Source organism: Ostrinia furnacalis, unplaced genomic scaffold (assembly GCF_004193835.3).
Source record: "Ostrinia furnacalis isolate ACB-3 unplaced genomic scaffold, ASM419383v2 OfSCF6032, whole genome shotgun sequence".
NCBI classification, from domain to species: domain Eukaryota; kingdom Metazoa; phylum Arthropoda; class Insecta; order Lepidoptera; family Crambidae; genus Ostrinia; species Ostrinia furnacalis.
Genome location: NW_021136271.1, coordinates 7505 through 79593, shown reverse-complemented (window position 1 = coordinate 79593; position 72089 = coordinate 7505). Strand labels below are relative to the sequence as shown.

The following is a 72089-nucleotide window of genomic DNA, read 5'->3' as shown; positions in this document are numbered from 1 at the left end:
CTATGCTAGCACCAGTTACTAGCAAAATACATCGTCTTAATTTCGAGTTTCAATGTAGGTACTTGTCTTCATATCCACCATCAATTTATCTAACAAATAGAAACACAGACTCATCCTAGATCGTTAGTTGTCATTACAATACAATCATTGCATTGTGAAGTTGAATAGGAACCAATCTTCAATTTCTATTTTTCGCATTTGTAGCTTGTTTCTTTAAATGTATAATCGAGGAATGATTTGCACAATCAAAAAATAATGTTTAATTTCATATTGTACAAATACTTTACAAAGAGATATTTAAGTTTTAAGTCAAGTTAATTTTAAATTGTTGAACAAAATAATCGATCGAATCACCGACTCTCCGACTCTATAAGATCATTTGTCTCATTCAACAAAATAATATTTTGACTGTATTTTCAGACTTTTTGACGCAAGAGCATCCTCCATCAATCCATAAAATTCGTTTCATTTACGCCTTTTCCTAAAACTAACAGACATAATACCACAAAAAACATAATTAGAGGGTAGTATTACATGCTATTACAGAATACATACGCAACGTATTCGCTAATTATTAAAAACCGGACACTGGAGAAATTATCAACGATTGAATAGGCGCGTGCCATTGTGCAACAAACAAAAAGATGCATTATGCAGCCTTTCCTACACTCTTGCAATAGACAATTACGTGTACACCGCAGAAAAACACGGCCCTCTGTCGAATGAATCACTGCAGCCAGAAACTGCAGTGTAAATTGTATGCATTCAGGGCTGCGGTGTGGCATAATGTGGTGGAGATTTGTCATGGTGATAGATGCCTGCCTGAGAAACAGTTTATAATAAGTTTAACAGAGGCCTGAAATTGGTTGCACCTATTGCCTGCCTAGTTCGTTCGTTCGTTTCAGCCAAATGACGTCCACTGCTGGACAAAGGCCTCCCCCAAGGTTTTCCACAATGAACGGTCCTGCGCTGCCCGCATCCAGGTTCTTCCCGCGACATTTGCCAGATTGCCTGCCTCAATTAATTTTAATGCGAGTCTTTTTTGGTAAATACGGTAACTTTTGCACTTACTGCAATGCGAATGCGATTTGTATTATATTAGCTGGCGCGTGCTTATTTGATTTTAACTTAGTTAGGCAGGGCGGTCAGCTTTGTGTGAAAGCTCTAGGCAAAGTAACGAATTCATGAAAATAGATGCAATTAATAACAGTTGCTTCATTTAGGAGTATTTTGGACATTTTAATGATTAAAATTCTTTGAACAAGTAAAAAAACTTTGGACAAATACTTAGTTGCCAACTTGTTGCATTGTAACGCCTCATTCACATCACTTAAAACGCCCAATTCCTGGTAACCCTGTATAACCTTCTTCTATGGCTATGGTCACAATGCATCGTAGCTTTTACTGCAACAAAACATTGATTTACAATGGATTTGGTTCCCATCAAACAACTTCATAGTACTTTTTGCTTGGACAATGAAAGTGAACGATTTTGCGATGGTGACGCGCCAATCGATTGTTGAAATTGCCGTGAGAAAATAACCGGGTCATTGAACTTTCTTGTTAAATAAAAATTAGCTTTGTTTACTTAGATTTACAATATTGACCTTTTTTGTTAACTTATCAGCTCTCTTGTTAGGCATTCGCTTCGCATGTTCTTATGATAAAAGACTCCTTCTGGTGCTCTCCTAAAGGTACAGAAATTTGAAGCATTATCACTGGTAGGTACGAGTACCACCTACTATAATAAGACAGAACGGAATACATAAAAGTATAAGCAGATATATGAATAATACATAATGTTTATTATCTCAAATTTGATACTTAATTGTAACCATCGTCCAAAGTTACCAAATTTGATACTTAATTGTACTATAAATAGAAGTACCAAAGAAAACCTGGCCGTCCACTTACCACCTCATATTAAAATTTCACTTTCGATATTGTTTTATAACTTAGAAACTGTACGAGCAATGGGAAGTGGCGGCGACCGCCATCGCTGGACAATCAGTTCCGTTAGCACCTCGTCTCATTCGCCTCATTTGTGGCGTTTCCTGACGGTAGCTGGGATTTAACTTTCTTATTTCACGGTTAAGTAATTGGCTAATAGACTGAGCAAATGTACCTCTCGAATCAGTTTAACTCGTGACGTACGCTATTGATACCTACTCAGAAACTAAGTACCTAATAGAAGTAACAGCTTAACTTTGAAGCTTGAATTATGTACAGATAAGAATGTAAGAAGAGAAGTAGAAGCTTGAAAATTCACATTACGCTAACAAGTTCGCGGAAATTGTACCGATGATGGTCACATTTTCCAGAGGCGGATCTGGATCAGCTTACTTTAAGCTGATGCAAAATACCAAACCAAGATTGCTTGCAATGTTTTTGTTACTTACAAAGTCAGTTCTTATGTATAACTTTTATTCGAACTTAATTACAGAAACGGAGATTGAATGCATGCAGTGCATTCGTGCATAGATTGTGAGTATGGTGACCTACTCAGACGTTTCAAAAAATACAGGTATTTCCTCAATAAAATTCAATATTCACTGGGAAAAATCGTAGTTTACGATAGATTAACGTGCTGTCAACTGTACAATACTGTACATTGTAATAGAGATGGCTGATGAGATTTTAAATATTTTGAAAGATAACTAGCAAAGAAAATGATGAATTGTTTGTTATCTATAGTGCAATCAAACAAATTAAACTTAAGTATGCACTTAGGCCTGTATTTATAAAACGACTCTCGTTTCAGACTCAAGCTCTACTTAGTTGAATTTATTGCCTTTTAAAATACCTAATATTCGCTGCATCTCTACAATATGATCTAATTGGTAGCGCATTTTCTTACATAACTTTTCAATTCCTATCATTGGAGGTCCGAAAATATTTCTCATACAATTTGATACCATAATGATCATTCTTCATAAAAAATTTAAAACCTACATATTTAAAAACATAATCATTGATATTCATAATATCACTAATCATACACTTAGTTTTTACTAATATTTGTTTTCATATATTTTTCTATACTAATGATCGAAACTCATAATCATTCGAATAAATAACTATAATATTCATAAATGTGATGTATCCTAATATTTGTTTTCATAAATTTATTACTCATAAGTGGTATTTATCCATATTATTGAAAAAATTGAAAATCATTATGTCTATGTTCGTATTAAATCGTATTTTAACATTAAATTAATTTGAAATGGTCCAAAACAGGCAATATTTTGTGCCACAAAACTAACGTGACAGAAACGAATCGCTGCAAAACCGACTCCACGTAGTCTTGTCTGCCCTACCCCTAGAGTGTAATTTAAAAGCCGGAGGCGCGGAGGGAGGGCAGCCCTCGCCCGCTGTAACGAGGCTCAGGCGCCCGGGTGAGCTGGAGCGGCTGAGGCTGGTCGCCGAGGCGCCGAAGGCGCCGATGGCGATCCAAAAAGCCGAAGCTGCGGAAGCAAGCGTGGGTGCCTGAGCCTCGTTACGCAAGGGCGGAAGGGCTGCACATCCCGCAGCGCCGGAGACGAGGAGATACCAATGCATGCTGCATGCTTGCTTTCATGCTGCATGCTCTGCATGCTTATCTACTCTATTAAATTATATATGATTTTTTTAAAGATACGAGTATGTCTGTTATAAAGTAAATTATTCTGAACAACAACATTATGAGTTGAAGTATGTTCTTAGTAACAACATTATTAATTAAAACAATATGATCAATGAATGTTATGAAGAAAAAAGATCTGAAAATAAAAATTATGTATTTTAAATGGTTCTTGGTAGTAACAGTATTGATAAAAAAATTATGATTACTAACTGTTATGAGCTCCGATGGTAGTAATAAAAATGTATGAATAAAAAAAGTATGAAAAATAAAATTATGAAGAGAGATTATTATGAACACAAATCGGTAGTAAGACAAAGAATAGGATTTAGAATTTTATGTGAGCCAATATAGAACCGATCTAATTAAGTATACTTATCTGGTGTTAACGAACTTGTTTGTTTAATAATTCAAATGCAAGCAATTTCTCCATTTCACTTGAAAAAGAAGTACCTAATCATTGCATACGAGTTTAAGACATTAAAATAGCGTGCGCGAGATTACATGATTTATGTAAGATAATAACGATTATTTGTCATTCTGGTTTAATAGGTACAAGTTAAATACGTTTTCAGTATTATTTACACAAATGTATTAAGCGCTTACTAAATTTTACTTACTTTGGAACTATGTAGTATTATATTATCTGTGCTTTGGATTTGAAATTCAAGTAAAAGTATTGTAATAAGAATAAGTTTTATTTGTTACATACTTGCTCTACATTAATTTTATCTGTCAATTAAAGTTAGAGACATTACTACAAATTAATGTTATTTATTGATAGTTTACTTAACCTACACTGATTTAATAGCTACGATTTCTTAGATAACTTATCTACCGATGCAGTTGTCGAGTCAATCGCCCAAGCAATATTAAACAAATCGCCGTTCTGCAATGACTACCGTTACCATGCATTACAAACGGACAATCAATTCTATTTACATTTAATCAGGAGCTTCGTGTTCGAAACGTGCGCAGTCGCACTGCACTCGCGTTGTCGCACGGGAAAAGCACTTTTATTTTCAAGTTTACAGAATGCATTTTTACTTGCGGATCTTCGAGCGTGTGTGGTGTTTTCTCATGCGCGATGAGAGCATAAAAATGTGGCGGATGATGTTTTCTAGAAGCGAATATCTGGAGTGAAACGAGTACGGCCGACGCCGCGAGGCGTGACGTATCTAGCGTGGCTGTGTCGCGTCGCCCCCTGCTAAATTATAACCACAAAGTATAATTAAAAGATTCTGGCTGTTAATTGTTTAGCTAATAAGTAAACCAAATGCAACGCGAGGAATACGCGTGGTGATCCGTTTAGAGACATTTCTTAACGCTTGGATATTGAATTGGTGAGGCACGCTCTATCGCATGTAACTTTGAGAATATGATTGTCACAAAATGAGATTTATCACACGAGACAGCAAGGCCAGGGCAGAAAAAGCAGAATCTTTTAGAGGATTCCTAGAGATTGCTGCAAAATCTACTTGTCTGGTAACAAAGGAACTAAAATCATTATTAGCTGAACACTATTTATTTATTATTTCAGTCATCATAGAGATACCTTAACTGCTATGAGAGAAAAAAACACAATTACAATTATTTTTTCCTCTATCAAATCCTAATCGTACAGTAATTAATTTAGACAGTAAATTATTTATGATCTTTTTTTTTTTTCATTTTTTTTTCTCCATTAAATTCACAACCAATTTGCGCAAGAGCACTTGTGCCTTCAGAACGAGCAGCGAACACCATTCATCGTATGCGCATGATTATAGGCAATAACTTACGACCATAAAAAGCACTCTTCATCGATGGGTGAATATAATTTCTATTTTACAGCTATCTTACAGCTGTTGCTCTCTATGTACGTAATATAGTGTTGTTCATTATTATCTCTATATTTTAGACATGTGTACATGGTTATGGCCATGGTAATTATAAATGTAAGATATTGATAGTTCATGGCATAGCACATTAATTTGTTTTTCTTTAGAATCACATTATATCGTCGACAAATAATCGTCGAGACATAACCACGGTAATACTATCATAAGTATTACCGTGACATAACCGTCGAAAAACACGCTGTAATTAAGAAATATAATAATCTACTTCTTGAAATTACGATATTTATTTATTTATTTGTAATAGGTGTATGTATGTATACAAACAGTTTACAGTCTAGGCTAGATCGTTATGAAATTTGTGAATTTCTTCAAAATGAGTAGTTATCTTTTTCATAACAGAGCTCTACGCTCAGCGCTCTACTTTAGATTACTATTTTGAATTACAAGTAGTATTTTTATACTTAGTTTATTGTATTCTTGTAAAATGTCTAAATCACTACTAGACCAATTATAAAACTTCTGAAAAAAAAACTTTTGCTATTGATTACAATTTACATAATAAGGTTTTTGATATTACCTAAAACCTATTGCGAAGAAGGTTTACGGTTGCTGCACAAAAGGTTCTTGCTCTACCATAGGTACCACTTATATCGACATAACTTCTCAATGGTGGTCGTTGAGCATTGTCTCTCTCGGAAATGGGATCGTGGCTTATGTAAACGAAGTCATTGACTTAAGATGCACTACTCTTCCCACTTAATATCGGTAATAGATACATAGATAAACACTTTATTGTACACCATACAGAACAAGTAAAAGAAAATAGAGACGGCGCTATACACAGATCAAAGAATAAATTAAGAAACGGCACAATTTACGCGATCTTAGCGCTATAAGCGATCTCTACTAGACAAACCAGTGGACAATTTAATAAGGACTTTATGATAAATTATAAAAATACTTGGATATTCTTGCATACCACTACTTGTCCTTAACCACAGCCCAAACGAAGCAAAGCTTATACTCGTACTATGCGAACCCGACAACGATATAAACTTACTATATATGGCTTATTAACATACACTGTATAACTGCTTTAGTTAAATCAAATTAATTAAATGATACGATTGATCTAGTTTAAAATAATCGGATCTAATTTATTACGCAATGTATTTTAAATTCTGTTTCCTGTAATAAATGCTGACCAATATGACTGAATTTCTTCCGCCACTTCTTCTCTGCATTATACAACAATGCAACATTAGGATAGTCACGGAATAATATAATTTTAATTAGCTCTAAAATACTTTGAGACCCCTCAGGAAATCGAATCTGCACTCCTTATATCATAAATGATTCAATTTATGTGCTAATCCTAACTGCTATGGACTAACCATACATGAGGAACATGAATACACGATAGACTTGCGTAGTCCATCAACTTGTACTTTCACTGAACTCATAAATACACACCTAACTTGGCTTGATGAGGTCATTTATATTCTGTCACTTTAGATCATTTTACGACTCATAATAATAACATTATATTTATGACGTTATGTAACAATTGTTCAGAGAAATAGTATGATGTGAAATAGTGTTAATTGCGTTTAGACTTTTATGGAATCGGAAGCAAAGTTCTCATTATAACTTTACAATTTTTAGTAATACTAATTGCTTATCATTAATTTAATTTTGTGTCATTTATGTATTTATAATGGACTTTCATTAAATCAATATGTAAGTTTATTATAGTTCTTTTACCTCTAGGTACCGCACTAACAAGCTAGCTTAGTTGATGACAAAAAAGCTTTTAGGATTAAAGGGCATACTACGAGTAAATAAGCCTAATAATTAATTTGAATTTAAAACGGTTGAGATAACCGTAACACAATTTATTTCTAAGACTCTACGTGGAAAAAATAGTAGAATACACACAAAAATTGTGGAAACTAGCACACGATGTGTTTGTTGAAGCATGTGTAAAGAATGCGACGGCCGTTACATATTTATTAACGTTTATCACCGTGTGATGGACGGACCAGACCGTATCGATTCAGAAATTCGCGAATTCTTCAACAATAATGCGATTTTAATGAAGAAATTTAAATGGAAAATAACCAATTACAATTGCATTAAGATCTATCTTATATGTGAGGAAAGACAAGGGTTTTGGAGCTTTTTCAATTCATTTCGACTTCGATAGTGTTAATTAGTTCATTTACCTAAATTATGAGTTCAATCACTCAAGATTTACACTTGAGAATCTACAATCACAGGCTTGAGTTCATTCTCAAGTTTGAAACGAATTTTGAGCTTCGTCCAAGACTCTACAATACCGGCTTGAGTCTGTGCTAGCGTTTGAATTGAGTTTTCTAACATAACAGTGGTAAATTATTTGTGAAACAAATCGTAAGTCATCGCACGCTGACCGGCGCAATCGAAACGTTTACGTGTGGTTTACGTTACGGTAGAAAACGTACGTGACTCGCGCGACGCGTACGCACCGCGCACGCGCATAGAAAGTGACGCCATCGGAGCCTTTCTACGCTTTTCCACGGTTAAAGTGTCCAGTGGGAAATGTAATTATTTATTGGACATGTTACACGACGGTTTTGTAACATTACATTTTAAATTAGGTGTGTAGGTACACTTTCAAAAGTTAATTAATAGCCCTTACTGTTCGTATTACATTATGACGTCATGATTCTAACATGAAAACGTAAAAGTAAAGTGTCACACCTAATTTATTAGATCACACCTTACCAGGATGCCAGATGAGATTGCGAGTTAAGTCCCGCATAGGACTGACTGAGCACTGAGCACAATAAATTATTTTGAAAGAAAGAACGAAACAATATTTATTTGGTATCAAAGATATTATTTTTTTCTTCTTCTTTTGTTAATGGCGATGAAAAATTACAGAGAATATTTCGGTAACATAACGAATAAATATACAAGGCTACCACATAACTTATCGGCTTGCTATTTACGTGAACGCAAGCGAAAATAGCTTTTATTTTTTCATCATTATTTTCTTCTGATTTTCAAAATAGTTATCCGGCTTCTGCGTTCATGCAACGTATTATTATAACATCGAAATCGCTTAACAAAGTGTTTCCATTGGTTATTGGCACTATTAGCAAAGCGTGGGAACTCTATCACTCGGTCAGTCGGTTCTGCTCTACATATTGTCAACTCTACCGTAGAAGGAAAAGCCCTTTCATGACTTTTTCTGTTTTTGTAGAGCGATAAATAGGTTAATTGAAGTATTGTCAATCTATGTTGGTAATTAGTCGCTGCTCTTAAAATCTGAGTGTTTCTTATGACAATATGGATAATGAGACACCTTCTTCTACTTGTCGTGTCGAGAACAAACCTACACAGTGTCAGCCCAAAACTCAACTACAAGAGTTAATGAATGAGACACTGATAAAGGCGGATTTCTTAGTGAAGAATTAAACATAAGAAATTGGCAATACCTCAATAACATTTTGTTAGAGAAAATAATTGATTTCAATGTCAAATTGCTGGTCTGGTGAAGGTTTATAACGCCACAGTGGGTTGTAATAATATGTAGAGGCAAGTTAGTTAATATGTAGAGACGAACATTTCATATCCGAACTAATGGATATGTTATTACCGAGTATGTTATATGTACCATCGGCAACAGTGTTAACTATCCATTGCCTGTCATGTCGTCTCGTTCTATTGCAAAGAATCACCATTTGATGAGAGCGAGAGCAAAAACGGAAATGGATAGTTAACAGTGTGGCTGTGTGTACATTAATGTTTACCCGTTATCTTAAACAACTACCTTACAAGTTCTGCAAAGTTTGGGGCTAGGTAAATTGGTGATAGTTGTTGGAAATCCATCATTTCATCAGTAAAAAAACGTGTTTTCATTGCTTTCCCAAAAGACGTCAGTAATAACAGATAATTTGGTCATTGTGACTTGCGAAAAAACTTTTGTATGTCCAAGTACTGTCGGCAAAGAAAGTGTGACAGGCCGTAATAGCTGTTATTAATTTAAAATTTGATGACAACCGATTCACCAGAACTAAAGAGGACAATTTCTAAGCTTGTAACAAGGTAACCACTTTAGCTTCCGCTTGTACATCAAAGTCCTATGACTTGCTAAATGACCTGTTATTATGGTGCTTAAAAAATCACGCTTTTCTATACGTGTTGTACTCACCTGCTGGCATAATTCATATCGAACAAAAACCTTAGAGTTCTTCCTTAATTGATCATTATATTCACATGAACGTGTATTGAAAAACCCGAACATAACGTAATGTTATTTTTTGCGTCAAGTTCTCATAAAGCGAAGCCAATCAACCCTGAAGTAACCCAATTATAATGAAAAAACTAGACAATACATGTTCCCTTGTTATGTTCCGTTACATACAGTTCAACCCGTCTGGCTAGATAGCGTCAGGAATAGGCATATAATTATCGATTTGCTTCTGATAAATTGGAGAGACGTCGACCAATAACAGATGACTAGTAAATGTCGCAGGAAGGCGCTGGATGCAGGCCGCTACCAATCCGCCGATGTGAAATCATTAGGGGAGGCCTATGTTCAGCAGTAGACATCCTGTGGTCGATTTAATGGTGATGATGAAGAAATTGAAGAAGGTCCTGTTCCTGCAATGGGGTCTAAATGACCTGATGATGATAAATTCATCATCATCATCATCATTTCAGCCATAGGACGTCCATTGCTGAACATAGGCCTCCCTCAATGATTTCCATGTTGATATATTGGTAGCGGCCTGCGTCCAGCGCTTCCCTGCTACCTTTATGATGTAGTTGGTCCACCTTGTTGGTGGACGTCCCACGCTGCGTTTTTCGGTACGCGGCATCCACTCCAGAACCTTACTGCCCCAGCCGTCATGATAATGACTTACAGTTGTTTTATTTATTCCAGGGGCACGGCTATGGCTGGCGGCTGCAGGGCTGCAGCTTCTCCTGCTGACTGCGACCGGAGCCAGGCACCACCGGCGCTCGATGCCTACCCAAGCAGTAAGCTTCCTCAATATAACCACCATATTTTAAACTTTATGTGGACGGAATAAGCTTTAAAAGGAATTAAAGGTGGACGCTCAAGTACCTATACCTCCTGTTTGATATAACCAGACAATCAAATATTTAAAAATCGCTTTTGAAAATATGAGGTCGTCAACATAAGTAATTCTTTTCAGACATTACCAGTATCGAAAGGTGGCTGGAGGCCGGTCGTTGGCTCTGGGGGCCTAGTCTACGGGTCTTACGGCACCGCCTCGCTGCACGCTCCAACGTACAAATACCCTCTGCCAGTTCTGGATCTGTACCAGTCGTCATCACGTCCACTCGCCACGAGAGACTCGGCAAAACTGACGTCAATAGCGCAGTCTTACCGCCCGACTACCCTCAGAACAGTGCAGGCCGCGCAGCCCGCGCCACCCGCGAATCAACCTATCAACTCCTACCACAACCCCTTCGTGTTCACCAACAACGGAGTCTCGTACAAATACATCCAGAACTACCCACTCGACAGCGTCGTCATCAGAAACCCCCAGAACCCATACGCTGCGAGACCAGTATTCAAATACTCGAATAACAAAATCAAGCAGCAGCCGCTGCAAAACACTGTGCTGCAGCAGTTGAATAACGTACAGCCAATCCAATTTGGTCAGTACCAGACTAGTAAGCCATTGGATGTGTTTAAGAAACCGGTCGAAGGTTACGCCAGACCGACTGAAAATAAACCTAACCAGTCAGGCACGGAAATATATAAGCCTGAAGTGTACAAGCTTCAGGACAGCGAACCCGCGCCGCAGCAGGTCAGTCAGCAAGTAAAGACGGCGCAACAACAACAAGCCTTGATTGGAACACAGAAACCACCCCATAACCCGTATCCACACTACACGTACCAAGATCCTGTTTACCCCCCGAACATTCTAGGTAAGAGCAAATAATAAAATGAGACTATGCCTACGAGTATTGTTAAGGATTGTCGTATTGTTATTCAATTACATTTTTATGTTTTCAGGGTCATTTGGCGCGTTTGGCTTGCAACCAGTGAAAGGATCTTACCCAACCAAGACCACATATTTGCCCCCGCAGCCGAATAAACAAACCATATTCAACTCATTCAACTACTCACCCTCTTTTAAGACCACACCGACCATCTTTACCTCGACTACTCCCAAGTTACAAACCACTGTCAATCATATACCATTCGCACCCACTGTCATTGATTACAAGAGCACGTCCACAACACCACCAAAACTCAGTCAACTTACCCCAGCAAAAATTGATCCCAATGCTGGAAACAAAGGCTCTTTCAAAGCCAGTCCTCAGGACCCATTCATCAAACACTACCAAAGCGACTATAACAAAATAGCCGTGACCACTTACAACCCTGTCCAGACTACAACGCCAGCGAGCAACCAGTTTAGCTTCGATTACAACTACCAGTTACAGCAAAATAATCAAGCTCAAACCTTCTACGATCCACAGACTCAGAACTACAACTACCAAAAGAAGAAACAGAAGATTCACGACAGCGTCGCTGCCGGAGTCAATCAAGCTACTCATCAATATGCTTCACCACCCAAATCTGTACCTAGTTACGAAGTCATTGAAACAACAGAATCTGACGACATAGTTACACACTCAGCGCCTCAAGTTTGGAATCAGCAACCGTACGACAGTAATCCGAAGACGACAGAAGAGACGGTGACCAAGCAACTGCACCCCGACGTAGGGTTCAGCAAATACACAACGACTCCCGTTGCCGATCTACCCGAAGAATACGCCATTGTGACCGAAGCCGAGAAAGGCTATGAAAACTCTTTGGGCTACGACAGCGAAGTCGAATCCCAAAGCAGGCGGCCTCTAGGCGACGACTTCGAACCGATCGGCAAGCACAAGCTCAAGGATTACTACTATAAGGTATCAACTCCTACGTATGAACATTACAGCACCTCGAAACGAACGAAAAAGCCCACAGAATCTTCCAGACTTACAGATGCACCTGAAGTAACTACGTATAATATAATCAAAGAGACTGTTGATGACAACACCGAGGCTTTACCAACACTGCCGCCTTACAAACATTTCAAGAGACCCTCGACCACAGATACACCCATTGACAAGGAAAAAATTCGTAAGCGGAATAAGAACCGAAGACGCCGCCCTCCACTAGCAAATATTAACCATAACAAAGAATCTGGTACCAGTACCACACGAAAGTATGTACAGTCTACCACAGAACTACCCCAAACTACTGAGTCCGATGAAGTTCACACTATCAGGCCAAGAATTAGGCCCGCTAAGCTAAAGCAACAACCTAACTTGACCACTCCCAGTGTCACAACTGATTCCACAACCAGCGCGGTGCCCACAATCTCACCAACAGCTCCTACGATTATAAAAAAGAAGCTTGTCCGACGCCCTTTAACTACAGTGACTGACAGGATTGAAACTACCACGCAGGCTTACAAAGATTATGACAATAGCAAAGATTCGTCGATCATGAAAATTGCGAACCGACCACAATATCCGAAGATAGGGTCTACTGAAGAAATTCCAGACTTCAGCCATAAACAGGACGAGAAGGACACTCCAACTAGTGACGTAGACGTCAGCTTAGAATCGATAAAATCAAGCGCAGACGCAGCAAAATCATTTGCTTTCCACAAAGATGTTAAACCTATTGAAGCGAAATTGGAAACCACAACAGAATCATTCAGGGTAACAAACGAAGTAACAGAATCGACATCGACCAGTAGATCAGAGACAACATCAGGAAATATAGCTAAAATACAAAGGCCAAGACTGAAAAATAAGTTCAACCGTACAAGATTCAGTGTTAAAGATTATAGAAACCGATTGAGTTCCACGACCAGCACCACAGAAAGGTCGACTGAGTCAACTCCTAAACTTAGATTCCTTCACAGGAAAGCTACAACTGATTTCAACACTGAAAGTGAAACGACGACGGAAAGGAAGAAATTCATGCCCAAAGACCCACGACACAAAGTAGCGAATGGTTCAGAACTAAATGAAGAAATCGAAAAGGAGATACATTCGATAAGACATCCTTCCAGACAAAGGCAAACGACAACAACCACCGAGAACGCTGAATCCACCACTCAAAAAATATCATCGAGAATCAGAAATGGAGTGCGTAGGCCAAAACCTACGGAAGAAACAACGGAGACGACAAGTCCGACCACAGTTCACAGCAAAAGACCACAGAGGAAGAAGATAACTGATTCTGAGTTAGGAGAATCCGTTCAGGACATATCAGTGACCGACAGCACAGTTATCTTCGACCACAAGAACGACATAACTTCAGAAAGGACTCGATCTGAGAGTGCGATTATGAAGATAGCTGACAAGAAGCATCATGACCACCACATAGAGCATCTGTTCGAGCACTCCAAACGGGTTTCTGACTTGACCCTTGCTGCTAGCAAGGACTACAACACTCCTGGTATGTTCAAAACTGTGTCTTCGAATAGCAGGAGAATACCAAACTATTTCACCATCGCCACCGATGATCCCATCCTGCCCATTGAGGCGTTCTTCCCTCAGCTGAACCAAAAGAAGGAATCGTAACGTTCCTTTTTAGTTAAGTTTGCAAAACCAAATCCTTTTTGACTGCCAAAGTAATTAAACTTCCCTAAGTTATTGTGCTAACTGGCTGTATTATATTTTAATGTATTTATGTATTTCTATAGATGATATTTTTTGTATTATTACAAAAACTTTTTGAATCTGGCTATGAAAACAAAATTCGGTACAGTGAGCAGGTCAGCCATCACAAAATTGTTAATTTTCTCAAATATTTTGAACTTTACATTTTTAATGTAGGGATCGAAATCAATAACGAAAGTTATTTTGTGGTAAGTTGAAATGCTTGCATAATAATGAAAAAGATATTTGTGAATATTGAACAGTGTCACAATTTTCATAAATATTATAAATCTGGGCTAAAAGTATGCAGGATTCAATCTTTTACAAGACTGGCATTTATATTTGTCACCATTATTATGAAATTAAATTAAAGAATGAGCTTTATTGCAGTAAAATGGTTTAAATTGTAGTAAGAATAAATGAAGTGTAGTAACTTATTAAGTACGCTTTTTCTAAGACTTAAAGAATGTTATTTTCCTTACAGTAGTTATTTTCTATCGAAAACTATGTAGTTTATTTATTTAACAAGATTAATTTTTAAGTAGGTACTTACACTGTCCATTTTTTTTAGAATAGGGCTTATTACTGCAATCTTATCCCGTCAGAGTGCAGCACTAGCAAAATTAGTTTTTAACAATAAGTGTCATTCAAAAGGTTATTATATTAAATTACATTACAATTTGATTTTAAAATACAGAAAATACTTAAATACAAAATGCATCAGTGCAACGTTTAAATTTGATTCGATTTTCCATTATTATTATCTATTTGTTGGAAATAAATACAACTTGACGCATCAAGACGGTTTGTGCTAGTGGCGCCCTCTGCGTAGTTTTGCGTAATATTCCCTATTGCTATGGCTCTCTTTACATAATATTTCTAAGAGTTGTTACTATTGTTATTAGTTTATAAGATAATCGTGTATTTGTGATGTATGATTGGCCAAGTAACGCGGTTATAACCGCAACAATTGAACTATATAATGTGCGGCTGCTTTTGTGTGTGTAGCGATAGCGAGTGAACGGGACTAATAAAACCTTAGTTGTTAACTGTGTAAATAAACGACTTTCATAACAATTTATGTGCTTTATTTATGAAAAAACAAACGCTTAGGAATATACTGAACTGGGACATATTTCACTGAAATTGTTGCCACTGGTCTGTAAATATGAAATACACTTTAGAAAATCTTTTGATTGATGGTTATTTTAATAGTGGAATAAACATGTAAAGCAAAATAAATAAATTGGTGTATATTAACCGGCATTGGCCTCCTCTGCTTGTATCTTGCTTATCTTCTGGATGCATTTCATGGCGGCGTGGTGGATAGTCTTGTCCAGTGCATCTGTCAAACAAACATTAAAAAATAAAATAAAACGGATTCAGGTATTTATATTGTCTAGTACATAAAATTCAAGATTAGTTTACTTTGTGACTAAATGGCGCTGATTTCAAGAATATTACAACACTTTTACTTACATATTTTGTGCTGTCCTTTGATCGGGAACCGGAGCCGCAAGCTGACGGGATTCGAACAAATGAACACGTACGGACTGTCACTCTCCCCATCTGGGTACCTGGGGAAATAACAAATTACAAGAACTACAAGTAATTAAGGTTTAATATTGCTATTTTATAAGACGAACGTCACCTCAGATGGGAATCAAACTAATGGCCTTGGTCTAACTGAGCTACGGAGTTATAAGTTCCATAATATTTTAAACTAATATGTTGGTTTTTTTACTATATTTTTTTTTATTTTACAGTACAAAATAAAATTTTTATAACGGTAAATAAGATATTTACCCTCCCGACGCCGTTTCAACTCGGTATATTGTGCAAATGCGGGTGGGTGAAGAAAATTCATCGCGCCGGAGCAGACTACGCCGCATCTCTTCAGTCTGCCCGCGACCATGACTGGTGCAACCGAGTTGAAACGTCGGGTGGGTAAATATTTTATTTACCGCTATAAAAGTTTTGTTGTAAAATCCCGTGAAGTGATAATTTTTTAGGTTTCATTCTATTTACATAATACCAGACATCCAAACTTTCGCATTTATAATATTAGTAGGATGTGTATTTTACGCCGTAGACCAGCGGCATATTTTTTTGACTTCGACACATGTCTCTGACGTCTGTCTCTCCATTATGGGTAAGTAGGTAACAGGTGCTCACTTCTTCTGGTAGTCCTCCTGCGGCAGGCAGTCGTCGACGGTGACGCAGCCCAGCAGGCAGCCCGTCGGGTAGAAAGACGGGAACTTCAGCTGCTTCTCTGGAGTGCAATATTTAACGTTATACAGGGTGTTAGGTAAATGGGTATATGAGCCGACACTAGCCCATGTTAACATGGTCATGGTATGGTGAAGTCAGAAAATTGATATCTTCATTTTAATTATTTTATTTTTCATACAAATCGGATTTTATAAAATTTATTTTGTATGAAAATTAAAATAATTAAAATGAAGATATCAATTTTCTGACTTCACCATACCATTTATATGACCATGTTAACATGGGCTAGTGTCGGCTCATATACCCATTTACCTAACACCCTGTATACGTACGAGCAAAAGTATGGAATCACCCTCTTGTATTTTGTTCCCAACGATCTGAATAACTCAATGACTATCTATGCATCTATGGTATCAGGTTAAAGTTTGTAATGTAACCTTTAAACTGGTACCATTTTTAATTTAATCTTCATAGTCGTTTAGCTACAAAGATTACTCAAAACGAATGGGGTGATTCCATACCTTTGCTCGCAAGTGTAGTTCTTTCAACTCACGAAGGCGAGTCAGCTTTACTTGTGTGTGTACGTTTACACATAACGATAGTGTAATGTCTATCAACACTTTTGAAAAACGAAGAGTAGCGAGCCACCACACATGTAAAGCTCACTCGCCTTCGTAAATTACAACAACTATACTCATTATTTAAAAAAAAAACTATTTTCTACTATTATATCACAATAATATAGACTGAAAAGATAAATTGTCTTATCCAATATTTCAAAAATAATATCCCTTTTTTTCTGTCAAGAAAAAAACTCGTCAGAAGAGCAGGGCCTACCCACTAAAATCCGACGATGCCCTCCTCCAATTAAGGACAATAATTCGCGGCTAGGTTGTCAATAAAATGAAGCCGCGAGTTATTGTCTAAAATTGGACATTCGTTTGTGGCTCCTTCCCAGGCTATGTTCTCTGCTATGCTCGCTCTCGAGCAAGCCTCTTCAACTTCGAGGGGAATGGTGAATCCCTTAGGTAAAATATACTCTTTGCCCTTTATTACCTGGATACAGCACACGGTATTGGTTCTCCAGGGCCCGTATTGTGTCTTGATCGGGCGGCTTAGCGGTGGACGCGATCCACAGTCGCCCACGGTGACTGCTATACCACGTGCGGCCTTCGTGCCTGCAACACAATGAGCACTTCTTGAAGACTGTCAGTTAGCTTGATTCAATGTCGTGGATTAGTCTTATTGTTAGAAAAGACTATTTGACACCATTCCTCAATAATTGTAGAGTGGGGCGTTGTCGCTGTCTGAGCGGTTATTTTTGAAACCTTTTAAACTCTCAACATAATTCAATGCATAATCTCTAAAAATTGGATTCAAATTGAATTTTAAAATTAAAAGTTAGATACTAATTGCTCTTAAGATAGGTCCCCTAGCTTTCCGCCCGCGACTTCGTCCGCGTAGAATTTTGTCTGTCATAGAAGAAAAACTTTATCGCGCGCTCCTATGTCCTTTCCCGGGACTCAAACTATCTCTATGCCAAATTTCATCAAAATCGGTTCAATGGTTTAGGCGTGTAAGCAAGACAGACAGACAGAGTTACTTTCGCATTTATAATATTAGTATAGAGTATAGATTTATTGGCCGTGGTGCATAACTTTTCTTAAAAATAGCCTTTGTTTGTCACCTGTCATCCGCTTTGCAATGGAGGGAAGTCGAACCTTAATTTCGAACTCCTCCTATGTTATTTTGATTAATTTCGTTGCGGGTCCAATGACAGTTTAACTTTCCCCCGGGACAAACTTGACCTTCATTGGTTGGGTTTTTATTGGCGGTCAAGCTGCAGATCATGGCTACGCAGGAGTTGCAGTGGTGGGAACGAGAGGTGGGAATAGCGCGTTAAAAAAATATAATATGAACCATTTAGTTCGTGAAAGTTTCCGCTGGGGCGCTGTACAATCCGTCATACATTTAATGACTCTTTTTTACGCAGTCGACATCGAATGCGTTTGATGTAAACCAACACTACGCCCTCTGAACTCTTCACATCTAGGTATTTTGCTTCTTGCCTTTCATACTCACATCTTGATCCCGTCCACGAGCAGCGAGGCCCAGGGCTGGTGCATGGAGAGGCACCGTGTCGCTCATTTCCTGAAACTCTGGTTCCTGGACTCTCGTTGCTTGGGACAGAGATGGCGCCTTCAGTACTGCCGCGTACCTTTGCCCTTCGCCTAGTAAAGACAGACACATCTTTTTTGTTTCTTGGCTTTCATACTCACATCTTGATCCCGTCTACGAGCAGCGAGGCCCACGGCTGGTGCATGGAGAGGCAGCGGCCCGTGTCACTCATCTCTTGAAGCTCTGGATCCTGAACTCTTGGAGCTTCGGACAGAGATGGCGCTTTCAGTACTGCCGCGTACATTTGCCCTTCGCCTTATAAAGACAGACACATCTTTTTTGTTTCTTGGCTTCCATACTCACATCTTGATCCCGTCCACGAGCAGCGAGACCCAGGGCTGGTGCATGGAGAGGCAGCAGCCCGTGTCGCTTATCACTTGAAGCTCAGGATCCTGAACTCTTGGAGCTTGGGACAGAGACGGCGCCTTCAGTACTGCCGCGTACATTTGCCCTTCGCCTTGTAAAGACAGACACATCTTTTTTGTTTCTTAACTTTCATACTCACATCTGACCAGGACAATCTGGCCAGGTGGGGATTCTTGGATGGCCTGAGCATGGAGTGCAGGTGCGGTTTTGTTCTCCAGTCGATGAAGCACCTGATGTCATGCCCTGAGTGCCCAAGCAACTGCACTCAGGAGGATTTGATTAGAGCTACTGACAACGCCACTCTAGTGGCGGAGTTTTGGGCTGACACTGTGTAGGTTTGTTGTCGACGCAAAAAGAAGAAGATACTCACATCTTGATCCCGTCCACGAGCAGCGAAGCCCAGGGCTGGTGCATGGAGAGGCAGCGGCCCGTGTCGCTCATCTCTTGAAGCTCTGGATCCTGAACTCTTGGAGCTTGGGACAGAGACGGCGCTTTCATCACCGCCGCCGCGTAACCTTGCCCTTCGACGGCTGAATCAAACTGTAAGACAAATCACATAGGAGTGGAATGAAGACATATAGACGACATTCATTGGTTGGGTTATTATGGCGGTCAAGCTGTAGATCCTGGCTACACAGGAGTTGCAGTGGTGGGAACGAGAGGTGGGAATAGTCCCGTTATATGGACGACCGCACTACTTCTATTCCGAGAAATTAGGATAAATGCAGCAAAATATTGCTGTTTGACATCAACGGAGTTTGTTAGTTTTGTTACGCAACGCTGTTGTCTTTTAATATTTTTTGTAGAACATTAGGATTTGAAAACTTAATCGAATTATGTTGGAAAACAAACACCTTTTTGTCTTCACATTGACCAGAGTGGTAATTAATCCCGGGACCACAGAGCTGGTGACACCTTAAAAGCTGTTGTGTTCGTCGGAAGTCGAAAAAAAAATAACAACTTAATTTTAGCGGTAGGTACAATTTTAAGTTTATGCTCTTCTATTTTAAAAGGCTGCCGTCCCCTAAAGGAGGCATGTTTACTCTACTGTACCTGCAAGAGACTAGCGTTGACCCCCGGCGCGATGTCCCTGCCACCATCTGTACCCAGCAGCGCGTGGTTAATGAACCCGGGAGGCACTGTGGTCCCACTACCGCCGCTCATCTCGCGGATCTTATCCTCGTCTACGTCATAGTCTATGGTGTTGTCTTAAAGAAGGAGTATTGTGCCAAAGATTGCAGGTTCGATCTTCACAACATACAGACATGGCGCTGGAGATAATTATTTACTTAAAGACAAAAGATAAGTATGTGTTCGGGACTAATCCCACTTCTCACCTCTCTTTCCCACCTTTGCAACTCCTATGAGTTGTGTAAATGTGAGGTAGGTATGTAGCCCATACAGTTACCATTCTTTCCCCAATCCCTTACCTTCCCTGGAATGACACACGTACCTGCAGCAGACTAGCGTTGACCCCCGGCGCGACGTCCCTACCGCCATCTGTACCCAACAGCGCGTGGTTGATGAACCCGGGAGGCGCTGTGGCCCCGCTGCCGCCGCTCATCTCGCGGATCTTGTTCTCGTCTACCTTAGGCCTTGTTCAGACATGCGTGATAACCGTGCGATTTCTGAGCGGTTTTCATTGAGGCACTGAGGGCTTAGTGTGATTTTACATCAAACGGCGTCACTAGCGAGCGCGTTAAAAAAATATATGAAGATTTTAGTTCTTGAAAGATTCCGCTAGGGGCGCTGTACAATCCATCATACATTTAATGTCACTTTTTTATGCAGTCGACATCGAATGCGTTTGACGTAAACTCACACTACGCCCCCTGAGGCGGTAACCGTGCGGGTACAGTTTGATGCAAGTGTACGAAAACTTCCCGGCAACCACGCGTTTATCGCTATGACTGAATGAGGCCTTAAGTGGTGAAAAAAGGAATAGTGGGCACAAAGGGAGTGTTTGCCCTACCTTCAGCAGAGCAAGCTGTAGATCCTGGCTACACAGGAGTTCAGCGGTGGGAACGAGAGGTGGGAATAGTCCCGTACCTGCAGCAGACTAGCGTTGACCCCCGGCGCGACGTCCCTGCCGCCACCTGTACCCAACAGCGCGTGGTTGATGAACCCGGGAGGCGCTGTGGCCCCGCTGCCGCCGCTCATCTCGCGGATCTTATCCTCGTCTACGTCATAGTCTATGGTGTTGTCTTAAAGAAGGAGTATTGTGCCAAAGATTGCAGGTTCGATCTTCGAAAAATACAGACATGGTGATAATTATTTCCTTAAGGACAAAAGATAAATATGTGTTCGGGACTAATCCCACTTTTCACCTCTCTTTCCCACCGCTGCAACTCCTATGAGTTGTGTAAATGTGAGGTAGGTATGTAGCCCATACAGTTACCATTCCTTTCCTTTCCTAGAATGACACACGTACCTGCAGCAGACTAGCGTTGACCCCCGGCGCGACGTCCCTGCCACCATCTGTACCCAGCAGCGCGTGGTTGATGAACCCGGGAGGAGCTGTGGTTCCGCTGCCGCCGCTCATCTCCCGGATCTTATCCTCGTCTACGTCATAGTCTATGGTGTTGTCTTCCACCACTTGACGACCTGGACAAATAAATTTAGTTAAACAAAATTTAGTTATTTAGTTATTTTTCCACGATGGAGAAGCTCTTGGCAAAATAAATATAATTCATCTAGGATTTACGAAGGACCAATTGCAAGAGGTCAAATATATTTTGGTTTTTCAGTTTCTTTTTATTTATATTGTCAATTTTTTTTCAAGATTTGGAGTTTAGCCAGTGAATGCATGAATGAATAACGCCCGTATTCGCAAACATTACTATGAGATCTCACCGTGCGTGTGGACGCACAGGGTGACACATGAACCAATCACAGAGCTCTATTCAACGCTCTTCTGCTTCACATAAGCAAGCATCGTTTGTAAATACGGGCGTGAGAGGCTTTTACTTTTAGATTAATCGAAATCAAAGGTGACTGACTGGCTGATGATATTTATAGTGATCTATCAACGCAGAATTGCAGATTGTGTGAATTTTAATGTCTAATTTTCCTATACAATGTATTTTGTTTTTGGAATAAATAAATTGAAATTGAAACGCACAGCCTAAACAAAAATATATTATAAAATAAAATATAAACAAAATATAATAAACCACTGGACGGATCGGGCTGAAATTTAGCATGCAAGTAGATGTTATGACGTAGGCATCCGCTAAGAAAGGATTTTACAAAACTCCACCCTAAGGGGGTAAAACGGGATCCACGCGTACATAGTTGCGGGCGGCCGCTAGTTAGTGTATAAGACCCTTTTAATAAACAATGAAAGAGTATTACAAAGAACATTCGTTTTTCTAGGCTAGTACAAAATTTAAATGAGACTTACCAGCGAAGTCAAAGGTCATCTTCTTAGCCAGACGCGAGGCGTGTTTCTTCTCGTGGAGAGACTCCTGGTACTTCTCAAGTTTCTCCTTCTCAGCAGCGTTGAGCCACACGCTGTTCGCGCTGAAATAGTCGCTATCGTCGTGTGTAACGTGCGTGCGGCGCTCGCTGGAGAAAGAAAGAGACAATGTTATGAGACAATAATCTATATATGTCGCAGTCGGATTGTATAATCCGCCGTTTTACATTACCACTAGGCATTTTACATTACATCTCTGTTTTGTAATACGGCGGTTCAACGTTTAGGCGGATTGTAATTGCGATACGTTCTTCAATACGGCGGCCCACGTTTAGCCGCATCGTACTACTATAGATTGTAGGGTGACCATTAGGGTGGTCCTTATTCCTACGAAAAAAATTTTTTTTTCTTGTATTTTGCGGGGCATCACGTAATTTGAATATACAGGATGTAAGGTAAATGGGTATATGAGCCGACACTAGCCCATATTAACATGGTCATATAAATGGTATGGTGAAGTCAGAAAATTGATATCTTCATTTTAATTATTTTATTTTTCATACAAATCGGATTTTATAAAATTAATTAAGTTAGGTTATTTTTCTTTAAGATAAAATTATCTTCACCGGCCATAGCCATGATTTCATATTTTTACACTAATAATATTGTGTAGGATTCCGCCGAACATCAGAATCCATAGCCACTTTGTCCGGCAGCGCCACGGTATTAAAAATAGGAACTAAAAACTGTCTAAGCGGCGGGTAATGACACGCTGTTTTACATTACGGCTAGCCGTATTGAAGAACGTTTGACGCCGAATACATTCCGGCGAATTTTCATTCAGCCGTATTCAATCCGGCTAAACGTTAATCCGGCGTATTACAAAACAGAGCTGTAATGAAAAATGCCTAGCTGTAATGTAAAACGGCGGATTATACAATCTGACTGCGACATATACAGTGTGTCCGGGCTTGTAGTGATCAAACTTTAAGGGCAAAATCTAGGGACAATTTTATCGATAAAAATACTTCAAATTTGGGGCCTGACCCATTTCTCGAAAAATTACATCGATTTAAGTTTTTAATTTTTAGTTTACACCTCTTCTTTAAAAAAACAAGTGAAAGCGAGGGTAGTTTAACATTAATAGGCAAATATTTTATATCGTGCGATAGCCAATAAAATTATCGATTAGTAGAAGAAAAAACAGACACAAATTTCATACATTTTATGGGAGTAAGAATGGATTGAATTAGAAAAATAAATTACTTTTTTCACTTCTTTTTCAGTTATTTTCCAACACAAGAAAAACCAGGTCGTTAAGGTATGTTTTATTTGCATTGTATTTTTAGTATTTGAGCTATTCTACAAAACGAATGTAAATTTATTAGTCTACGTCTATTAGTTTCGACGTAATTGTTGAACAAAGATACCCCTTCCCAGCGGTTTCCATAGTAATCGGAATAGGTTGTGTGATTCTTTCAGGCAGTGCATTTTCGCATGTCGCGTGCGCTATGGAAACCGCTGGGAAGGGGTATCTTTGTTCAACAATTACGTCGAAACTAATAGACGTAGACTAATAAATTTACATTCGTTTTGTAGAATAGCTCAAATACTAAAAATACAATGCAAATAAAACATACCTTAACGACCTGGTTTTTCTTGTGTTGGAAAATAACTGAAAAAGAAGTGAAAAAGTAATGTATTTTTCTAATTCAATCCATTCTTACTCCCATAAAATGTATGAAATTTGTGTCTGGTTTCTTCTTCTACTAATAGATAATTTTATTGGCTATCGCATGATATAAAATATTTGCCTATTAATGTTAAGCTACCCACGCTTTCACTTGTTTTTTAAAGAAGAGATGTAAACTAAAAATTAAAAACTTAAATCGATGTAATTTTTCGAGAAATGGGTCAAGCCCCAAATTTGAAGTATTTTCATCGATAAAATTGTTCATAGATTACGCCTTTAAAGTTTGATCACTACATGCCCGGACACACTGTATAAGCGAAAGGTGACACTGACTGGCTGGCTGACCCACTCATCACGAAATCTCAGAAACTACAAGTGCTAGGAGTCTCAAATTTTGCATGGGAGTTCCTTTTAGAACGTAGGCGCTAAGACGGATTTTGCAAAATTCAGCCCCTAAGGAGGTAAAACTTGATCCACGCGTACGAAGTCCCGGGCGGTCGCTAGTTTTAATATTAGGCTTTTAACAAAAAATATTCCAGTTTTCTCGTAACTCGTTCAGGTAAAAGGTTGGTTGATTCTTTAGTTTTACCAGTGCAGCACACATTACTTTCCTAGGGTACACACACTGCTCTGCTCGGGTACATACACGTTTTTCTCATAGGGTACACATTTTTCTCCTAGGGTCCACACTGCTTGTGACTCTTTATCAGTTTAACCAGTTCTGGAGCACACATTGCTCTCCTAGGGTACACACACAACCCTGCTTAGGTACACGTTATTCTCATAGGGTACACATTGTTATCCTAGGGTACACATTATTCTAGGGTACACACTATTTTCGCAGGGTCCACACTGCTTATATGAGGGTACACACACTACTCTGCTTGGGTACACGATTTTCTCATAGGGTTCACACTGTTTTTCTAGGGTCCACACATTTGGGGGACCTTCATTGGTTGGGTTTTTATTGGCGGTCAAGCTGTAGATCTTGACTATACAAGATTTGCAGCGGTGGGAACGAGAGGTGGGAAATGGAAATATTCCCGTTACCTGGTCCGGTCGTACTCTAGCAGTCGGTCTCTATGGCTGAGCGCAGCCTGCCAGCCCTGCGGCCTCGCGCGTTCCATTAAGCTCTCCTTCAGCTTAGCGCTGGCTTTGGTCTTCAAATTCAGTTCTTTCTGCTCTTCTGGGGTACAGACCTGCAATATAATGACGCAATTTTATTGATTGAGAAATAAATAAATGATCATTTATTTGCATTTGAAAAAGGGTACATTTAAGATTGTTACAGTATCATTAAGTTTAGCTTTTTCAGCCATTATAAATAAATAAATAGTACTGTTTGTATTTGCAAAATCATTCCTTCTGAATCTTTATGGGGCCGAGGAAAAATGATATTACCTCCTTCAAATACCTATTAGAAAATCCTCAAACCAATTATCAAGTAGATACAGATGTGATTAGTTTATGAAAGACAAACTGAAGGTACCTACCAAGTTGCCACAAAATAGACAGGGCCCTGAGCCCTCCTGTTTGCATACAACGCGGCCGCATTGTAGACAGTTGTTGATGAGCTCATGCTTTGATGCCTGGCAGTCACAGTGGTTTCGACCTGCAATTAGGCACATAGAATTCTTATATTAAAAAGAAGCAGCAAAGTATTTACCTTTTTTCCACTTTGAATATACTATACACTAGTAGGCTTCTGAAAGATCTATGTTTTTCAAGCAGTGTATTTACAAGTTGTATGGTATGTGGTTGCAGTCCCGTGACTGAAATATTTAATGGAAAGATGTCAAAAGGAGAATCTATGTTTTTCAAGCAGTGTATTTACAAGTTGTATGGTATGTGGTTGCAGTCCCGTGACTGAAATATTTAATGGAAAGATGTCAAAAGGAGAATCTATGTTACTTAAAACTATTTAACAACAAAAAATACATCATAGCTACCATATTTAACTACGCTTAGGCTGAGTTGCACCATCTTACTTTAACTTTGACAAACGTAAAAAAATCTGTAAACTCCATACAAAGAGCACCGTTATTGTTATTGTTGCAGATAAAATAATGTGATGCAACTCAGCCTTAGTGTTAATTCAACGCCTACCTTTTAACAAAACAACCTGAGCATTTTTCCCCTCCTGGGAGTAAAGGTTGACAAACTTGGTTTTTTTCTTGGACTTGGCTTCAGGCTCGGTCTCAGGAGGTGGTGCTTCCACCGACACAAAGTCTTGTGTTTTTTGCTGCTTATTCTTTGATATTTTCTTTTTTTGCGGTCTTTGAATGGAATTTGCTAAAATGTAACAAATATTTATTGATAGGATTATATTGAGAAACTCATGGAAAGACAGATAACATAAAAGACACCAACAAATTAAGAATCCTTTCATTAAGAAATAGTGAAAGGTCTAAGGAAGTAACATCCAACAGAGAACAAACATTATGATGAAATAAAAAATATTTAGCAGATAGGTATACAATTTCAGATAGCACAGTAAAATAAAGATTAATCCTTCAAGGCCCGCGAATCTACACACAATAGTTATGGCGTTAATGTATGCCGTCTGGGACGTTAAAGGTTAATATAATATGAGTTTAAGTACTAATAATGATTACATTTGTTGTGCAATATGGTGTTGCATTATAGTAGATTATTTTCAATTAATGAGATTTTCTAACAAGACTGTAATTATTACTGACTAGTATTATTTACTGTACACTTAATTAAGACTATTTATATTCCTTAAACTTACCTCTGGATGGGAATTTTCTTTTGACTAATTCAGACACAAAATTCTTGTGTTGTGGATTTTCGAAATCAAGAAGTGTCTTCAAATACTCGTTTAAATCACCCTCGTTTTCAATTGATAAAACATAGCTGAAAAAGAATAAAATTAAATCATTAGTTTTATTGAAGTTCTATGTACTACTGCTGGTATGCTATTATAGGTGAAAATTTATAATAAAACCTTATTAAATCTTCAGGAACTTGGAAGCCTAAGATTCTGGATAAACCTTCTGTTAACCATTGCTCCATTGTAGTGCATGCAGACTTGTAATTATTTAATTAAAATTTGAAAAACTTTTTCAACAAGTTCTACTAAGAATCCACGCGTAAATGTGTCAAATGTCAATGTCAAAGTCAGTCGATCAATTACAGCTGATTTTGACATTCGTTAAAGCTTGAGAACAAAACGCTTTTACCAACAAAAATTAAAATCAAGACTTTGACCACGCTATTTATTCAAAAAACATGATATGTATTTATTTTAATGATAATTAAAGATATTATTTCTTGTACTAATGATTAACTTATTTAGGTATTTTGATTCATATTAATTTGTTGTTGTCGACCCATGTTGTCCTAGTATCGAACAAAACGAAAATGTCAAAAATTTTGACATTTCCAAATTAAAAAAAAAACTAAAAATTGTGGAGGAAATTATTTTCAATTTTGGAATCTTTTGATTGTGGTAAGATTTCTTTAAATGTGATTTATACGTATTCTATTAGCGTTCATTTGTTTCTATTATCTCTGCAGAAAACAAATCGTCAATGGCCAGTGTTTAATTTTGTTTACGTAATTATAACCTCTTTGGTTTTAGGGATAAACAATGTCGATCTCTCCGTTCCTCCGCAATCCAGTGTCGGACCTGACTGGTGGTCTGATCTCGCACCAGATGCTGGGAAGGTGCCAGAAAGAGGAGGCTCGCTACATGGAGTGCTTGGAGGTCTACGGGCTGGACCGCGGCCACAAAAAATGCGCTGAACTATTCGACGACTTCGCTGAATGCCAGCAAATGACCAAACAATTCAAAAGATTTATTGTGAGTTTGTGTTTCTATTATTACAGTATTTGAAATCTTAGAAATATAATTTACCAACAAAATAATTTTGTTATTGTTAGCTAATATAGAAATTCATTGTTGTAAATAATACAATATTTCAGATATTTCATAATGATCTTGTACTTAATTAGAATCAAAATGGGAGGCTTTTACAACAGTTGTCTCTAAATACTTCTTCATTGTTAAAATACACAGAGAACAGAATAAAAGCTAAATTCAAAATCTCATTTTCTTTAAAACTTTCAATCAAAATTATATTTAATTTATTCTAACATTTTCAGGCTATGAGGACTGAACGCGACAGGCAAATTGCTGCAGGAAAACTAAAGGGAGATGAGAAGTACCTATCTCCAAAGATCGACAGCTTCTGAATAAATGTAGATCATGAATATTAGATTGTTTAAATATTTAAGTCAATAAATTTTGGGTTATCACACAATACTAGTTTTTAGTGTCTAAAATTCTAAATTATATCTTAAGCATCTAGATAACATTTTCAGGCACTTGTACTGTCTGGTTTAACTATTGTAAGAATTTTTATTTGTAATTTGTATCTTTTTTTTTAACTTAGTAGGTACAAATTAACTTGTACTTGTCGGCGCCGGACACAGATGCTGCAAATTATTATTGATGATTAATAGTACCAATCTTAATATTATGTTATCTGTATAAATCTGTAGAGCGGGAGGTTTGTGATTCCTAAACGTAACACCCTACTGATGCGCAGAAAAAGGTAACTGTCAATCAGTTGTGTCATGTCAAGTGTGAGCAAGCGGCTACGAGGTTATCTTTGAAAGCGTATTGAGTTTGGTGGAACGTTAAATTGTAAGGAAAGTGATTGTCAACCATCTAACATATTATCTCCTTGCCCGCTAACCCACGCCAATGGAGATTCCACCCCTAGAGTTCCTGAGACCCCGTGCCTTTATACTTATACCTTGTCAATTTTTATTTCCATAGACACCCTGTATAAAACGCGACTCTTCATGTGAACTTGAACTTATAAAAAAGTTTGCACTTTTATGTCAATTTACTATGTCAGATTTTCTCTTTGGTTCTTATATTTGTTATGACTTACGTCATCAAATAATAAAACCAGCTTTTTTAAAATACGCATTACAATTTGTGGAAAAGGCATGTATAAAATAAATAGTATCTCGCCATTCCTGCGCTCCCCCATGACGGATATAACCGGGGGGGTTACATCTCATCAGCTCCTGGGGCGGTGTGCCAAGCAAGAAATGGAAATGATGGACTGCCTTGAAGCGTACGGGATGGACCGGGGCGTCAAGAAGTGCTCAGAACTGATTGACGATTTTTCTGAATGCCACAATTTGAATAAACAGTTCAAGAGGTTTGTGGTAAGAGAATACTACTTCTATAATCACATTTTTATGACTGATATTTTATTCTATAGGCGATAATAGCTACAACCCGAACGAGTTAACTGCGCACCTCGCTGGAATGTGACGTCATGGCTGCCAGGTGCGCAGGTTTGTATGTAGTCCTTTCCACTCAAGCTCTAGGGAAAAAATCCCATGGGTTCTTTTCTTGTCTCCTAGGTCTGAAGAAGTGGTGTCCAATTTAAAAAAGTTCATATGTATCGTTGCCCCTGTTCGCAATTCGTATATCTGAGACTTTGCCGTACTGACATTTCAGGCACTTTGATCAGACAAAACTGGTGTACGCCAACAAGTGAAGCTAATAATTGAATAATGTTCATACAGTAGATTTGATTAACCAAATCTAAAATGAACTAAAAGATACAGCAGGCACGCTGAAAAACACTAGAAAAACGCGTTCTGACAAGTACTTTCGGGCTTCCAGAACTTCCAGAACCCAAAACAACAGTTTTTGTAACCAGAAAGAAACGATATAAAAAATGCTATTTTTTTTATTTATTTACAAGCTTATGCAGGGTGGAATTTTTTAATGCCACCTGGAGGGAAAGTACTCTTAATACTGCAGATATAAAATTTTACTGAAAGAAAACATTCCTTTATTTTTGAAAAGATTTCCTTTTATTTGATTTATCAAGTTTGTTAGACAGATTTCATCCTTATACTTGACCCTAACGATCGATGAAATAAAAATACAGGTTGTAATTTTTAACAGATTTTAGTTGGTTCGATTCCCGGGTGTGGCAAATATTTTTTGGAAACGTTTATTCCCGATATCCCCCACTATTTGTCCACCACTGGTGGACATCGAGAAAAAAAGTTGCATTGTCCACCAGTGCAGTGGGGGACAGCGCTACTGAAATCTTCCCGTTGGGCCCTATGTGGGATAAATCTTGCAACTGAATGTCCTCAATCGATTGAGCTGCAATTTGGTATACTTATGTAAGTACGATGAAAATGCAATGTTGTGGTACCCATTGAGTCTATTGATGGATTCAGGAGGCGGCCATAGGAACTCCTAAATGAAACGGCGGAATCGCATCGAATTTGGGTTTGTTGGATTTGTCTTTTCGAGCACATTGGTGCTAAATTGTATTGTAATTGAACCAAGGCTCTGAGATTGAGATACTATAGATAGAGCTGGTGAACGCCAGACCAACGTCATTTTATAAAAGCTGAAAGTTTGTCAGCGTATGCTCCCAATATAGGTTAGTAGAATGTTGGCGGATTATGAAGTTTGGGTCATCGTGGCTTTGGCAGCTATCCTAAAAAAACTGTCTGGCAAGGAGTTGGAACTGTCAAAACTGTCTGGCTAAAAAGTGGAAAAAATTCCATGCGCGATACAAGTTTTCTAAATTATTTGAACCTTGCATACAATAATTTTTTCGTTTTATTAAAATTGTTAACGGATTAACGATTAACGTTAACTTGCGTTAAATCTTGCTAAATGTAACGTTTTAACGTTTAACGAAGTTATTTTTTTTATTAACGGTTTAACGATTAACGAAGTTAACTATTTGATTAACGGTGCCCAGCTATGATAATAGCTACAACCCGAACGAGTTAACTGCGCACCTCGCTGGAATGTGACGTCACGACTGCCAGGTGCGCAGGTTTGTATGTAGGTAGTCCTTTCCACTCAAGCTCTAGGGAAAAAATCCCATGGGTTCTTTTCTTGTCTTCTAGGTCTGAAGAAGTGGTGTCCAATTTAAAAAAGTTCATATGTATCGTTGCCCCTGTTCGCAATTCGTATATCTGAGACTTTGCCGTACTGAAATTTCAGGCACTTTGATCAGACAAAACTGGTGTACGCCAACAAGTGAAGCTAATAATTGAATAATGTTCATACAGTAGATTTGATTAACCAAATCTAAAATGAACCACTTAATTATTTCCATTTATTACTTAGGTATTGCTTGCTGCCTAAAATGCAGAGTAAGTTACCTTACGGTAGAGTTTATTTAGGGAAGGAACTTTCCTACTTCATCTAACCCTCTTTGTAGGAACTAAAGCTATATTTTAAATAATTGGTTAATCCAAAAGCTTCTGTATCATTTCAGGCGATACGCAGTGAACGTAACAGACAAATCGCTGCTGGGAAGCTGACAGGCGATAACAAGTATGTAACGCCCAAAATTGATAGCTTCTGACGATTTAGTCCATAACAAACTTCTAATATATGATAAAACCTTATTACGAACTCTATCATTTCCTATAAATCTACTACATCTACTCATAACTATTTCAGGTAGTCTTTTTTAAGTAAGATAAGTAAGTAGTAAGTAATACTCTAAAATCGTATTTTAACATTGCTCCGTTCTACTGTGGTTCTACTTATAACCAGAATGACTGGCTCATAAATAACTATTTGTATAAAACCTTCGATCAACATCATTACATTATATTTGTTGCAAACAATATCGACTAAGCTATGTGGCGCGTCGAATAACTCGAGTTTTTTATCCACCGAGTCATGGACGGTCGGCTGTTTTTTGCTCGGAATTTTGGCGCCAAACTATTCATTTACATTTACAATCAATCATGTAATCTGCCACACGATCTCTAAAGAATTTGTGTAATTAAGTACGTATTATTATTTGCCTGCGTAGTTTTGATATGACTGACTGAAAACGTGACACGATTTACGACGCACACTGCTAAGTTTGTTTATCCTTCGAGTTTCGTTTTATTTATGAGAGGCTTAAATAGGTGAAAATAGACAACGGAAATGGTCAGAACTATATGTAGATTATTACAGCTTCTGACACGATTACATATTCCAGAATACGAATAATAATGAGGTGTGCCGCACAGTCGATCAGAAACATGGACAAAGTTATCCAGTAAACGCTGAACAGCAGGCTACTACTGCCTAAGGGGCTCCACTACCGAGAGAGAATGGATGTTAAAATGAAAATGTCATTTTCTGTAATGTTGAAATGAAATTGAATAGGTAGAGCCCCGTGTTTCTCTATTTCTATAATTCAAACAGAACGCGAAAGTTTAAAAAAATTGGGACATGGTAAAGGGACTCTAGCTAAGGGTCACTAGGCCTTACAAAATTGTTTTGGCCCTGAAAATCTGCTAGTCATGCAGATAAAATAAAGTTCCCGCCTGTATCTCGAATTTATTTTATCAGTTAGCAGTCATAGAAACGAAATAACGCGCTTTGTGAGCGCTTTTGTGCTCAAAGTGCGTTTACATTCTACGAGTCTACTTATTGCAATTATTTAAGAGTTTCACAGCTTGATAGGTATAATCACATTCCTCAGACATCCATCAAGGTGGAACCGACCCCTTCGCGAAAATGTCGAAGTGTCTCGCAAAAAACTGAGGATCACATTCCCACGGAGGCAGGTAGCTGGTCTGGCCGGACAATCACCAGATCCTTGTTTTCAATTATATATTGCAAAATATATATTAATAACGCCACCAGTCTCATAAAGTTCGATGACCCGATGTGACGAAACACCTCCGAAGGTTGTGTACGACATGCCAAGGTAAACTTCGATCGGTGCCCTCAGATTAGAGCAAAAAAAACACAAAAAATCGCACATTACGGAACTACGCAAAGGTCCTCGACCTTAATGAGATTTTTGAACCAATAATGGTGCTAACGCTTTTTTATCCAGGGTAGGTCGGCGCGGGCGCTCAAGGAAGGTGGGCTTAAAGGACGAAGACCTCCATCTGGCGATTCAAATGATCGAATTCAAAAGAATTTGCATTAGGCCGAACATTTAAGAACGAATTTGTTTCTTCTTAGCTGCTGGTGTGATACCAGTTTTAGCGTTAAACTTGTAAGAGATGTAGAGGTAATTAATAATGTTATTGCTGCAATGCTAATTAGTAAGTATAGGATATGTATAAAGATAGAGACACACCAGTACAGTGACTTATTTGAAAATTAAAATTAGACCAATCTTTTCTAGGCTAAAATTTGAACCAACCTTTGAACATCGACTCTACATTTTGCAGTAGGTTTATATTCAACTGGACCAGGTAGTTTTCCGCGTCCATCTGTTTATACCTTCTGTTAAATTTTATTCTGTTAATTTTCCCTAAACCATGTAGGTATTGCGATCCGATTGTCACCATCGTTTAGACAATTTTTCATCTTTTCTAAATTAGGTACACCCGTGCGGAGCACAGTTTCTAATTTTCATTGCCTACTTTACTACCTAAGTTTTTCAGTTGAAAATCACTTTTGTACGTCAAACTTAACGTGGCATCTTCTTTAGTTGGCCTGACCAGGAACATAAAAACCCTCGCCATGTTGCGGAAAACTAATGGTACTAATTTCTTTTAATGGCAACAGTAACTGAAAACTTCATTGACATGTCACCTTGCATGTCAGTCTATTGCTGTCAAAGTGTAAACAAAGTTTATTTTAAATGTGCGCAATTGGTTTTATGAATTAAATTGCTAAAATATTTTTATAGTCGTGAAAGAAAAGTGGTTCACAATGTGTTAAAGTATTTGTCGAAGAGAAATACTAAGGGTTTGGACAATATTTTCATTGAATAATGTTTCCGACAAAGGTTGTCAAATTGACTGACATGTTTATCGTATAGTACAGTCCACTATGAAAATTAGCTGTGGTTTGTTTCAACTACCTATTTTAAAATTTTTTGTCACTTTCTAAGTGTTGAATTTTATGGGATTGGGAAAGAAGTACCGAGTTTGAAGCGTTCGTGAGCAGACATTGCAGTTGAATATTCAAGTTCTGAATTTGATTATTGATGAATAATAAAATAAATTCTACTAGCTCGATTGATGGTTTCATTTAATTTATTTAATTCAGGTTACCTATAATAATATTTTTTCGTTAATTTAAGAAAATATCAAATTAGCCCGTAATCCTGAATCCTGATACATAAAGTTAGCCTATTAAGTTAACACAGGTACGACTGTACTCAGTGTTGCACTATCAAATGCAATTGACGCGCCACTATGCCAGGGTTTTTATGTTCCTGGTCAGGCTATAACAGATGATATTTAACAGCAAAAATAAATAGTCTGCTGTGCTGGCCTCTGTTAATTAAATAAGTTATTAATAGGCTGAAAACGTAATTAGACCTACTATAGCCAAGTATCACTACCGGAAGTTGTAAACCACGTGTTTAGTTTATAATTAATGATGGATTCAAATTGCCTTGGGCTATTATCGCCTCCTTTTATTCGTAAATGATTAATGAGTACTATTTCATATCGAGTGAGTACTTAATCTGAAATTAGAGTGGGTTTTATAATAATTGTGATCGCCATCGTCAGATCAATAACCTGCAACGTTTATTTAGGTATTTAAGTAATAATTTTGCCAAAATTTAACCTTGTTATTATGTTATGTTAATGTGTTTGAACAAGGTAGTATGTTATGCTTTAGATTATTCCAATAATAAAAGAAATAGTTGCGAGAGACACGATTTACTTTTTATACCTTCAAACTGAATTACCTTCTTATTATTATTTTTGCGATAAATAAAAAATAATGCTTCCAAACTAACACGTGATAGATGTTGGATCAATGCAAGAAGTGTTCCTTTCGGAAGGTAGAGCTACCATTGATCTGTTGATCTTAGTGCATTTCAGCGCTCGGTAATAGATCAAAACAACATCCTGGCTAGCCTCTAGAATCTCTGAAGACTCTATTTTTGCATGCAGGAATTCTCCTGATGAAAAGTGATGATTTGGCCAAAGTGGAACCACCAACTAAACCAAGCAGAAAAATTTTGCCCCAACCGCGAATCGAACCCAGGACCTCTGGATCTGAAGCAGGTGGTCTTACCCACTAGACTACAGAACAGAGGCGGTTATAATCAACGTTCTACGACCTAATCTACTTACTAAGTTAATTGGTATAAAAAATCTAAATGTCGGATTTTTTTCTCAATTCGCCCGGACACATGTAGGTTACCGAGTGTGGTCTAGGTAGCGGCTCAAAGGCCAGACGGAACGAAATTTCAGCGTTCCTCGGGGATATAACTGATTGATCAATTTGATCATGCATGCGCCGACGCAAGCCATTTGCTGCTCGGTAGAGCGGCGTGTAGAGCGACTACTTTAACACGACCGCCTTGGTTGTCTGCTACTACTTTTAGCTTTCCGATTACTCAATTAAAACCTGGACTATAAAATTAAGATTATTACTGTCATCAGTAGCTACAGCTTCATAACGTTGATAAAATCAGTCATCCGTAGAATATAAGGGTATTTCTTCGGAGGCAAAATTTTCGATGTCTTTGGGTATAGTTCTGTAACCAACTAACAAAATGGCATGCAATATTTTTTTTCGTATAGCTTAGCTATAGCCCTATCTGGCGCAAATAACATTTTTGACATAATTGCTGTCTTTATACAAAATAAAAATATTTGAAGTGTGATTCTCTGATTCATATGGTGTGTCCGTTAGCCATTTTCCGGAACAAAATGGTTGATGTAGCATTTTCCTTTTGATATATCAATATAAATTAAAATTATTTCGAAAGCTAATGAGTTGTCCTTCTACAAAAAAAATGTGTCATAATTTTAATTAAGTTAGTTTGTTCGCAAAAAAATAAATAAGCAGTGTCCGGCATAAAATACTGATTCATATGGCGTGAGCTGTTCTTGACCATAACTGGTCAGGTTTTAATCATGAGAGTCTGGTTTCTGGCGTGGAGGCAAGCCCATCTTGCAACGGATGAGCTAGAAGGCAGACGTGGAGCTGGTTGGCTTAGAACCCGGTGTGACGAAGGCAAATACTTGATTCATCTGTGCTTGGTTCAGGTGGCATGCTGATTACAATGCCTACTTTATAAAATTACATTATTGCATTAAAAATCTAATCTGTCTTTCTTGTGATGCTTTTGGGTTATATAATCATGTAGAAAAATGACAACACTGTAGTCTGTATGTATGACGAGTTTTGCTCGATTTTAGGCAAAAAACTGATTTATCTGTGCGTGATTCATATGGTCAGGGCCCTATATGAATCATAAAATAAATTAGTTTTTGGTCTTTCAAGCACCAAAAAAGGGTTTTTTAACTAAGAATGACATCCCAGACTGCATCTCACTTAAGACCAGGTGCGATTGCGGTCTTGTTATGAAAAAAAAAACATTATCATTTTCATGTTAAGAATAATTTGTGTTTAAACAGTAAATAAGTAGTATATCCGTTAAGCTAGCAACCATAACACAAGCATATTTGTTGCTTATTTTGTAGCTAAATGGCGCTGTATGAAATTGCCCAACGATTTATTTATTTTTATTATTATTTCAGCTATACTTATGGCGTCCATAGCACATAATACTGCTGAGCATAGGTCTCCAATGATTTCGAGATTAACTGATTGCCATTGCCACAATCTCTATAAGCTCATCTTCACCTTGTAGGTGGACGTCTTAACAACAATAGCTTGGATAAGTGATACAACTCAGTAGAGTCATCTAAAATACCTTAGTGCCATAAGATGAAAGTCTACATCCAGTGTGTGTTTATCAGTGATGACAAATTGTACTGAAAAGCGGCCTCTCACTGTAGGCTTACGAACCACAAAGTTGCATAGTGTACTATGGAGTGGACTATGCTTATTTTTTTATGCAATCGAATCTGTAATGAGGAGATCCGTATACGATCTAAAGTCGCATGGTGGCATAGTCAGATGTTTTAGCAAGCTGAAGTGATAATGGGCAGGACACATAGTATACAGAAATGATGGCCGATGGGATAGCACGTTTCTGGAGTGGAAGCTACGTGCCGGAAAGCTTAGTGTAGAACGTCCTCCCACAGGAAGGCGCAGGATGCAGGCCGCTACCAACCGGTCATTATGGAAATCATTGGGAGAGGCTTATGTTCAGTTGAAATGATTATGATGATGACAAAATATTATGGATGTATACTAAAGTTTAAAAAAAAAGTTTTTTCACGAATTATTGTGGAATCGTTGCATTTTATCAAAACAACAGATCATTGTTTTTGTTATAATATGATTATTTTCTTAATTTAGAGCCAATTGTATATAAATATCATAAATTTTATTTCTATTTTTGATTAATGTGTAACAAATTCTGATTCATATGGGCACAAAATATTTGAACGTCGATATCTTGAAAACTACTTTACAAAAACGAGTCCCTTATCCAAATATATGTTATTGGGTGTACCTATTTTCATATGAGTCTATGTTACAAGCCTAAAATTGAATTTGAAATTTGTCCATATGAATCAGCCGAAGAATGCGATTTCGAAGAAGTGCCCATAAACATTCATTCATCGAGAGACGTTTATCAAAAGTGTGTGAAACCAATTTTGCAGCTCCTCTATCCATCCTCGATTATCTCCAAAGGTTATTCGAAAAAGTTTAAAAATGAAGCTTTATTGTCCAATTGTCTGCATTTTATCAGCCGTGCGTCTGAGTGAAAGAGTTCAAAGAGAAGTAATTTTATCCAGTTTCTTTTTTTAAGTCTGGTAGTTTATTACCAGATAATTAGAGATAAATGTAGATGTTGACTTTCTTAAATTGTTTTTTTTTTAGAGAGATAGTGGAATAGTAGAATCACTAACAGAAGTAACGCAAGTCTTCATGTAGCCCACCTACATGAGCAATTTCTGCCACTTGACAAATGATCGGTCTTGTTATGCGGCGGTCGATGCGGACGCATTATAATTTCAAAACCAACTGTTTTTTGTTGTCCGCGGGCTCCTATTTACATATTGAGACCCGATAGGTACTTTCAAGATTTCATTTATACCTGAAATGTTGGCTTATTCCACAAAACTAAAAGGCTACTGCGACACAAGCTATGCTTAGTGCAGAAGCCGCTAGTCATAAGAATACTCTGTACATTGCATTGGTTTAATGGCAATAAACATTTTAATTAAAAAAAAACCCTTAGAAAATCCGCTGCGTAGGGGCTGTGGTAGGGGATAGACTTTTTGTCCACATAACCCCTTGATCCTCTGCTCAGGGGCTCATGAGTCATGATGGTCCATCGTTCATATCTGTGTTGGGTTGGAAGCATGTGCTGATAGACTTTCAGCTTTAAAAAAATTCTGGCTGGAAAATTCTGGATTCCGGTAGCCCTAGTGATGCTCTGTTGGGCTTCGGCTTGACACTACTTTTTGGGGCACCCTGTATTGGTTTCAGTTACAATTTGTTCTTTGAACAAACCATTTGCTAAATTGGGATAGATCTTGTAATAAGATAATTAATTTAAAATGCACTTCGCCGACGATAGACAAAAATACGTATCAGTTGTAAAATATCAACTATAAAATATTGTTCTAGTTGATTTGAATGTTGAATCATTAACCTTTTGCATTTTGTAATCCTTGAAATGCAACGACCTTTCATAAAAAGTTTGTCCATCTGTGACCCGTAGCTAACGGGCCATTCTTATTCTTACGCATTTTTGTGTGAGATGTAAGAATAGCATATGTTTTTAAAGAAAATCGGTGCACTGTATATTAATTTACTTAGTAAAATACCTCTATTAACTAGGCCCAATATCATTTTTATCATAAAACTATTAGAAGAATATTTAAAAAAAGTTACAAGTCCAGAATGTCACGGACCGTGTAGTGTGAGATTCCCGGATTTGGACATACAATATTTTTTTCTGAAGAGGTGTTATGTTATTTTGATAAATATTACAGTAATTATGCAAGATTAATACATGTTATATAAGACTGTTAAAAATTTATATCAATAATAATTACCATTTTTGATTTTGAACACCAAACATTGTGTGAGCAGTTTTTGTGTCACAACCACGTGCGCCACTTTAAATATGCGTAACTCGGTAAAAAACTATCTTTGATATTGACATCCCTTGCTAAGTTTTTTTAGAACAGTAACATTGTCATCTTATTAGATTTGCAAATGGCTGAACGTAGTGAGTGAGCCGCAAAAAATTATTTCCTATTTATTTGAAAAAAGGGACAACCATAACACGTCCATCCCGTGTACGGTTTTTAAAGGTAGGTATCAATGTCACGCTATTGTATAAAACATAATTATGTACCTCATGCAGTATAGTTTCAGATAATTGCACAAGATCTGCTAATTCACAGATAGTTTTTTGGATATATCGGACACGTTCCAAATTGTCACGGCCATGGTATTAAAAATGTGTCACTACCGCAAACTATTTAAGTACATGGTCGTGACATTACAACGCGTGGTTGTGACATTCTATTTTTATTATTTTAATAGTTTTTGTTGTTCTGCTAAATTATTTTGTGTATTGTGCAATTTTTAGGAGTAGCCTTTTAGTAAGTGTACTTATTTTTCGCTAGTATGATTTTCTAGATGCCACGAAGGAAAAATTATTGCACTTTCTCATTTCTGCAGTAATATCAAATTTTACTGAGACAGCTCCCGGTAAAGGCCCTGCAGAGGTGGTCGGAGTTGTTTTAAAAGGAATTGCTATTAACCATATTTTTAGTGGTACGGTGACTATGAAACATGTTTAAGTTGTCAAAACCAACTGTTATGTGAATCCTATAGAAATCTCATTTGATACTCAATTAGGTACCTACTGTGTTTAAGATTTACTAATTTGTTAAGCATATCATCATATCGAAACCATGTAGGTAGCATATCGGAAGCATGATCAGATAGTGCCAATAATAAAAAGTCTATTTTTTATTATCTAGTAGATATATTAACTACCTGACGGTATTTTTGATCTCAATTTTAATTAAATTTTTGGATGTTCACAAAAAAGTACATATTACCAAATAACACCTTTGTTGATGAAACGAATTTAGTGTATTTTATTGTTAATCAATTTAAACTATTATGATATAAATTTAACAACATAAATATTATTATTTACAGTAAAAATGTAAAACTGTCACATCCGTGTCATGCAGTGTCACAGCCGTGTTTACGTAGGCTATTTTGTTTCCTTTCCGAGGGCTTTAAGGTTGTCCATATACATCAAAAGTATGCTTTTGGTTTATACTTTCGATACACATCGCAAAAAGTTAAAAAAAAAAATCTTTAATTTTTTAAAAAAGTTTGGCACAAATTTAAGAATGGCCCTAACATTTGAGAATGCTACGAGGTTTTTGTCCTATCCTGTTTTACCTACTAATAAGATAAGATTCCAATATTTAATTAGGTACCTACGAGTAAATAACATTTTTATTTCTTACAAACGTGCCTTAATTGGCTCTCTTTTCGTTGATAAAAATACGAATTAATGGATTCCGAGATCCTATTATTCCATCCCATTGCACTTTCTGCATAATATCAACGTTTGTTAGGATGATGAGCATGAGGATAATGGGTGTTTATTACTCTTTTACGCCTAAATCACTAAACCGATTTAAATGAAATTTGGAGAGATACGTTGAGACTCAGGGAAAAACAGTTTAGATTTATATGTTCCGGAATTTAGAAACGGACATTCGCGAGAATATCCTTAAATATATGATAGCTCGAAATTCATACAGGCGAAGCCAGAGCTAGAGGTACATTCAGCGTCAATGATCGTGACACCCAAACAAATTAGCCATAACTCGCAACACGTCTTTGTTACATTGGAATAAGGTTGTGTTGTCTTGTCAACTTTTTGGCCTTTCGGTGTCACGAGTTTTTTGACGCTGACTGTACGTAAACGTGCAAATAGAATCCTTAATTCCTTATCCTTTTTCCTATTATCATTTGATCTAAGTCCCCAGGAATATGGCAGAGCAGGCTTATTTTCCGGAAGAGCGAAGTCCCCTTCACACCTGGCCACGCCGGGTCACTTTGTGCCGTCAAACCGTCTGCGCACGCGGCGACCGCTGGTAACCTCATGATGCGGGACGCTATCGCATAATTAATGACTTGCCTGGAAACCAGTATTAGATCTCAACCAAAAAATCTAATAAAAGCCAGGCCGTAGTACTACTTTATCTGTCGAAGCGTAACTTAGGATTCTATTCTAAGTAAGTAGGTATTCATTGTAGGTACCTACTCGATGCGGTAGATTTTAAACTTTAAAGAGAATAAAAAACAAACTTCCTACCAAAAAGTGTACCGTATCTTGCTAAGCACAGAGTTGCGAGATGGTGTTGCTGTAATTTCGCAGAGATGCCACCACCACTAGCTGAAGAAGGAAGGGGGTAGAAACCTTCCTTAGGGATGTTCAGGCTCTGTCTGTGACGTAGGTATATGAGTAGGTAGAAGGCCTTTAGACAAACCAAACTGGCGTTAGTTTCTGTTGAGGATGTGCTAACAGTGTTTTTCAACCTTTTTCATGACACGACTAGTCAGTATGAAAAAATATTTTGCGACCCATTTTTTCATGTATTTTGTAATGTCACTTGAAAGATGTTGTATTGTAGGAACCGAATATTTCAATCCATACAACTTTTATGCATTTGCTTGATTAGATTTCGGATACTGTTTTTTTTTACTAAGGTAGTTTTTACGACCTCTCTTGACCCCCTATAGAGGCTTCCCACAGGTTGAAAAACACTTTGCTAAAGAGACGACTTCAATTAATCAGACCAAAGTCTCTTGATCATACGATCTGTTGAAAACTACAACGAAAGATTAATTTGCATTCTCATTAGGTACATCACAAAACAAAATAACTAGGTACCTTACTATCCTTACCCACGCTATACATAATAGCTGGGTACTCGTAACGAGTAAATAAACGATCGTGAATTTTATAAATATAAAAAAGCATCCTCACATAAAAAAGAGCCGGATTCTACGGCAGTTCCTCCTTCTATACAGGGTGTCATAGGATCGTTAAACTATAGTTACTAAAAAAACTATCATAAGTTTTCATGGCCTCCATTCGTTCGTTTCAGCCAAATGACGTCCACTGCTGGACGAGGACCTTCTTCAAGGATTTCCAAAACGACTGATCCTGCGCTGCCCGCATTCAGGTACTTTCCGCGACCTTTACAGATCTTCGGTCCACCTAGTGGAATTCCTGCTCACAATACATCTTCCGGCCCATGGTCGCCACTCGAAAACGTCTGTCAGCTCTTGTCATTTCAAGGCTCCTACTTTTCGCTAAGTTTTCACCAAGTCAAAATACCACAGAATCTGTAAGTCAGATTCAGGGTTACTGATCTGATACTTCATAATGTAACCAATAATGGCTTTCGGCACATCTTAAGATAAAATACCTACTCTTTAAATCTGAGAACATCAAAATCTTAAGAGGGGCGCATTCTCAAGTTCATTGCCTTCGACCCTCAACGTCCACGGTCCAAATGCGAAAATATATGTTAATCCAGCCAAATGAGTCCAGGTGCAGCATATTTCAGCCTTTTACAATTCTAATTTTGTTTTTCCGCAGTGAAAATTGCAACTTTGTTTTTCAAAAATACTTTCCTAAGTTCGTTAACGAGAACGTCTCATAAGATTAGGTTGATTCTCAGATCATATTCTATGATCTGAGGGTTGATTGCATATGTATTTAGGAACTTATATGACTGACATAACATAGGTAATACGCTTAATACATTAAATCCTTGGATTAAGTAAATCATTTCCTTGAGTGCCAACCTGTACATGTAGGCACTTAGGCATAATAATATAAGTAAGACTGGATTATTTAACGCTGCAGTAACATGTACAAGTATCATATTCACACACTCACGGATCCAAAATACCTACATAATTTTATTACCCTATCTTATAAAATAGATGCCCTTTATTAAAAAATTAAAGACGTCTGATGCAAGCCCAATTATGTAAAAATATTCCCAGGTGTGTGAAATTATTTCAATTTAGCACATTTTTGAATTTATAATTGCTTTAAAAATATCTGGTGGTAGCAATTGGGCGACTGATTTGCATTCTCGTCTCGGCCGTCGCGGGATTGCTATCAATGAGTAAACCTCTTCAGGTGACGCGTTTGTCGTAAAATTACTGACTGGTGAATCATTTTGGCGGTTTGTAGACGTTCAATTTATTGGGATTCAATCGCAAATGAAAGTGATTCTGAGACTTTTGGAATATTATTGAAAGAGTTCTTGAAAATGTTTGTTCTCTGTCGTTGGGCTTGAATCGATCGCGATCAAGCTTGCCAGACCTCTGACACGTGGTGTGGATATCTACAGTTATTCTGTGCCTACGGCTACATGCTGACACATTTAGTTTCATTTCCCTCTTCCTATTTAGTGTAGAACTTACACTAATTAGCCCCAAGAGAAGGTAATAAGGAAAGGGTGAAAATTCCTATGGAAATCCCACAATTTCTCTTGTACTTAATGCCGAATAAAGTGCACCCACTGCTAAGTAAATCTGCAAAACTTAAGTCTTGATACATAATATTGTAAAATGACGCCCAATGATCCTCAATCAGAGCATCTCATCAACATAATCATTAGAGCAGTTGCTAATGTTATTAAGAAATATTGTTCGTATACGAAAAAAATATGAATCTACTTACGACGAATTAATATGACACATAAATGGTTTCGTAATGTTTTGAAATATTGGCCAATAGTATGTCATTAACCGCTCGGATAGTTATAATTGGGAAATGCTACAATCTTCAAATGAGGAAAAAATTACGTAATGAAATTAATACTAAATATTTACGTTGGCATTTTATCAGTTTCTATGTTTGTAAATGGTTGCGTATTTTTATCTCATTCAACTTATTTTTAACTAGTTACATATTTTGTAAATCACATACTATTTTTGGAGTCGATAGATACGAGTAAGACTGGTCAAAAATATTTTAGGAAGTTTGTTTTGTGTTAGTCTTGTTGATTAAGATTGGCAATCTACTGGCGCGCACGTGTACGTTCGTTGCAACCGAATTTCGTCCACAGCTGGACAAAAACCTTCCCCGCGAATTTATAAGTGTCTTATTGACTGACAGACTGTATTTGAGCCGAACAGTTAAAGTTGTCCAACACTGAACCGTCCCAGCTATAACATTGACAGAAGGGCGCTAGGTTCACAGGGCTATCGATATCAATAGTTATTTATTAGTTCCGATTTTTGCCACGCTGGAAAACACTGAAGGGTCCCATATAATTACGATATTTACAGGAGGGCGCTACTATCAATACTGGAGTATTAATTTCAATATTTGCCACTTGATGTTTCAGAATCCCGAAATAATTGACTACCCCTGGGCGGACGGTTCGTGCTAGGGTGTTCGTAGTGTGATGAGCACGAGCAATTAAACCAGAACTATAGCAATACTTAGTAGAAGTTACGTCATCTCTGAGGTCTAGGGTTGACACACGAGACATGCGCCTGATCACCCAAGTGTGTACTTTGAACCTTCCACCTACCTGTTTCAGTTGGTCAGTTAATAAGACCTGACGAAACGTAGGTGCATGAACCGTTTGGGGTCGACAATCTGGGTGGGACCGGGTGGCGGCCAACCGCCCATAAACTGTCTCGACGGGTATCGATATCGACGGCCTTCTGAGTCATCGATAAGCACTGCCCTACCGTGATATACCTGGGTCAACGGGGGAGTGACTTCAAACGGGGATATTAATCGCTTCTGTTAGGTACCTACTTATAAATTAAGAGAAAAACTGGTTACAAAGGTATTAGGTAAGTATATTTCTGTAGTTCCATACTTAGGCTGAGTTGAGTTGCACTTACTACTATTAATGTAAGTATTCTGTGGTTGCACTTCTTACTTTAACACTAACTATAACCTCCGGTGATATTTGTATGGAGTTTGACAGACTTTTGACGTTTGTTAAAGTTAAAGTAAGATGGTGCAACTCATCCTAAATAAATGTCCTTTTTGCTGATGTAACAATATTTTCTACCTTCTTAGGCTGGGTTGCAATGTTGCAATTTTAACCGTAACAAACGTCAAAAATCTGTCAAACTCCATACAAAAAGCACCGGTTATCGTTATAGTTCCAGTTAATGTTAGGTGGTGCAACTCAGCCTTAGACTTTAGAGATTAAAATTCGTGATCGCTTCATTACGCTTAGTTATTTCGCTACGTGAAGCGATAGCAGAAGTTACATCTATCACGTTAGTAGGTAGATAGGTAAGTAAGCCTACTTTGTCTTGTCTATTCGACTTTGACTTCGCGAGCTTCAGTCGAAACATGCTAATCTTAAATATTATAATTAATGCTATTTATGGACTTTATACATAATTAAAAATATCTACGAGTATAAAAGACACTTGTCTGTCTGCGAGTACCTTTCCACGGGGCAGCGACCTTATCATATATTTTATGGGCCTCAAAGTATTTTATACTTCACAGTTAAATAACTTATGACCAACTCCAACCCGCCTGCCAAGCGTGGGGATTATGGCAAAACCCTCCACTATAGTGGAGGAGGCTCATAGTCCAGCAGTGGACTGTAAAGGGCTGTTGATGATGATGATGATGAAATAACTTATGGTAAATTATATACCTACCTAGCTAAGTATAGGAACGAAGGGATGAGGGTAAATTAAACCCTAGTTTCCTCAAAAATTACCTAGCGATCTATATTTGGGAAACGGACACGTACAAGTGCTCTGAAAAGGGGCTACATTAATGAAGAATTATTTATAAAGAATTTACGAAACTACGATAACCAAACGGTGAAAGGGTTGGACTGGCCGACTCGAGATTCGAGGAACGCGGGTTCGAATCCCACCGCGCTCGACTATTGTGGTGAGCCCACTCGTAACACAAGCATATTTAGCTTACCACTAGTGGCTAAGGGGAGTAATTAGTAACTTATGCTAAAAACAAATTACTTATAATATTTAAAAAAAATTGGCCAAGTGCGTGTCGTGCTACACGCAGTGTAGGGTTCCGTAGTTGTCCATCGATAACACAATATATTTCAGAAGCAAGCAATTACTTCATCTAAAGTCACTTTTAATATTTTCTTCTATGGAATTTTTACTAGTTAAGAAATTTTATAATACAAGAGTTAAATGACTAATTACTTTCTTGAGGGGGGACGCCCTACTCGAACAAAAATTGGCACTTTAAACTTAAATAATTTGCAAACAGATCCCTAAATGGAAAAATAGTCTTAGAAACCCCTAAGCCATTTTAAAAGACCTATCCAATGATATCCCACTTGATGGGGTAGAAGATGAAAAATAAAATGTAGACATATCGAAACTATAATGGTTCCTTGTCAGGACTACGGAACCCTAAAAATCGAATTTAATGAAGTTAATTTTTGAAGCTACAGACAACTTGAAGAGATTTTGTATATTTTTCATTAATCGAACTTGATTGACTTGACTTGATGAAAATTGGTGTTCGAACTCTGAACGTTTTCCAATAAAATTAGTTAAAAGCTATGTTTACTGAAAAATTATGATATTAACTAATTAATTAATTTTTATAATAAGTAGCTAATAAATATTGATATTAAAAGGGCGTAAACTTTTCTCAAGTGATTAATTAATGACACACGAGTTTAGGTTCATAAAATACGTACTGAATAAGTACGTGTTTTAGCCCTGAAAACTCAGTTAAATTAATTTAGTAAATTGCACACTGTGGCGGGTACATCCTATGGTGGTCATAGTTAGTACCGCACTAAATGTGAACGTTAACAGTAAGTTAATTTAAATGCAACACGAATTTTCGATGAAATTAATAATTCAAACCAATCGCAATAAACCTTAATTCATGGAATAGGTGTACAGATACAAATAATTAACAAATAAGGATCCAACAGTGGATCATCAGGCTATCTGATCAAATTAAAACCAAGGTGTCTTTTTAAACAATAAGGGGCATAATTTAAATAAACTAAAGATGTGTTAGCTCGCAGCGGCGCCATAAAGCTCTGTGGCGCTTCGCGGCGCCCCAGTTTCTGCCGAGGAGCGGGCGCGCTAACGCACCAGCCGCACGTTTCAGCGATACAACGCGTTTGACACTTTGAATTTGGAACTTCTTTCCTTCTTTTCACAATTTTCCCGCCCTTCGTAGTGTTTTTTTTTCTATCAATTTTGCTAGCCAGTGACTTTCTTACTTTTTTCGTTAATAAAAAGAAAATATTTTTAAGAATAAAAAACAATTGACTTCACAAAACAAAAGTGGGTACATGCATGCATAGTTTTACAAAAGTTTAATCGATGTGCAAGTTTGTTTAGCATAAATAAAAATGTATTTAATTAATATTTTATTGGTAAAATCAATAGTTTTGGTGGTTACACATATTATAGTTAATGTGCATGGTGGAAATGTTGGAAATTATACTTACATGAACAATCTGGATACAAATGAAAATTCCGTGGTCGCACTTGCATCGGATATTTGCTTCGACTTAGAGTTTTACCACATCAACTCCAATAAGGTATGTATTTTATAATTATAAGATAAATAATAATTCACTATGCATAATTCATTTCAAACAGTCACTCTATTTATTTATTTAAACTTTTATGCCAAAATATCTATATCACAGGAAGTAGGTAATCAGATCAATTTCATCGATACTGCGTATAGCGGCAGTTAACTATTAGAAAGTATAATACAGCGATCTATCATATCCACCTTTGGAATGGTTAAAAAACTTTGAGTGCTGATAATGTTGCTTTAAATAACAAATTAACGAGAACATAAAAAGTTGCTTTTTTACTACAATTTGTTAATTAAATGCACTTATTGTCAGATAGACATATCAATAAAAATGCTATAAAATTGACTAAGTTACATAAGGTTAATTTACCCGTTACTGTTATCCAGCGCGTGATTTACCTACTCCACACAATCAACAAAAAGATGTCAATTTTTTTTATGCATAACGAGGCAGGTATTTGACCACAATCGCACCTGAGTTAAGTGGGATGCAGTCTAGGATGGTATCTGTCCTGTAAGTGCCTATTCACTCTCGCCATAGTAACTACTAATTATTAATATTACTTATTCTGTGCTCTCGCCTTGAAAAGTTATATAGTCTTCGGGAAAGACAACAGCAGGCAACGAATTCCAGTCCCTGGCTGTTCACATTAAACAAGAGTCATCAAAACGCTTAGTGCGAGCTGGTGGAATGTCAACAATATAGGGATGGTACGCTAACCTGCGCTATTCAATATTTTTTGTGGGCAATTTCGTTGATTGTGTAGGGAAAAACAAGCGCTGGAGACGCAGCTTTACTTTACAATGTCACTTTGTTTTCTTGCTTCTTATTGAAGTTTACAATATCGGCACAAAATATTGTGATATCGGTTTGAAGAAGACAGTAAAATAAATGTTTTTTATTATTATTTAAGTATTTTTACACTTGCACTGCCCGATGGTGCATAAAGCGGTAAATCGTTTAGAACAGCTTTTCTCAAAGAGGGCGATAACGCCCCCTTGTGGGCGCTGCAGACGTAAAGGGGCTATGCGACCCAGAAAAAACATCGGAACGTTGTGTAGGCTTGGGAGGGGATTTGTAATTTCGTCTTAGTGGTTTTTAAAAAGGTGAAAAAAATGGGGGTGAGCAGTAAACAAAATAGGTTTGGGAACCCCTGGCTTAGAAGGTCGAGTGCAGGTTTGATTTCCGGTCCAAATTAGAATGAGGATATCATACTAATTTGCTAGAGCACTTCATGTTTGCATAAAAACATTCAAACAAGGCATCTAAAGAGAAAAAAAAAGTTAACTATGTATTGATACCTAGGTACTTCAAACGATTAACTTGGGTCGATATCAAGATAACGAAAATGCTGCAGACGTGTTTAATATACTTTATCACTATTTGTGGAGGCTCCTGTTTGATGGTTATTACACTTTAGGATAATAATTCCACACTTAGGTACTTATGTATGTATAATCCTATCCTACTTCCTACTAATATCCTATACTAAGTACCTATTAAATAGGTACTTAGCATAGGATATTAGTTTTATTTGTAATATTAGTAGAATAGGCTATTCTACTAATATTACAAATGCGAATGTTTAGATGTCTGGATGTTAATATCTTTGTTACTCTTTCACGCAAAAACTACTGAACGGATTTTGATGAAACTATCAGTATTATTGTTTATTAACCCAGAATAACATAGGTAGGCTATATTATGACGATCTTTGACCAACTAAATTTCACGCGGATAAAGTCGCGGGAAAAAGCTAGTAACTTTAATAACCTCTTCACAGCACTCTACATAGTTATATAAAGCACGTGCTCGTTACAAATGTATTAGATTCAATATCGTTGTGTATTACACACCTATTTGTATACTAGCTTTTGCTCACGGCTACACCTGCGTGAAAAGCTTCTCACAGATCGTCAAAGTAAATTATAGTTTATAGTCTAATTATGTTATACCGATGTCCTATACAGGGTGTTAGGTAAATGGGTATATGAGCCGACACTAGCCCATGGTAAGATGGGCATATATATGATATGGTGAAGCCAGAAAATTGATAACTTAATTTTAATTATTTAAATTTTCATACAAATCGGATTTTATAAAATTTATTTTGTATGAAAATTAAAATAATGATATCAAATTTCTGACTTCACCATACCATTTATATGCCCATGTTAACATGGGCTAGTGTCGGCTCATATACCCATTTACCTAACACCCTGTATAACAATAATCCTGTAAAGTTTAATCACTCCACTCAGTAGTTTTTACGAGAAAGAATTTACATGTAAAGGTGTTTAATGAATCTTTACACAAGGGGGCGTTATTGCCCACTTTGGGAAAGGCTGATTAAAAAGGTTTAATGAGTCCTGAAATTAATCAAAAATGAAAGTCATAGACCGTTTTAGTCTCATACCACTTGTACTTGTACACTGCTTTCATGTACTACCTAATGTAACCTGTTTTGAAGCACTAAATAGGTACTTACATACTTACTTTCTATCTATCTACAAGTAGATAAGGAGAAATAGTTTCTTACTTAACGTTTGATAGAAAAGTCCAAATAACTAATAGGGGAGAGTTCGGTATATTGTACCGCCGGGTAAATTGTACCACCCTCATATTTCGTAAAGTATTTATTGAATGTCTGTAATTGCAACACTCAACGATACACAACTAAAATCAATTAATATCGGCCATGTGGTTTTTGCCGTGACAACAAACACGTGTGTTTTATTTTGAAAAGTATTTTTTCATTATTTTCAAGTAACTTTTGACAATACATGTTTAGATTGTAATTTTGTTAAATTTAATGACAGGGTGTTTCTAATATATTATTTAGAAGCGTAAATTAGTGTGGATTACAATTATTTGAAACATTTTTCGGTATTTATAAGCTTTATTTTTTTACCGATTTTTTAAAAGCACTATCACCTAGTCGGCTAAATTGTACCACATCAAGTTGTATGGAACTTTACCAAAGGATTTTGAAATTTTTTTTTGGAAATCAAATTTTGAAGTTATAATAGGGTAGTTATGTTTGACTAACAATAAATGAAAGCAAAAGACTGGCAAAGTAGATTAGGTACAAGTGTGCGTTACGATAATAGGAATTACAAAACTTGTACTCAAAATCGTGATAACGTGTAAAACAATATCGATTGTCTATGTTATTAACTACTGTTCCTCTTCGTTTCCTAATTTGTTAAGAATGTATCGTATAATATTTTGCCATAGTTTTTTTTATAGGCTTGAAATTTATTGAAATCCAATTTAGTAACCCTGTGGTACAAATTATCGAACCGGTTGGCTAAATTGGACCGAAGCTCTGAACTCGTACGTTGTTGATTTGTGCTAAATATACAACAATCATGTTAATTAATACTTATGAAATAGTAAGTTGAATAATGTATCTTTTATTATATACCATGGACATTAGCAAAAACAAAAGAAAACTATGTGTAAAATGGGATTGAAAAAAACTGGTCCAAATTAGCGGACTCTCCCTTATACAATGTCCATAGACTAAAAATAAACTTGCCGTTCCAAATTTCAGACTGCATAAGATTGGTAATTCATTTATGGGAAAATGTATTAAATTCTTTAATAAATTAACTACCACAAACTGTTGTAGAAATGCCATTCATAAATTCAAAAGGGCTACTATAAAGTTGATGATTATTTAAAAGATAAAAATGTTTGAGATGCGTAACTGCCTAGCTCGCATAAATATTTATAACTATGTATATTATAAAGCATGTAAACCTTTGAAAAAGAGGCTGACAATAGTGACTGAGTTTCTTGCGCTGCTTCTTCTCAGCACTGGCCCATTTATTGTCCTGAAGCAGTGGTAGGGTTAATACTGGGACGTGTAAAAGTGCTTTTTAAAAGCCTATTTGCAGAAATAAATTAGTTTTATGAGTTTTTACTGAAGTTGTAATTTTTAAATTATGAAAAAAAAACTACGAAGAAAACCAGTAGCAAACAAATCAGATATTCTTTTGTGCGCCCTTAGAAGACTACGGCGCTGTCTACGAAATAGTCAAAAATAATGTACTTTAACGGACTTCTTAGGTCAATATTACCTAAAGTCCTATAACTAAATAAACACTTTGCAAGCCCTATTTGACAAAACAATTTCTTCTAAATATATATAATATAGTCCTGCTGAATGGTATTTTATATGTTTTTCCATAGTATGCACTAGATCTACTATGCTATAGTTCATTCGCGTTAAGAAAATAAGTAGAGAAACAGCAGTTACTATAAGGCGTATTTATACTGTGGTAAAAATCAAACCATTAACATTAATGCAAAATTATGTGAACTTACTATTTCAAATGTGAAAACGTCTTTCTAATTTTACTAAGGGCTGATTTTTCAACCGTCAGGTATCTTTTAACTGAAGAATAAACTTGTCATTTTGACATATTTTCCATACTGAAACTGTCAATATGACAAAATTATTCTTCAGATAAAAGTTATCCGGCTATTGAAAAATCAGGCCTAAGTCCTAATAATTAGGAATTAATTAGGATACGAATTGATCAATTATTGATCAAAAGGCATTCGCGTTGCATAACTTAGAAAATCACTATATTTTTAAACAATGACAATTTTTAAACAACAGCACTACTATTAACGCTCGTTTTTCTATGACGCCCGACCGCTGCTCCGTTGAATGGACGTACGAGTGATATTGTCTGTGTTGACGGTAGTCAGCAAAAATGTTCACCGTTTGTTTTTTGTTTCTGTATTAGTTAAGGTATACAAGTGTAAATGTTAATGTATGTTTTAAATTCAATAAATTATTTGTATTTGTATTTGTAATGAGCTATAAATACCTGAAACACAGCTTAACTAGTTAAGTACATAATAATTAATAGACTATGTCACAAAATTATTTAGATAATTAGATATTATGCTGAATTAGACTATTGATGGGGGGTAGCCATTATGAAAAATGGATATTCTCAGCTATTTACCTATGAACACAGTAAACTGGCGTAGTCTAGCGACGATGATCCAAAGAAGATTAATAATTATCACAACAAAATACTTGCAAATGTACACAAACAACTAACTACTTCTTTATCTCTTATTCTGTTTAAAGGTCAGATACAAGTTACCTAAGTAATAAATCAAGGATTTTGGACTTTATAATCGAGTTGAAGAATCGCGAGAACTCTTAGGAATGGCAATAACATTTATTTCGGTTGTGGTGTTGACAAACCGAGGTGCGCACGAGTCAATCGCATGCCATGGGGTCTCGTAAACAGAAGCTCATGACCAAAGATAGCTTTTGCTGCTGCCAAGCAATTACTGATCCTAATTTGGGTGGTCATAGTCCAAAATACCACGGAAATTTTTCATTTCGTTGGAATCGGTACAACATAGGTAGAAACAAAATCTTCCGTAGCAATAAAGTATTTTGGTAGCACAAAAACTTAAAAAACAAACCGACTTGTTGTTGCCTCTGAATCTTAAATTTGAATTAAGTATAATAAAATCGAAGCTGTGGAACGTGGAGCATAATTTTCCATGAATGAAACTTTCATGAGTTTGTTTTTTGTTTCAGTCCACCCCGTTTTCAGCAGAAGACTGCCATATAAATTTCATTAGTAAGTTAAACGCATTTTTATACAAATAACATTTTATGTAGTTTAATGACATGTGACACATAATGGGGTCTACACGGTGAGAAAGTGTCAATCATACTTCATGGTGCGGGCTTTCTATACTTTGACCTGACCGCAGACCGCATTAATTTAGTGTTTCAAATCCTTCAACTAAACTTTTATGCTGGAGCCACACTAACGAGAAATACCATGAATTATTGCGATGATGGACGTAACGCGATAATTTGACAACGGCAATAACATTGCTGTTTGGCGATAGCACATAGCTCGTAGACACGATGGCCGTTGGGGCAGAAAAGTTCTCAGGTGGCGACCACAGGCTGGAAGACTTAGCGTGGGCAGGCCTCCTACTAAGTGGACCGACGATCTGGTGAAGGTCGCGGGAAGAGCCTGGATGCGGGCAGCGCAGGACCGTTCATTGTGGAAATCTTGGAGGAGGCCTTTGTCCAGCAGTGGACGTCAGTTGGCTGAACTGACAGACTGACTGACTTGGCGATAGCTCAAGTGGCGATACATCAGAGATTAACGCGAGAATTAATGCGATGAAGCGGCCACATCACACTACGTTAGTGTCGCAATAATACCGCGCTAGTGGGCATTGACGTTAGCCGCTAGTGTGGCCCCAGCATTCATGACATGTTGTTATTTTTAGATTCGACTAAGTACCAGGACAAGAAACCACCAAATATTGAAGCGAGGTGCACTTACCCGTCGAAGATTATCTATGGTATAGAGCCTATAGACGACCCTGGGGTGCGAAGGCTGACGGTCCTCACCAAGATCCACCCTGCTGCCATAGAAGGAGATTATGTAAGTTTGAGCATATAATATTCTTTCACAGGCTGTTCACATTTGACAAGTGTTTTTTTCGGTTTTGACGGTTTCCTCCAAAGCTTCTTCAATACATAACTACTTAATTAATGGAATATGATTGGTTATTAAAAACATTGCTCCGCTGTGGCTCCGCCTTGGTGGAACCGGGCCTTAGTACCTATCGGCCGTGCTCATCAGTCATCATCATTAAAATACATACACCTTACTCTTTCAAATAACTAACTACCTACTTAGTAAATAGTGCCTACTTACCATAAAAATAATAACAATGAAAGCTGTATTTTAAAGGATTTTACGGTTCATGAATGCAGCTAGATAGGTACGCAAATTTACCCGCATTCGTGCATAGACCGTTTTCCCTAATAAATATTGCATTCGATTTCAAAGCTATTGGTGCAAAGTGCACCAAAATAACTTCCACATCGTGCAGATAAGTAGGTAATAAGTACCTACTTACTACAATGTTATCAACTAAGTAGCAAACTGTTAGTTAGGTTCTTTGACTTTTCCTCTATTCATGGAATTTACGTGGAATTGAGAGTGATAGGTAGGTAGGTAGATATAGCTAGTGGGTCCTATAGGTGTAGGTACAGGTTTTTCATCATATATCCTTCGATCGAGACTTCATTCATGGAACGGAAATATCTATTACAGTGTAAACTAAACAGTCTTAAATCGTATAAGCTGGTAGTTTACATTCTTAGGCTGGGTTGCACCATCTTGCTTTACCCGTAACTGTAACAATAACCGGTTTTTTTTGTATGGAGTTTGACAGATTTTTGAGGTTTGTCAAAGTTAAAGTAAGATGGTGTAACCCAGCCTGAAATTCGACATGAGCAAGCTGTGCCTCGTTTAATGCTAATACATTATATTATGTATGATAACTCATTTCCAGTTACCCTACGACCTGCTAGAAAACAACAACAAACAGTTGAGCAAAGTTGACATCTCTTCTGGTGAATACCAAACCTGGACTACTTTAATCTCATTCGACGGGAACCACTCGCCCTGGCTTCGGGGACCCGTCGTACGATCTTGGAACCAGACAGGGGACGTGATGAGCAGAAACTACAGCATTAAAGTGACACAGAAACACCAGGTCGTGAATGGCACCTCCGCAGTCAGCGCTCTTGTCAGTTGGGAGCCGCTTGATGGTAAGACTTTAGGATAAGAAGTAACTGAACAAGGCCTAGTTCAGACACGGCGATAATTGCGCCGAAACTGCACAGTTCTCGTACATTTGCATCAAAATGTTACCGGACGGTTATTCAGTGCCTCGTCTCTAATGAGAACCACCCAGAAACTGCGCGATTATCGCTGTGCAACTGTGTCTGCTGAAGTAGGCCTAAAAGAAAAAAGTTCGTGTTTTAACTTTTTTTAATACTAATTCTAATTCGTGAAACCTAATGTTTTCCTGATTCTTCCAATAGCTGAAGACGGCTGTTTCGATTTCGTGAACTTTTGCAGCGGAAAAACAGAATTTAAGATTTGGGTAAGTTTTCGTCTAATAAATTAGATAATGAATCGGTAGGTAAACTACTTAATACAAACAATAACAAGTCATATTGTAAATTTCTAGCCGAACGAAAGTACAAGCATGGAAGTGAGCGGATTGCCAATGGGAGAGAAGTGCCAAGTTCGGTTAATCGGGAAGTATGGAGTCACGCATTTCTCTTACCACACACCAGACTGTGTGAACATGAAAGATTGTATAGGTGAGCGACCCGTCAATCAAATCAATGTTTGTATAAACAAAACATTACTTAGAAAGTATTACAAAAAAATCCAATTCTCTTCACCACAAACACCACAAAACTTAAGTGTTGTTGTTTTTTTATGTTAGTCAAAAATAGCATTTTTATGTAACTGAATAAGATTTCAGAGGCCGCTTGTTGGTAAACATTCTGTTTTTTCACCGAACGTCGGACCGTCGAATTATCAAAATCAAAAAACGGATAGCCTTTGTTTGCTGGCAATTTTCTCGCCGGACCTATGTCCGATGCATGTGCACACGTTCATTATAAACCATACACCACCCACCGCTACTTAAATCTGGCGAAAAAATCGGGCCCTAGTCCGGTAAAAAACGGATGTTTACAAGCAGCCAAATTATTCTTACGCAGATTACGAAAGGGCTCATAACCTGTCAGTCAAGGCCGACCCTGCCGAGCACGGGTGGGATGTGTCCGTGAACTGGACCTATTTCCATCAGCCTCTCGCCTTCAACGTCACACTTGTAGCAAAACACGTTAAAAGGAGCATAAAGGTTCCCGGGGTAAGTATTCTTTCATACACTTCTTTTACTCCTGGTTAGTCAAGCTTGCCCCGAGTTGCAAGTCTGCCCCGACATCATTACGGCGCCCATGATCCTATGTTTTCTTTCAATAAATCAGTCAGTGGCCTACGACGAAACTAGTACGAAACTAGGTACGTACGAAATCTTTGACATTATCTAAGGCTGAGTTGCACCATCTTAATTTAACTTTAACAAACTTCCAAAAATCCGTCAAAGTCCGTACAAAAAACACCGGTTAATGTTATAGTTTAAAGTAGGTAAGTTGGTGCAACTCAGCCTAAAGTTATTAGATCTGACGTCATCGACTTAATTATCCAATCTTCCGAGATATTATTTTCTGTCAGGTCACACACAATAGCCCATCTCTTATTCTTATTTATTTCCGTAGCATTTAATAAATCACCCCTTAAAATTTTTGATCACAAGATGTTTTCCTATTTTCATCAAATGCACTTCTTCACCAAAATATTTCATCATTTTGTTATGTATTGTTTCGTATCTGGCGAAAATTGGCGCGAGTACAGTCTTGGTTACATGTTGTTACAACGTCTATCTAAACTTTTAAAATAAACAACTTGATAAAATAGAACTGCCTAGGCGTGAATCGAACCCACGACCTTTCGCTTGCTGGGAGACTGTCCTTCCATTTGAGCTACTTAGAAACTGGACGAACCCGTCGAAATTTTCAAGTGTAATACTCTGTAATATTTATAATTCAGTTGAGAAGCGACTCTAATCGCAAGAAAATTTTAATAGCTTGATATATTGTTGCCAGAACGTAACATCGGTAGTGTTCGAGGAGATAGAAGACAGTGGGTTGTATCTAGTAGTCATCGCTTCAGTTCTGGAGAAGAGACGGGTCTATACCAGCAGCAGGGCCCAGTTTCCTAGTAAGTGTGATTACGATTGATCAACACCATTCATCACCTTCTAATTCTTCTAACTTCTAATACCTATTAACTACTTAAGTATTTTCTTTTTGTTTGTATCACTTATGTGTGTTTCTTGCTAAAACTACGCCGAAGTCATCAGCTTGAGGTAATGGTTCTAAGTCATAATCAGCATCATCATCTGCTGGTAACTCAATACCACTCACTAACATCTGATGTCAAGAATAATAATGCTTAAGGAAAGTCATCTGGCAAATCAAATCGTTCATTGACAACAGCTTCTGATCTCATCTGCTTCGAGGTAAGGTTTTTGCTGCAGTCCCATCTTTGCTGGTAAAAATGTCTCTCAATCAATTCGACGTGCTCTCTCCAGTAAAAGTACCGTCTGGTGTAAACCTGGGCCCAGCGCTGGGCGGCACGTGGGGAGCACTGGTGGGGCTGGGCGTCGTGGCTGCGGTTATATTACTGCTATGGCGCAGGCGCCAAGTGAACAGGATGCAACATATCTACTTCCCTGTAAGTGCAACTTCACAAGGCTGATTCGGACGAAAAATATGACAAACTTATATTCTTATGCTTATAGTCGAGTTCGTAACTTGGTCGATTTCCAACATGATGGAGCGAAAATATTATCGTATTTGGCTAGTTGGAAAATATTTATCGTGTTTGGCTAGACTTGGAGGTGAACTGGACTCAATGAACTCATAAATCAAGAAAGGTTATAAACATCACGTTTTATAAGTATGTATTATTTCTTATTTGCAAATGGATCGTATGTTAGCGTAAAATCCTTGAACATAATCTACTGAAATGGCTATCGAGACACGGGTATTTATTACAAACAGTTTGTGGGTCGGGTCATTCCTCATTAAGTATTTTTTACCGAATGCAACATTGAGGTCTTTAAGTATAAAAAGGCGGTCAAAAAAGCCCATCAGTAACTCTTTTGACAGTGACTTCTTATAAAATAGTGATCGCTTACCATCAGGTACCTAATCCTTGGCCTCTATCCAGCAGGAACCGTTTGAAAAGCCGCGCAAGGAGGCGGGTAAGGCGGGGGACGCCAAGGCCGCGGCCAGCCAAGATGTTTGGGAGCTGAGTTCCGACAGCCTGCTCCTCCACGAGGTCATAGGAGAAGGCGCTTTCGGCGTCGTCCGAAGGGGGACCTTGGCATCGCTGGGCAAGGAGGTCGCTGTGAAAATGCTGAAAGGTAAACACTAATACTAAGGTCATAAGGTTGAGATATCATTTGACAAGTTGCCGATGGGGGATGCCGAGGCTGCCACGCGTGGGAACTGCGCTTGAAGAGCCTGCTCCTCCACGAGGTCATAGGAGAGGGCGCTTTAGGCGTCGTCCGAAGGGGGACCTTGGCATCGCTGGGCAAGGAGGTCGCTGTGAAGATGCTGAAAGGTAAACACTAATACTAAGGTCATAAGGTTGCGATGTCGTTGCGTCATTTGACAAGTCGCGCAAGGAGATGGGGGATGCCGAGGCCGCGACGAGTCAGGATGCGAGAGAACTGCCCTCAGAGAGCTTGCTCCTCCACGAAGTAATAGGGAAAGGTGCGTTTGACGTCATCCGGAGGGGCACTCTGGCTCCGCTCGGAAGGAGGTCGCTGTGAAAATGCTCAAAGGTGATTAGACAGGTCCACACCCCCACTTTTAAGGTAGATTAATACTCAATATTTTATTGCGTCCATTATGTACTTAAAATTAGAACATTATGGTCCTGTAGGGCACGGCAATTAGGAGAGGAGGACCACCCTAGATCAACCGAAAAATGTATTAGAAGTAAGAGCCTAATAATATTATTTAGATACTCACATAAAGCATAATAGTGTTTGGAAATAACGTTGTCATATACCACACACAAACTCTCCTTCCAGAGTTCATCAGAAAGGACAGTGCCAATCCATGTATGGAAGTTGGACCAAGTGCTGCCCAGAATGAAACTATAGTGCATTTTGTTCCTCAGGCCAATACTAATTTTGTAAACCGGAGCGCACTGAAATCTATCCCTGGAGTTAAGAGAAAAAAAGAGTTTTGTTTGGAATTATTTACATACAAAATATCATCGATGTATACCTACTACGCATAAGATTTCGCGATTTTGGCATTAAATAACACTCGTTATGTTGAACTTAACCATACTGCATCCGTACACCTTACTTTAGTACGACTACGACATTATTTATAAGCGATCAAGCGCTGTTGCAGTAGTTTGGTTAGTTGACCGAAATTAATTATTTCCAAAATAGAGCAAGAAGTTTTAGCTTACAATAACTTCAATCATCGATTGTAATACACCAATAAATTGATTTTTCGCAAGGATAGAGAACTAAAACTTCTTGATTCATTTTGGAAATAATGATTTCTGTCAAGTAACCAAACTATTGCAACAGCGCTAGATCGCTTATAAAGAATGTCGAAGTCGTACTAAAGTAAGGTGTACGGATGCAGTATGGTTAAGTTCAACATATCGCGGGTTATTTAATGCCACAATCGCGAAATCTTATGCGTAGTACGTATACATCGATGATATTTTATATGTGAATATTTCAAAACAAATCTCTTTTTTTTCTCTTAACTCCAGGGATAGATTGCAGTGCGCTTCGGTTTACACATTAGTATTGGTCTGAGGAACAAAATGCACTATGGGTTGATTCTGGGCAGCACTTGGTCCAGACCCTGGCACTATCCTTTTGATATTTCATATAAGATTAAAACTTTCGTGTTCCATTTTAATTAAAATAGTAAGACACGGGTCTTAACGCGACGTTTATTAATGAGTTACATTACATTATGTACTCACGGCTTGACGTTTCGGCTGCGATGCTGCAGCCGCGAACCGCCAGTTTGCTTGTGACCACGGCTGCAGCATCGCAGCCGAAACTTCAAGCCGTGAGAACATAATGTACTTACTTAACTCATTAATAAACGTCGCGTGTCTTACTATTTTGATATTTCGTTCATCAGTAGGTACTCGTTTAATTAATAAAACTGATCTTCAGACGATATTCGCTTCGCAGATTTCCCATCCCTAGATGAAATCAGATCATTCCGCACGGAGATCAAGGTGATGAAGAGCGTAGGCGCACACCCGCACGTGGTCAGCCTGGTGGGCTGCTCCAGCGGCCGCAAGCCCTACATCGTGGCCGAGTACTGCAGCAGGGGAGACTTGCTCAGCTACCTTAGGTAAGACAAACTGTCAAATCCCAGTAGCCCAAATAGCCCAAATACAACAAACTTCCTGAACACATAAAAACCGAACCTAACATTAAACGCTTTTCTAAAGCTCTGAGACAATATTTAATACCTAAATGTTACTACTCAATTAACGAATATCTAACAACTGACCACCGAAAATGTCTCTAGATAGTTTAATTTGTAATCTGCTTGTTTTGTTATTCTTTAGCATCGACGTATGCATATGTTACATCTCATTATTATGTATGATGTATATCATGTATATAGCCACCTACTCTGTTGCAATACCTCCTAGGTCACTAAGTCTTAAGCCCATGTGTATGTAATTTCCACCATTACAATAATTGTCACTTAGTACGCAATAAAGATTTGAATTTGAATTTTCAAATCTCCCGGAAAACTTTCCAGGTAACCACGTTCATTTGTACCAACAACTGACTGGACTAATTATCAAGATACAAGATCTATACCAATCTATACTATACAGGGTGGAAACGCTAAGTGATCTCACTCGATTATTTCTAAACTATACAAGATATCAAAAAACTAGTTACTGATCCTGAAAGTGCATCATAAGCTCTATCAAACTGTATCAATAATAAGTTACAGAATAAATTAGATCTATCCGAAAATTTAATGTTTACTGCTTCCTTTTCGATATCTTGTTTAGTGTAGAAATAATCGAGTGAGATCACTTATCGTTTCCACCCTGTATACATCCCCTTATTTATGAATCAAACTTTCTCAGAATTTAAACACTACCCACCCACTTGTCTATTTCATTGTCACACTTATTTCTTTCAGATGCTGCTGGGACTTTATGGTGACCAAGCGAAACACAAAATACTTCAACAACAACATCGACGGGTACGATTACCGCAAGGATTTATTCAAGTTTCCGCTCCAAGGCGAGGACTCCAAACTGGTGGCGAATAATTTATATGAGCTTCAAGGGGCATGTGGCACGGAGTTGACCACGAGAGATCTGCTGTCCTTCTGCCGGCAAATTGCCATGGGCATGGAGTTCTTGGCGGCAAACAGACTGGTCCATAGAGACTTGGCCGCGAGGAATGTTCTGGTGACCAGTGATAGAACGCTGAAGATCGCAGACTTCGGGCTGTCCAGAGACGTGTATGAAGAAAACTTGTATAAGCAGAAAGGGAACGGGAAGTTGCCCATGAAGTGGATGGCGCCAGAATCGCTGACCCGAAGGATTTACACTACTCAGAGCGATGTGTAAGTTGAACTTATACTTATTTGACTTGAATGTTCCGTTAATATTGATGTGGCTAGTCTGGGATAGCAGCTTAAATGAAGGATCTGTCTATCAATGACTTAAGACTCTACAGGGTGGAAACGTTAAGTGATCTCACTCGATTATTTCTAAACTATACAAGATATCGAAAAACTGATTACTGATTCTGAAAGTGCTTTACGAGCTCTTTCAAACGATACCAGAATTAACTGGATCTATCCGAAAATTCAATGTTTTCAGCCTCCATACTAAATGTATGCCACTATGCCAGACACACAATATTAGAAGTGTTAATTTTTTTATTTTAAATAATAAACACTTAAAATTAATTCGTGAATTGCATTCTTATTTAAAATTATTCACGGAAAACATTGGTTTTAGGCTTTACTTGCTATAATATTATCAAGACATGAGTGCTATGATTGTGGCAGTATTAAATGTATGGAAGCTGAAAACATTGAATTATCGAATAGATCCAGTTTATTTTATAACTTATTATTGGTACCATTGGATAGAGCTCGTGAAGCACTTTCAGGATCAGTTACCAGTTTTTGGATATCTTGTATAGTTTTTAATATTATGAGGTTTTACTAAATGTATGGAGGCTGGAAACATTGAATTTTCAGATAGATCCAATTTATTATGTAACCTATTATTGGTTCCGTTGGATAGAGCTCATGAAGCACTTTTAGGATCAGTAAGCAGTTTTTGGATATCTACTATATAAAAATAAGTCGGGTTTTCCTCCCTGACGCTATAACTCCAGAACGCACGAACCGATTTCCACGGTTTTGCATTCGTTGGAAAGGTCTCGGGCTCCGTAAGGTTCATAGCAAAGAAAATTCAGGAAAAATTTCAACAGAAAAGCGGGAAGGGGGTAAAACGGGATCCACGCGTACGAAGTCGCAGGCGGCCGCTAGTCTTGTATAGTTTAGAAATAATCGAGTGAGATCACCTATCGTTTCCACCCTGTATAAGCAATTGGATAGCGTTTGAAAGGTTTGCATCGGCACTTCTCTAATAAAACTAATAAATATAGAGATAAAGCGCGCCAATACTTTGAAGAGGCACGTGACGTCAAGGCGTGCTTAAAAGTGTAGCACCTTGTGACGTCACGCGGAACTTTAACGCATCATAACTTCGTAATTATTTGTTTGATTGACAAGTAAAAAATATACGTGTCCATTTTTTTTTATAATGGAATTGACGGACTAATGCCCGTTTTCACGATCAATCCCTAATTTTTAAGTGACCTATGTAAACAAAATTCCTGTAATGTGTTACCATAGGGATTGATGGTGAAAAAGGGCAAAGTGTGTTTAGGAATCTAGCCTATTTAACAATTAAGTATTGATCTCTCTATGTTTGACTTCCGCAGAATAACAACGTCATGTTCTGGGGTTTATTACCACAGAGCATGACCCATGCTGAGCGGTGGCCAATTTTGGTTAAAACTACTTTTAGTCATCATCATCATCATTTCAGCCATAGGACGTCCACTGCTGAACATAGGCCTCCCCTAATGCTTTCCACGTTGATCGATTGGTAGCAGCCTGCATCCAGCGCTTCCCTGCTACCTTTACGATGTCGTCAGTCCACCTTGTAGGTGGACGTCCCACGCTGCGTTTTCCGGTACGCGGCCTCCATTCCAGTACTTGTAGTACCACTTGTAGTACATTCTTACTTTTAATCTGTGTTGTTGATGTTAAGTTGGCACTACAATAAATGATTTTCTTTCTTTCTTTGAGGGTAGTTGGTCGTTCGGCGTGGTGATGTGGGAGGTGGTGAGCGTGGGCGCCAGCCCGTACGCCGGCGTGCCAACAGCGCGCCTGCCGCGCCTGCTGCGCGCCGGGTACCGCATGCCGCGCCCCGTCAACTGCTCCCAGCCGCTGTGAGTACACGTCACTAAAGCCTGGTCCGTGAGCACGTAGAATTTTGTCCAATGACCCCAAGCTACCCATCCTTATCGCTCGCGCGTAATTATATTGCTGTCGCGACTGTTCGACGCGCGCCCGCGGTGAGTGTGCGAGTGCGACAGTAACATCATTACGCGCGAGCGATAAAGATGGGTAGCTTGGGGTCATTGGACAAAATTCTACGTGCTCACGGACCAGACTATACACAGACACGGCCCAGCCCGGACGCCGGCGTGCCGCCTGCGCGCCTGCCGCGCCTGCTGCGCGCGACATGGAGTAGTGAGTACACGTCACTACACAGACATAGAGTAGTGAGTACACGTCACTACACAGACATAGAGTAGTGAGTACACGTCACTACACAGACATAGAGTAGTGAGTACACGTCACTACACAGACATAGAGTAGTGAGTACACGTCACTACACAGACATAGAGTAGTGAGTACACGTCACTACACAGACAGAGTAGTGAGTACACGTCACTACACAGACATAGAGTAGTGAGTACACGTCACTTCACAGACATAGAGTAGTGAGTACACGTCACTACACAGACACGGCCCAGCCCGGACGCCGGCGTGCCGCCTGCCGCGCCTGCTGCGCGCGACATAGAGTAGTGAGTACACGTCACTACACAGACATAGAGTAGTGAGTACACGTCACTACACAGACATAGAGTAGTGAGTACACGTCACTACACAGACATAGAGTAGTGAGTACACGTCACTACACAGACATAGAGTAGTGAGTACACGTCACTACACAGACACGGCCCAGCCCGGACGCCGGCGTGCCGCCCGCGCGCCTGCCGCGCCTGCTGCGCGCCGGGTACCGCATGCCGCGCCCCGCCAACTGCTCCCAGCCGCTGTGAGTATACAAAAATGGCCGCACTGACACTGACGCGCTGACTCTAACAAACTAGCACTGCTACACTGACTCGTTACATTGGCTGCGTTTGGCCGAAAATAGCACCTGTTAGAAATTTTAAGCAAAATGGCGATCGCCATAGCAACGCCGAAAACTTTAGCATGTTTTCGGCGAGGACACGTTTGCTAACTTCAAAAGTGACGTTTTCCCATACATTTTTTAGAAGTGTAGCGCTAATAGCAACTTTCTGTCGTGTCGACAACAAACCCACACAGTGTCAGCCCAAAACTGCACCACAAGAGTGGCGTTGTCAGTAGCCTACATTAAATCTTCCTGCGTGCAGGAAGTTCCTTGTTTGGGCACGCAGGGCACGACATCCTGTGCTTCGTCGACTGGGGAACAAAACCGCACCTGCACTCCATGTTTAATCCTTCAAGGCCCGCGAATCTAGACACAATAGATAATCAATTGTAATGACATTAATTAATGCCGTCTGGGACTCAAGCGGTTAAGCCATCCAAGAATCCCCACCTGACCAGATTGTCCTTACTACGGCCGACCTGCGTCCGAAGTCTATTTCAGTGTCATTATTTCTCTTCATCAATCTAATTTATCAATCCAGGTATGAAGAAATACTCTCTTGCTGGCGACAGAACGCGCGCGAGCGGCCGACGTTCGTCCAGCTGCACGCGCGCCTCGACGAATTGTTGGACACGGCGTCCGCGGAAGACTACCTCACGTTTGAGCCCGATCCTGATGACGTGCCGCGGCTGTCCGCGCACAAATACGTCAAGATGTACCTCAAGTATGTTCCTTTGTGGTCACTGCTCGATCATTATCATCATCATGGGGCCATTCATTTATTACGTAAGACTATTCTCGCTAGTTTTTGCCTCCCCCCCCCCCCCCCCCTATTATAAGAAAAAGAAAAAATAAGAATAGGCTGACCCCCCCTCCCCCTTTTTAGCGTTCCGTATTAATATTTATTACGTAAGAATCGGTTACCTGCGGTTTTTCAAAGTATAATTTTAACTGCGCATTTTTGTGATCTTACGTAAGAACTATCGAGAGTCCCTCCCACCCTCTTGTAAGAAAAAATAAGACATGGTCGACACCCATCCTAAATCGTCTTACGTAATAAATGAATGGCCCCCATTTCAACCACAGAAGGTTCACCGCTGAACACAGACACGCATCCAGCGCTTTTCCGCAACGACGTCCATTTTACTGAGGACAGGCCTCCGCCGATGATTTGTAAATTGGTCGGTTGGTAGCGGCCTGCATCCAGCGTCATCTATCCACCTTGACGACCCACAATGCGCTTACCGATACATCTCAGGGAGCTTTCAAAGCATCACATGCTACCCAAAAATCTCACGCTATCGATAAATGTACCCAGGGGGAGGGGCAGCTGCCTTCCCTACATAAATTATATTCTACATAGCTACCTTATGTTTCCTCCTCAAATATCTCAACTAACTACTAAATAACTCAACAGTCGATTGCAGCGACTAGGGCGCACATTGATGCGTCATGATTTCTTATATCATTTTTTGTTTGCCTTTTCTAGACAAAAGCTTGGTTGGTCTAGCGGGGACGAGTACGAGCGGCCTATACGAACCGCGCAAAGCAACCACTACTCCACGCCGCCTGCCTCCGCGTGCAAACTAACAGTGTCGTGACTTACATGTGTCATTTTGACCAAACCGATATTAAAAATGGACCAATATTAATGTGTATGTGCATTGGATAATTTTAAATGTTAATCATAATGGTTCCTACTTTATGCCGCCTACGTATGATGAGTTCGGTCGTATTTGAAAAGATAGTTACCATTTACCACTTCAGTAACCTCTAGCTAGCTAGTCTATGTAGATAAATAATTTTAATGTAACTCACTTTTGTATGAGCTTATATCGAAGTAGGACTCGGCTCTATGACCTTTTGCTTGTTAGTCGACTGCTCATTAAAAAGACGTTGTGAAATGGTCCTGCGTTCGAGTCCCACCTGTAAAAGCAGCGAAATCAAAAGTCATGAACAGGATTGTTATCTAGAATTATAATATTATTATTTAGATAAAATTACTCACCAAAATCTGTAATAGGTACTTATAGCCCACTTATAAAACAATACTAAAAGGACCACCGAGAAATTCAAGTAAAGTCGTGATTAATCAATTCAACGATGTTTACGTTGATGATCTCTTACTTCTATGTACTTCAATTCATAAATGAATATGTACTCTACAATTCTTATAAGTTAGTTACCGTATTTGTAGCATCTAATTGTGAATAATTTCTGGGTTTATATTGACAATAAAAAATATTAGAATAGTGTTTCATAAATGTAACAATGCCTATGAGCATGGCTGTGTTGTAAGAAATGAACAATGTATGCGATTACCTTTAATTGTAAACTTTTATATCTAGTTGTTTTAGGAATAAGTGATTAATAATTAAGTATTTTAGCTAGCGTGCGTACGAGACCAAGAAATTAATTAAACCAAGCCCTGACATTATGTTTTTAAAATTAATTAAATTAAATAAATGACTTCCGAAATGAAAGAGTATTTTTTCAAATAGATCATATTATATTATTTTTATATATTTTTACAATGATATAACTTAGTTCTAAATACAAAAATATCCATTATTCATTACTACATTCGTTAACATCACGTGTTGCCTTCAGACCGTCCATTCTTGATTGTGTATTCAGAGCTTTATTTTAGAAAGTGACATGATTCATGCCGACAATATGATTAAAGCCAAGAACACACAAATGCAAGACCATACTCTTGCCCTTACAAGCCATACCGACGACATAGGACGTACTCAATGAGCAAAACAAGACTCCATAGCATAACTCATCTTAACTATACCTGCTTACTCTTTATGATATGGCTAAAATCAACAAGTGGTGTTTTTTAATTTCAGTATCACACTAAATATTTATTTACATAAAAATACCTTATGATTGAAACAAAAACAATAATAATGGAATATATTAAAATACATAATCTTCAAAGATGTTTCATTAATTTCGTGATTTATAATCATTTTTCCAAAATTATCTTGCAAGCAGTTACAAACAAGTAATAGTTGTAGCTCAAATCGAAAACTTGTGCCAAACAACCGTAGCCCAGTAAATTGTTTGATTAAGTTTCACTACGAAACTCTACTTCGTTGCGTGGTCGATTAGTTTACGAATTTTACGATATAGAAAGCTTTATTAATTAATTTCCGAATTTAATTGTAAATCGATTTCCACTAAGTTTCTGGGTGCTCGGTGTCTCAGCATAGGAGATATTGACAAGTGATTTAACAACAACCACTGCATATAGATAGTACCATCCACTGAGACGCGCCCCATCAATCGTCCTAATTATTTATAGTTTATATTTGCATGCCTCCGCTAATGTTTGAGTGTTATCGGTATACGCTAATAATTATCCATACGCACACTACAATAATTTCGCGACCGATGCTCGGATCAAACTCCCCGCACTCCGCGCTTCCCTCAACCAAAATTGGTGGGGCGCGTCTGTGTGGATGGCACTATCTATATTACTCATTTAAATCATTTCACACAATTTTAAAACTGAACGCAACGCAAAATTTGCAATAAAAAGTCTCACATTAATACTGTGAAATATATTTAGGAATGGCAAGACTAAAACATAAAATAAAACATAATGGAGTTACTCTCTCCTGCACTTTATGTACAAAATTATGTAATATCGTTTTATTGCGAGTTAAGATTTTATAGTGTTAAATATTAGCAAATAAATCAAAATAATTTGGAACCCAAGATTATTCTAAATTAAAATGACGCACGACATTAGAGTAACAAAAATAGAGAGAGGCTGGACAGATTTCGAAAATTCTGTATAAGATGTAATGAAACTTTTAAGGTGAGGAGTCTAAAGACGATATTTTATAGATACTGAGGTATATTAAAGCAAATTCAGTCATATTTTCTAAGCTTGTTATGACAACACCGATTAATTCATCAATGTTATAAGATTGAGTTGGTGAGGTGTTTCTTACCTGGCGACTATGAATGTATATCATAGAAAACTGCGAATTCTACTTGTATTATTACATAGAATAATAGGATTAAAATGATAGATATCAAATATCTGCCCACCCACCCACATAGATCAGAGCAAAACTATGCCTACAGTTGATTTTAAAACACAACAACATAATAAATTGCGTTAAAACGTCGACGAATCGTTTAATTTCATCAGTTTAACCCTGCCAATTGAGTGAGGGGTTTTTAATTTTAGATGTCGGCAGTCTACTGGCCGAGCCTACACGCTAACAGACACGATTAACACGAACAATCATACATAACGAGCTTTGGCTGATAATACTAAATGTGTATTACATTAATGATGTCATTACTAGTATTAAAGTTATGTTGATTTTTACAGAATGTCCCAAGTATCATATTGTAGAAATCTAAAGATATTATACCTCTTGTGATACCTTATTCTACCCCATCTAACAAAAGCAAGCTCATAACTGAATGATGCCAGTTGCGATGAAATATTTAAAAATTAAAACTTTATTAAAAATTTTGGAACATGGAGTATTTCCGGCACTAGTTTGTATTTAACTCTGGACTTCTAACAGTTCCAACACAATTTTGGGACACCCTGCTTAAAATGAATAATACATTAACATCTCTTATATATTTTTACATAAGTACACATTGTGAGTTCGCGATCTATAAAATTATAAATAAGCGTTCGAGTATGTAACAACATGGAATAATAATTGAGTTTTTAGGATTAAATATGTTTTATCCATAATATGAATGATACGCACATAAAAATGAAAATAATCATATGGGTAGTGGCGCTAAAATTATGGTACAACAATCATGATTTATTAAAAGCTAGGATGTATAATGTGATGATTTTTTAGTATGTTATTATTTAAAATTTAGAAAAGAACCGAAAATTCAATCAGCCTAAATAATTCAGTCGTAATTAATGTCTTTAACATATTATTAAAACTGGAGTTGATCTTTTAAGAAAGCTACTTTAGAACTTAATTATATTTAAACAATTTGGTTACTATAAGCTGAATATTGTATTGTAAAAATGTAATGCGCAGGAATACCTGAATAAACTGAACATGAAATAACTACCTCCTCTTATTAATAACTTCATAAGGAATCGAGGTTTGTCTACACCCAAAGTTTAGACTTTGAAATAGGGTATTTTAAACTATCTATCCACTTTAACACACTCCCTACAAAAAACAACAAAAGAGCGCTACTCTAATCTTTTTGTTTGAAGAGAAAATAAACTTTATTGGCTGGACGGTGCTTGAAGTCAGAAGCCACAAAACTACGTAGTGTGTGATTGTGAAGCTTATAGCTCGCAGTAGGTTGCAGTTTTAGGGAATGGCAACCCCAAATCAGAAGCTTTTATTTATTTGACAGGAGATCTAGATTTTCTCTGTACATTTAATAGTGCCCTCGATCGGAAGCTGTGGTAAAGTTGGGGGAGGACTTTTTCTAGTAAACATAAGATAAGACAAAAAATCAGATGTGCCCAAGTCTCAATTTACTACGCGAGGGCCAACCATCTAGTTACACCATCATCGTGAGTTTTTTATGCGGAACAAGGCAGGCATTTGACCGCAATCGCACCTGATGTTAAGTGAGATGCAGTCTAGGATGGTACTGTATATCTGCTCTATAAGTGCCTATTCACTCTCGCCTTGAAAAGGCCCGATTAGTTAGTTCCATTCCCACTTGCGATAACCAATAATTTCAAGTTTTAAAAATCAGCTATGAATATGAGTTTGTTCTATGCATGTATGTGTTTCTATGTGGCAGCAAAATAAACGTTTTCTATTCTATTCAAAGTACGGTCGCCGAGCAGGTAGAATTTCGTCCAATGACCCTAAGCTACCTATCCTTATCACTTGCGCGTAATAACTGTAGCGACTGTGCGACGGGCGGCCGCAGTGAGTGTGCGAGCGCGACAACAATATAATTATGCGCGAGCGATAAGGACGGGTAACTCGGGGTCATTGGACGAAATTCTACGTGCTCGGCGACCGGACATTATACAGGGTGTTTGGCGGAAGGTTAGACTAACTTCGTGAGTGTATAGGTAAGGTGATTTTGAGAATACAAGTTCGCCCATTTGACCTTACCTATACACCCACGCCTGTCGCGCTCGCACACTCACTGCGGCCGCCCGTCGCACAGTCGCGACAGTTATTACGCGCGAGCGATAAGGATGGTTAGCTCGGGGTCATCGGACGAAATTCTACGTGCTCGGCGACCGGACATTCTGTATAATAGATAGGATAGTGTAAAATACCGGAGTGTAGCGTGCACCTGTAGTTCTACCGCTCAGTGAGTCGGGCGCGTCAATCGATGGGCGGCGGCTGCGCCGGGATGGACGCGGGCGGCGCCGTCAGGTAGCCGGCGGTGTGCGGCGCGCCTGCAAACATACGGGAATTAACGTGTTGACAGCACCAATCAATGAGGGTTTTCGCGAATGAAAGATCCGCTAGATGGCGGGACGTGGATGTGGGGTCTGACTGTTGCGTGATTGGTAGATTTTGACATATCTGTCAATGTCATGTCAAAAATAACCAATCATTCAGCAGTCAGACCCCACATCCACGTCCCGCCATCTAGCGGATCTTTCATTCGCGAAAACCCTCATTGTCGTACTTTTTAAAACTGTCAAAACGAAACTCTCCCATAGATTTTGTGTTGCAATGCAAGCAAGTGACGTCACTATTTTGGCAACTCAAATAAACTACTTTTTGTAATTACAATGCGACCGAAAATCGTGATTAACAGATAATTTAAAATTAATTAAGTTTATAAGACCAGAATGAAGTGTACTTTTTAAAATGTTGTAATTTCGAGTTATTGGAGAATGGTGTCAAATAGTCTATTCTACACTCTACTACACTTCATTCTAGTTCTAAATCAATAGATAGATAAATCATTTATTTGCATACACAACACACATAAAATAGTAATGTTGCACCACAAAAATAATAAGAAAACAGCAGGAGAAAATTATAAGCATGTATAAAACAAAGTTGTGAGTACAACTGGAAAAATGTTTCCAATACAGTTGTATTTGCTTCCGACTGTCTATTTATATTTTTGAAGAGAATATTATTCAATTTCAGGCCTTTTTCAGAGCACTTGTAGGCCCCCCTTATCAGAGCACATGTCGGCCCTTCAGCACTTGTCAGTACTTCTTAGAGCACTTGTAGGCCTTTATCAAAGAACACTTACCAGCAATGGAGTGGTGTTGCGGCGTGGCAGCTATGAAGAGATCGTGTCGCTGCTGCGAGTACTGCTCCCACACACGACTGCGAGCCAATAGAGCTCGCACGCGCTCAGCATGTGCGGGACATCGCGCCATAGCTTTCAGCGCGCTAACTAGCTGCGCCGCTGTCTGGCCGTCGAGACGCGTCTCCAGGAGTGAGAGTAACTCGGTGATAAGGTCCGTTTCTATCGCCTATAAATATAAACATTTCAATTATTACGGAGGAATGTTTATTTTCTTTACAATGATTAAACAAGCACACAGTAAGGCCTCAGCCTCGAACTTAGCGGGCAGCGGGGCGGGAGCGGCGGCGGCGCTGGA

The 72089-nt window shown here is 38.2% G+C and overlaps 6 protein-coding genes across 7 annotated transcripts in view; 4 read left to right on the top strand and 2 right to left on the bottom strand.

The window, feature by feature from the left end:
• Positions 1-15362, top strand: part of LOC114361870 (mucin-5AC) — a 23677-nt gene extending 8315 nt beyond the window's left edge. The window contains exons 2-4 of the mRNA XM_028317085.1: positions 10397-10491; positions 10671-11412; positions 11501-15362. Coding sequence (XP_028172886.1) covers positions 10397-10491; positions 10671-11412; positions 11501-14076 — 3413 coding nt within the window. The 3' untranslated portion in view covers positions 14077-15362. The remainder of the gene's footprint in view (positions 1-10396; positions 10492-10670; positions 11413-11500) is intronic.
• LOC114361871 (activating signal cointegrator 1) lies at positions 15048-27155 on the bottom strand. Its single transcript, XM_028317086.1, has 13 exons — positions 27010-27155; positions 26794-26918; positions 26148-26333; positions 25535-25653; positions 25092-25240; positions 22334-22497; positions 21362-21534; positions 19301-19470; positions 17443-17564; positions 16330-16426; positions 15634-15731; positions 15416-15499; positions 15048-15314 (listed from the first exon to the last, which is right to left on the bottom strand). The coding sequence occupies exons 1-13, from the start codon at positions 27075-27077 to the stop codon at positions 15292-15294; spliced, it is 1578 nt and encodes a 525-aa protein (XP_028172887.1). The 5' UTR covers positions 27078-27155; the 3' UTR covers positions 15048-15291.
• A 280-nt stretch (positions 27156-27435) lies between these two features.
• LOC114361868 (NADH dehydrogenase [ubiquinone] iron-sulfur protein 5-like) lies at positions 27436-28327 on the top strand. Its single transcript, XM_028317082.1, has 3 exons — positions 27436-27513; positions 27646-27867; positions 28170-28327. The coding sequence occupies exons 2-3, from the start codon at positions 27655-27657 to the stop codon at positions 28257-28259; spliced, it is 303 nt and encodes a 100-aa protein (XP_028172883.1). The 5' UTR covers positions 27436-27513; positions 27646-27654; the 3' UTR covers positions 28260-28327.
• A 629-nt stretch (positions 28328-28956) lies between these two features.
• Positions 28957-31476, top strand: LOC114361873 (NADH dehydrogenase [ubiquinone] iron-sulfur protein 5-like). The gene is made up of 2 exons (XM_028317087.1): positions 28957-29249; positions 31349-31476. Exons 1-2 carry the CDS (start codon positions 29025-29027, stop codon positions 31436-31438), a joined length of 315 nt encoding a protein of 104 aa, XP_028172888.1. The 5' UTR covers positions 28957-29024; the 3' UTR covers positions 31439-31476.
• Positions 31477-47060: 15584 nt separating this feature from the next.
• torso (tyrosine-protein kinase receptor torso) lies at positions 47061-66996 on the top strand. 2 transcript variants are annotated; one of them, XM_028317081.1, is made up of 16 exons: positions 47061-47534; positions 53119-53161; positions 53832-53989; positions 54909-55167; positions 55444-55505; positions 55593-55728; positions 56137-56288; positions 57085-57199; positions 57573-57715; positions 58217-58346; positions 58547-58609; positions 60228-60393; positions 61210-61641; positions 63414-63551; positions 65067-65249; positions 66015-66996. In XM_028317081.1, exons 1-16 carry the CDS (start codon positions 47343-47345, stop codon positions 66124-66126), a joined length of 2484 nt encoding a protein of 827 aa, XP_028172882.1. In that variant the 5' UTR covers positions 47061-47342; the 3' UTR covers positions 66127-66996. The 2 variants fall into 2 exon arrangements, with proteins under 2 accessions (XP_028172882.1, XP_028172881.1); XM_028317080.1 differs by lacking the exon at positions 58547-58609 and having other exon boundaries at positions 58217-58409.
• A 3474-nt stretch (positions 66997-70470) lies between these two features.
• Positions 70471-72089, bottom strand: part of Rme-8 (receptor mediated endocytosis 8) — a gene marked incomplete at its 5' end in the record, with an annotated part of 9052 nt that continues 7433 nt past the window's right edge. Inside the window, 2 exons of the mRNA XM_028317076.1 lie at positions 70471-70916; positions 71735-71960. Of these exons, the coding sequence (XP_028172877.1) occupies positions 70843-70916; positions 71735-71960 (300 nt within the window). The remainder of the gene's footprint in view (positions 70917-71734; positions 71961-72089) is intronic.

What these genes read in the sequence shown, in the direction of transcription:
- LOC114361871 (XM_028317086.1), bottom strand. Translation starts at nt 27,077, where the DNA reads ATGGAGCAATGGTTAACAGAAGGTTTATCCAGAATCTTAGGCTTCCAA. An exon ending in GTTCCTGAAGATTTAATAAG is followed by an intron (nt 26,919 to 27,009) that starts GTTTTATTATAA and finishes ATTCTTTTTCAG; the next exon opens with CTATGTTTTATCAATTGAAA. An exon ending in CTCGTGGACGGGATCAAGAT is followed by an intron (nt 17,565 to 19,300) that starts GTGAGTATCTTC and finishes ATTGTGTTGCAG; the next exon opens with GCACGAAGGCCGCACGTGGT.
- LOC114361873 (XM_028317087.1), top strand. Translation starts at nt 29,025, where the DNA reads ATGTATAAAATAAATAGTATCTCGCCATTCCTGCGCTCCCCCATGACG. An exon ending in AACAGTTCAAGAGGTTTGTG is followed by an intron (nt 29,250 to 31,348) that starts GTAAGAGAATAC and finishes GTATCATTTCAG; the next exon opens with GCGATACGCAGTGAACGTAA.
- torso (XM_028317081.1), top strand. Translation starts at nt 47,343, where the DNA reads ATGTATTTAATTAATATTTTATTGGTAAAATCAATAGTTTTGGTGGTT. An exon ending in ACCACATCAACTCCAATAAG is followed by an intron (nt 47,535 to 53,118) that starts GTATGTATTTTA and finishes TTTTTGTTTCAG; the next exon opens with TCCACCCCGTTTTCAGCAGA. An exon ending in CAGTTGGGAGCCGCTTGATG is followed by an intron (nt 55,168 to 55,443) that starts GTAAGACTTTAG and finishes TTCTTCCAATAG; the next exon opens with CTGAAGACGGCTGTTTCGAT.
- LOC114361868 (XM_028317082.1), top strand. Translation starts at nt 27,655, where the DNA reads ATGTCGATCTCTCCGTTCCTCCGCAATCCAGTGTCGGACCTGACTGGT. An exon ending in AACAATTCAAAAGATTTATT is followed by an intron (nt 27,868 to 28,169) that starts GTGAGTTTGTGT and finishes TAACATTTTCAG; the next exon opens with GCTATGAGGACTGAACGCGA.